This window comes from Bacillus rossius, chromosome 16 (genome assembly GCF_032445375.1).
Source record: "Bacillus rossius redtenbacheri isolate Brsri chromosome 16, Brsri_v3, whole genome shotgun sequence".
In the NCBI taxonomy this organism is placed as follows: Eukaryota; Metazoa; Arthropoda; class Insecta; order Phasmatodea; family Bacillidae; genus Bacillus; species Bacillus rossius.
Window position 1 is genome coordinate 155,762 of NC_086343.1, and position 72,089 is coordinate 227,850.

General features: G+C 42.0%; 1 protein-coding gene across 1 annotated transcript; it reads left to right on the forward strand.

The window, feature by feature from the left end:
* Positions 1-14,238: 14,238 nt before the first annotated feature.
* On the forward strand, positions 14,239-38,022 carry LOC134540272 (segmentation protein even-skipped-like). The gene is made up of 4 exons (XM_063382930.1): positions 14,239-14,281; positions 18,730-18,909; positions 27,267-27,433; positions 37,528-38,022. Exons 1-4 carry the CDS (start codon positions 14,239-14,241, stop codon positions 38,020-38,022), a joined length of 885 nt encoding a protein of 294 aa, XP_063239000.1.
* Positions 38,023-72,089: the final 34,067 nt, after the last annotated feature.

Below are 72,089 nucleotides of genomic sequence, written 5' to 3' on the forward strand. Positions count from 1 at the left end.
GCGTCAACTTTACACGGCCTGTTTGTTAACCAACTCGAGAGTGCATCGTCCCATCAGGAAATAGCGATATTACGAGAGAGAGCATGATAGACATAGAGTACAAAGTAGGTAAGAGGTTCTTTCGTGAAATTATGTGATTTTTTTATATATTTTTTTTTCAGCGCTGAGGCACCTTCGTGGATGATCCTGCTTTGGTTCACTGTTCCCTCCTGCAGTATGAACAACGAACTATCTCCGTAGTGAACAATACGACGAGGCCGGGAATCGAACCCGGGATGCTCAGCTCAGCTCACAACCCACCACACCAGACCTTAAAGCCGAATGTCGCACAAGCTTGACACAATATGCCGGCTGGTGTGTTGGTCATTCTTCTAGCTCTCGAGCTGTGGGTAGGAGTACCACCCCATTACTCTGTGAATCGTTCGCGCGCTAATACCTCGATTGCGATGTGGGCGCCTCGAGTGTGATAGACTGTGAGCATGAACAGTTTCAGTAGAACAGTGGCTCTAGAAATTTTTGAAATAAAATAAAATTCCTACAAAATTAAAATCTTACAAATGTATGCGCACCATATAGGCTACATATTTCTGAGAAATATGCGATAACAATTAAGGCCCACAGATACCTATATTCTGATGAACAACTCAAGTCTTGTTAACACACAGTAAAGAGCTACTAGTGAACTAAATCACGGTTCGAGCATAACCTGTAGAGTCGTTCAAATAACATACAATAATGCGATATATCCGTATAATGAAAAAGTATAATAGAGTAACTGCATTTATTTTTATATCTTGATACACATTTCTCTGTAATACCACAGGGCTCACACTGAGAACAAATGTTGTAAAATAATATATATATATTTGGGGAGGGAGCCAAGTCAACTATCTCCCTAGTGGCAGGTCCATTAAATGCCTTTCGCTAATTGACACCACTCGGATATCTTGAGCAGTGTTTTTTTTTTTAATTGCGTTGATATTTTGTGAAGCCGTGCGCAGCTGCGGGTGCCCGGGAAACTTCCGCTCGCCCGTGGGCTGCTGGCGCGAGATGCGACTGGGACTGCTCCAGAGGCAGCAGTAGGCGGGAGGTCTATGCTCAGCGCGCCCCGACTGTACCTCGCCCAGGGAGCGACGGAAGCTGAGGAGGCTGATGAGAAAGGTACGTCGGCAAGGGGGGGTGCCTGGTGCCGAGGGGTGAAGAGGGGGGGGGGGGACCAAGTTGCGCCTCGCCCAGAGATAATATTCAATTATTAAACAATAATCCATGGGTTAATATCCCTTGTGGGCGGCGCCAGCGGCGAGGGGGAAAGGGGGGCGGGGGGCTTCTTCGCACGTATTACCGCCGCCTCTGGAATCCCCTGAAGAAATTAGTCCTTTCCAGCTCAACTCCCCTCTCCCCCTGAGCACTTGCCCCGCGCCCCGGTCCGCGGAACGTTGCCTCGGCAACTGCTGCAACGACCCGTCCCGCCTGAACACCAGGAGCGGCATGCTACTATACCGGCGACTACCTCGCGACATGGGGAGAGACACCGGCGGGTCAGTGACCCCGCAGTGATCCACGTGTCATGTGTCCGTTGGCAGCCCGTGATGGATAGGGACCTGGAAAATTCGCGGTTTCGATGACCTCCAGAATAGTCTACACAGTCCTCTGTACACTCGGGCAAATAACGCCAGTTCGTTGGCTGCTGACTTGTGAGTCGTCTCAACTGGTGATTGCCCGTGATTCGTTACTTCTTTGGTTGAGGGTTTCTCATTGGCCCGGAGTCGCCCAGACGAACAGTGAGCCAATAGCAAGAGCAGCTTCAAGGTATATGTACTTATATGTATTTCAGACTATCGCGAAATGAAACTGCGAATTTTTCCGGTCTCTAGTGATGTAGCTCTATTTGGGCTAGTGCTTCTCCTCGAATCAGTCCTCCACATGAAACGTTGATGTAAAGAAGAAGCATTAAACCTACAGGGCCATGTGAAGACTTGGGAACCAGATGAGTGTTAAAACATGTGTGGTTGGGTGCTCGTCTAATGTAGTCATCCGAATCACAGCCGTCCTGAATGGCCCGGTCAAACGAGGCAATCAGTGGTTTCTCTTGCTGAAGATCCGCCAATCACAGGGAAGAAAAAAACAACCGTTGAGTCGCGCGATCAGATTTTCTTTGAGGAAAGTACCTGTCCCCAGCAGCACAGCTTGAGTTCCAGCGTATCGCGAACTGGAAGAACGGACTTGTCCAGCTCTGTTATAGTCGAGACCCGACCTCTTGTAGGGGCTGGTCTCCTTGCACACCTGGCGGCGAGATGTTGCTCGCTGGTGCTCGATGGTGCTCGCTGGTGCTCGCTGGTGCTATCCAGTCGCAACTGACACGTCCGCGTCGACTGCAGATTTTATTTTAACGTCATTTGCGTCTTCCACTCGCCGGCAAATGCTTCTTGGAACTACTTCTCATATTACTTAGAGCAGGGACTATACAGAATTAAAATTAAAAAAAAAAAATAGTTCAGACAGAATAAGAAAATTGCAGCAACCTAGCTGCATAATGTTAGAAAGAGTTTGATTTGGAAAGATTATTGTAATCGTTAGTTTATCCCAGGGGCGTAGCCAGGGGGGGGGGGGTTAGGTGTTCAAACACCCCCCATACACAAATCCTGGCTACGCCACTGGTTTATCCCACTTCTAATCCAACATGCCTCATACACAGAAGTGGGACAGTCTTCATTTAATGCCGGTTTGCACACGTGTTAGTTGTAAGCATGTCTTTCATTCAAACTAGACACGTGTGTATCATGTATTAACTAACATTAATACATAAGTATTTGCGACTTGATTAACGACTTACTATTTAATTGTGGATTAAATTTCAATGGGAAAAAAAAATTGTGACTCCGTAAGTGAACTTTTATACCTACATTTTAACACACCTATAGACTAAGATCATATTTTACCATAAACGTGGAATCTATAACGTGTTTTAAATTTCACTCTGTTCGGTGTTTCGCGTCGCAGTAAACAATCAGGCAGCTCTGGAACTGGAGGACGCTGGCTGCCGTAACAGCGCAGTTGCCGCCGAGAGAAGGCGGCACGACTCCCTGGCGGAAGTGAGCGAGTTCAACTCGCGGATATGACGTCATCGCCCCGGCGCGCGGGCGTAAGGCAGCTCAGCTCCGCATGATGACGTCATAAACCCGGGCACAATTGTTACTTTACGACCTTGGGTCGAGCAGGAGGGGAGGGGAAGAAGAGCTTGCTTCCAGCACAACTGCGATGCTCGCCGGCAATTTTAAAAATGAAACGCGTTTGAGAAATATTCGACGGCAGTTAGGGCGCGGCCCGACTCGCGCCGTGGCTATAGGTCCCGCAACATCTCCACTGCCGCCGTGCAGGGTGGGGAGGTTTTTTTCTTTGTAAATGGAACAGAAATATTTAGGGACCTGAAAAATTCGCGATTTAGATGACCTCCAGGATAGTCTACACAGTCCTCTGTACACTCGGGCAAATAACGCCAGTTCGTTGGCTGCTGTCTTGTGAGTCGTCTCAACTGGTGTTTGCCCGAGATTCGTTACTTCTTTGGTTGAGGATTTCTCATTGGCCCAGAGTCGCCCAGACGAACAGTGAGCCAATAGCAAGAGCATCTTAAAGGTATATGTGTGTGAATATCAGACTATCGCGAAATGAATCTGCGAATTTTTCCGGTCTCTAGAAATATTCATATAAAATTACATAAATTTATACATTTGTACATTTGCATGAGAAAAATTTTAATCACTACAAAATATTGTTCCCAGTACCTAATACTGGGTTCGGACACTCACCCGGGCATTTATGCTTTGTGTTGTCCCTGTGTCGTCCAATAGTAGAAAGTTATCTGTAAAGAATTCCCCGAACAGCTTTCCAGTATTAACTGCACCCATAATAAGCTTGATATAAACAAAATAAAATAAAATTGTTGAATATTCGATTATCTTTTTCCGGGTTTGAAAAAAAAAATAATTTTTGAATGAAAAGTCAATTAAAATATAAAATAATGCGCCAATTTTCATAATAAATACTTGGTACTATCTCAAAAAACGTATTTCATACATGAAAAAAAAAACATAGCCAAGTGTTGTAAAATGTTACAATATGTATGTTTCGTGTAGTATTACATACTATTTCTTCGCAACTGGTTTCCAAAGGAATATTTTGTATAGGCCCTACGTACAGCCGTGTAGCCGTGGTCGGGCTACAGGTCGTTACGTAGTTCAACGTGGGGGAAGAATCTGATTGTTCAGTCTTATTTCATAAATTAATACCATTTATTGGTGTTTTAGACCAATTAAACAGTCACTATTATTTTGCAGATTCACTTCACGCCTGGCTAGACTCAACTTACCTATATAAAATAGAGCTTTTTTTAGAGTGCCCGAATGGTTGACAATAAGTAGAGACCGGAAGAATTCGCAGATTCATTTCGCGATAGTCTGAAATTCATCCACGTATACCTTTAAACTGCTCTTGCTATTGGCTCACTGTTCGTTTGGGCAACTCTGGGCCAATGAGAAACCCTCAACCAAAGAAGTAACGAATCACGGGCAAACACCAGTTGAGACGACTCACAAGTCAGCAGCCAACGAACTGGCGTTATTTGTCCGAGTGTACAGAGGACTGTGTAGACTATCCTGGAGGTCATCAGGTCCCTACACATGGAGTTTGCACGGACCTGTAGCGAAGGATCACCCGGCCTCTGAGTGAGGGTGGGTAGAGGGAGGGAGGGAGTATCTGGCAAGGCTGCCTGCTGAAATGTCTCTACCGGGGATTCCCCCTCCACTTCCCCACGTAGAAGAGGGCGGGCGGGAACATGGCGGCCTGCGTCTTGCTAGTTCCTCGGCGCTCCGCCGCAGCGCCACCCGCGCTAATAGCGCCCGCAGCGCTGTCGCCGTCGCGCGGCGGGTTTCAGAAGCTGTTAGCACGGAGCACGCGCGCGTTTATTGCGGACTGCGCTCTTTCGCAACGTAACACCGCGCCAGTTTAAGATGGAGCACTTCTATATTGAAAATATTTGCTGTAATTTATATTTTTTTAATACACCAGTAAATTATATTTGGTGCGACATACAAAATTAATTATCATCTTCTCCAGTTTGAACTTACAGTTTTATCGTCTGGTGTTGTTGAACCGACCCTAGCAAGCAACTAACGAGGGCGACTTAAGATGTGACCGTCTCACAAGGTCATGACAGCCTGAAGTCCAGGCTTGTGGACTGTGACCGAGCCAGAATGCTGGGTAAAACACCCTTAAGTACTGCGAAATGTGGCCAATTATCCCAAAATCTGATACGTGGCGGGACGTACTTCCCCTTAAAGAGTGATGTTGCACAGTGAAACATAAACCAATTTGCACGGTTTACACATTTTTCTTCTTATAGACTAGTTACCAACCCATTTTTTTAAACACTATAGGCAAATATTGTAATAGGGACAATTTAGAAAACTCGTAAGAAATACGCAAGACAATTGATGTCAGCGAACCTGGCGGCGTGGAGTGTAATCACTTTTTTTTACAATGTGTTTTAGGCGCGTGAGAGTAATGGCTTCTAATGGCGTGGAGTGACAACAGCCTGAAAGCAATGCAGTAAAGTGTCTCGCGCTTCGTCAATGATAATTGGTCAGATGTTCCCATATTGTTGTATTGCGATATTTGCTATTATGTAGCCTATAACAGTGTATTACAAAACACTTTGTGGATAGTGAAAACAGTGATTTTTTTAACGAGCAGGTAGAAAATAAATATTCTAAGTTTACTGTACTTTAACAGGAAGATACCAATTTTTATACAATACAATTTGTATGTATCACCCCAATGTATTCTAAAAAAAATAACTTAGTACAATATTGTACTTTTAGTGTTATAACATATAGTATATTGTTAACTAGCTCCCCGAAAAAATAACTTTGTTAAACGTAAAAAAAGAAAATGTGTACATTAGTGGCGTGCCAGGCTGGGTCTTTTCCGAACTCACTAATAAATAGAGACTGGAAAAATTCGCGCTTTCGATGACCTTTAGACTCCACAACCCTCTACATACTCAGGCAAATGCCACTTGCTCATTGGCTATTGACTCGTGACACTTGTCAACTGGGACGCTCACGATTCGATACTTTTTTGGTTGAAGGTTTCCTATTGGCTAAAATTCCTTAAGATAAACTGTAAGCCAATCACAGAAGCAATATAAATGTACTGTTGTTTGGATTCTAGCATATCGTGAAATGAATCCGCGAATTTTTCCGGTCTCTAATAATAAATAATAACAATAACTTGTCCGTCCTCTACCACACACTATTATCAGTCTTGTATCTCTTGGTCTTGCTTATATTACAGGTAGAAAATCTATGGCAATAAGGTTCAATAATATTTTTCAGTAAATCAATTATTCGATTGATTTTGAATGATTACGATTAAAACCAAGACGATTAAAAAGTCATTGGAGCTAGTGGAAGCATAGGCAAAATATACAAGTATTTAAATAGATAAAACTCGCACTTCTATTGTTTATTCAGTAGGAGTTTGATTATATCAGGCCTGTATTACCTACACAACTTAAACATGTCAACTATTTGACTGGTGCAGCCAGGAAATATTTCCTTGGTTGTTGGTTTTCACGAGTATGCTTTATTCACGTATGCGACATTACTGATCAGTAGGGACCGGAAAAATTCGCGGATTCAATGACCTCTAGAATAGCCTCAGGGCCGGCGCGTCCATATAGGCGAACTAGGCAACCGCCCAGGGCGCCAAGTAGCTGGGGGCGGCGCAGCACGACACATAACAGCTCATATCATATGTTTAACGATTATTGAAACTAGATGAAAATGGATTTTTGTAACAGTTTGGAATGTTTATATTGATATAATTAAGTAATTATTTAAAGTCCACGGTGACCTGTTTATGATTTGTAATAGTAATAAGTAAAAATTAAAAAAAAACACAAGCCTGCTTACATTTGATTTTTGACAAAATCTTAGGCTTACGTGATGTATTTTGAGGAAAGGAAAAAAATTTTTGGGGTGTCCGGAAGGGGGGGGGGGCATTAAGGTTTTTCGGCTAGGGCGCCAATTTACCTTGCACCGGCCCTGGATAGCCTCCATTATCCTATGCACTTCTCAAGTAAACACGCGTGTTCATTGGTAGCTAAATTGTGAGTCGTCTCCACTGGGTAGCTTGTGATTCGACGCTTCTTTGGTCGATAGTCTCTAATTGGCCCAGAGAGCTCCAGTTAAACCGCCAGCCAATAGCAGAACCAGCAGAATAATACACATATTTGAATTTCAGCCTATCATGAAATGAATCCGCGAATTTTTCCGGTCTCTACTGATCTCTATTGGCTCACTGTTCGTCTGGGCGACTCTGGGCCAATGAGAAACCCTCAACCAAAGAAGTAACGAATCACGGGCAAACCACAAGTCAGCAGTCAACGAACTGGCGTTATTTGCCCGAGTGTACAGAGGACTGTGTAGACTATCCTGAAGGTCATCGAAACCGCGAATTTTTCAGGTCCGTACTGATCGGAGACAGAAGCTCTTTGCTATTGGCTGCCGAGGAGAACTTAGGCTGTGGTGCGGATTGTCTGTGAATACACAGACAAGATTAACATGAGCTTAAAGAGTTCGCCGTACGTCCTCAGTCGATCACAGTCCACATCACTACTCGCTGTCCTTAAACCACGCAGGGGTCTTTATTTAGACTGCGTCTGTGTTAAGTGGCAGTTCACTCCAGCTACCTGCTGCTCAAAGCACTTCTCACGTAGTTTATACTTCCTGGTTTATTTTAGTCGCCTTTAAACTCCTACTCGCGTCTCTTTCCCCCCATCCTTTTCTAGCGCGAGAATTACGCGACTATGCTTCGACTCTGTTCACACCCGGCGCTGTGGTTAACGGTTATGTACCGACACCTCTCCATAAGCAGTTGTACGTTGCATTCAGTTCACGTTGTGTTTATTATCTTGCTCCAGGTTGGGCTGCATAGTGGTGTGCATAATGCATCCGATATCTAGCGACCGTTTTCAATGACTCCACAGAGATCTGTAAACTCAGGCAAATGCTACATGTTCATTGGCTGCCGAGTGGTGGGACGTCTCAACTAGTTAGCCTGTGATTCGATACTTCTTTAGTTGAGATTTCTCGTTGGCCAAGAGTGTACCCTATATAAACTGTGAGCCAATGGCAGAAGCAGTTGGGATCCCTACATGACTTAGAAAGTCACAACTGAGAACAGTCATAACTGGAATTTTTTTTTAATGAAACCACATAACTCAAAACCGTCATAAGTTAGAACGAACATAACATAGGAACACATAACTCAGACACACAACTTAGAAACATATCTTAGAGAGTCATAACCTTGAACCATCGAAACTTAGAAACACACATCGCCGAAATACGCAACTTAGAAACTTCATAACTGGGAAAGCTGGGTTAACTTAAAATATTCTATCTTGTGTTTTTAAGTTATGAAAGCACCCCTTGTGATTTGATACTTCCTTGGTTGAAGGGTCATCATTGGCTTAGGGTGTTTCCTATGAACTATGACTAGGGGCAGGCATTTTTCGCGAATAAATCTGAACGCCTGTTAGACTTCAACAAGGTACACCCGCACCAGCGGTTTCTTCCTTGTGATTGGCGGTCGTCTACAAGAGAAGTAGTTGCCTTATTTGGCTGAGCCACTCAGGGCGCATTTACTTCCGCAATGAATTACTGTGATTGGTGTTTCTACACTCGACATGTACCTGAAAGAAACTCGCCCAATCACGAAACACAGACGATGCTACAGTGTTTTAATTTTCAGCTAGTCTCGGAATGTTTTCGCGAAATATGCATGGCCCTAATTATGACCCAACAGCATAATCAACTCGGAGGTAAAGTTGTTTGAATGTGAGGCTCTCACGAACTGGATCCAGTGATGTATGCCAGCGCCTCTACAGAGGTCTCGAGGTGGTTCCTCCGCCGGCCGCCGGCAGCGCTGCTGTCGCGGGAGAGTCAGCCCGGGCCCAAGCCGAGCGGACACGTGATCATGTACACTCCCCCTCCCCACCCTCCTGGCGCCCACCTCGTCCACGGTTTAATCAACGCCCCCGCCTCGCCCTGGGATCTCCTCCTCTCGCTTTATCGCCGCCACTGCCTCCACTCTTCTGCGCTCCTCTTCGCTCCTCTTCGCTCCTCTTCGCTCCTCTTCGCTCTTCGCTCTTCTTCCAGCCGGCGAGGCCTCGTACAGTCGCTGCCACTGGCTGAGCTCTTGCCTACCCGCCATGTGGCACAGCACTGACCAATAGGAAACTCACCCCACGTCTGTGATCGGGGGCCCCAACCTTTATCAGTAGGGACCTGAAAAATTCGCGGTTTCGATGACCTCCAGGATAGTCTACACAGTCCTCTGTACACTCGGGCAAATAACGCCAGTTCGTTGGCTGCTGACTTGTGAGTCGTCTCAACTGGTTTGCCCGAGATTCGTTACTTCTTTGGTTGAGGGTTTCTCATCGGCCCAGAGTCGCCCAGACGAACAGTGAGCCAATAGCAAGAGAAGCTTAAAGGTATATCTGTATAAATATTAGACTATCGCGAAATGAATCTGCGAATTTTTCCGGTGTCTATATATTTCAAACAGTGTGCTAGGAGAGGGATCAGCCATGCCCTATCGTTAGGAACCTATGGATTGGGAATGGAAATATTCGTGGGTTCAATAGTATCTAGGATAGAATCCACTGTCCCTTGTATTCTTGCTTAAAAGTCACGTGTTCAGTGGCTACTGGTCTGTGAGAAGTATAAGGCGAGGAGTATGTGATTGGGTACTTGTATTGTTGAGGGCTTCTCATTGGCACTGAGTCACCCGAATGAACTGTGAGCGAATTGCAGAAACATCAGAAATGCTTATGAGTTTGAATTATAACTAATTCAGAAATTAATTTGCGAATTTTTTCTGTATCTACCAAAAGTCATTTCGGGAAGCCACGGAAACCCTAATGAGTAGAGACCGAAAAAATTCGCAGATTAATTTAGCGATAGTCTGAAATTCATACACGTATACCTTAAAGCTGCTCTTGCTATTGGCTCACTGTTCGTCTGGGCGACTCTGGGCCAATGAGAAACCCTCAACCAAAGAAGTTACGAATCTCGGGTAAACACCAGTTAAGACGACTCACAAGTCGGCAGCCAACGAACTGGCGTTATTTGCCCGAGTGTACAGAAGACTGTGTAGACTATCCTGGAGGTCATCGAAACAGCGAAATTTCAGGTCCCTACTTATTATTACATCAGCAGCAGTTTATCCTGGAGGTGAGTGACCACGCTGTAGTTCCAGTCGAGGCTCCAGAGGCCGCAAGGCTCCAGTGGCGTCGACAGCACGGCTAGTATCGACGCCCCCCCCCCCCCCCCCCCCCCCACACACACACACCAGCTCCCCAGGCCGCCGGTGATGGAGCTATTAAAAGACTTGCAGCGGCCCTCTGAGGGAGGGGGCTTCATGATGCGCCGCCAGCCAATAAAAACTGCCAGCCTCGCCGAGATTACTTCCCCCGGCAACCCCCCCCCCCCCCCCACTCCCTCCTTCACTGGTGTCATCTCGTGCATTGCTCCAGCTCCGGGCGCAATTAGGCGAGGTTCCACAACCACCACGGACACAATTATTCCAGTGAAATATTTTTTGCTAAAGCGACAAACGGTTGTGGAACTTGGTTCATCAGTTGAACATAACGCAGACGTCCAGAACTTCCTCCGTTACTTACAGTTAAAATGAATGTAGCTCGGCCCCAACTTCAAAGACGTTTGGGAAGCACTTTTAGACCGTAAGTCGTGTGGACTTTCCCAAATTATTTCGTCGTGATGAAGTTTGGTCGGTTGAATGGGATATGGCTGGCAGCCCGGCGGGAAACGACTAAAGTCGCCCCCGAAACAACCAGTGCCACCCAAACCAATGCGGACAGCAATGTCCAACCCCCCTGCATGGTAGACTCTTTTCTACTCTGTCCAACTCTTCTTCCGGAACCATCCTTCTGTTTCCTGTAATCAACCTGCTTGCCAATAATGCATGAATTCTTGCATCCCGCGTGTCAGAGCCCAGGGTTTTCCCTGTGTCTATGCAGGTTTTTACCTGGGCCCAACTTATCTAGTTTTAGTCTAGTATAGTCAGTAAGGGGAGTTAGTCATGGCGCCAATCGCTGCCATGGCTGGCCAATCCCCTCCTAGCACATGATGCATGCTACCCCTCCCGCATGGTTAACACCCTGCATGATTAGAGCGTATGGGCTTCGGCCTGAGACGCACTTAGTCTCCCTCCCTAACCCGGAACCCTCCCCAACACACTTAATTTTAATTTAGGTTAGGAAAAAAAAATCGGTTGAATTCGGGAACTTGCGGTGTGCAGCTGTGTTGTTGTCTGGTGGGTGTGGGAGCCGAGCAGTGACACGTGATGAGCTGGCGGGGGTGGGGGGTGGGGGGGGGGGGGTGAGCAGGAAGCTAGAGGCGCCTGGATCACTCCGCCGGTCCGCGGCGCAGACACAACAGTCGCACGACCCTCTCCAGCGCCACCCGAGACCCGAGACCCGAGACCCGAGACCCGGGACCGAGACCCGAGACCCGAGACCCGAGACCCGAGACCCGGGGCTGTCTGCCCGCGCACACACACGTCTCTCGGTCCTCCTAGAGAAACATCACCCTGAGCTGCACGCACTGTTAGAACATTTCACCTTCAACTTACGAATAAAACCGGTTACAAACTAGCCATTCGTTCTCACAGTTCGATTGGAGTTCTCTGCGGGCTAATGATAAACGAAACCTCAACCAAGAGGGCATAGATTTTCAGACAGTCTACTTGAGACGTCTCGTTTGATTGTTCAGCAGCAAATGAACATGTGGCATTTTCCCGAGTGAACAGAGTAATGTGGAGTCTATCCTGGAGGTCACTGAACCCACGAATTGTTACTGTTTGTTCTACAAACCTATCATTTCGCGTTGGATTATTGGCAGACTGAGAAAAAACAGCTTTTTTAAATATATATTTTTTACTTTATTATTTAATAAAGAGTTAAATTAATATATTAGAATAAACTTTCAACATAATTATTTATCGTTTTTAATTATTAATTAAAAAGTATCTCGACTATTTTTCTAAATTAAATAATTAATTTTATACACGTATTTAAATTAAAATATAATACCTATACCTACTACATATTATTTATTTGATTGAATTTATACTTGACTAATCGTATATCACTCCAGTGCTTTTATTATTTAATTTATATTATTAATTATATGCATGCAATATCAAGGTCGGTTTGTCACTGCGCCCAGTAGGTAAGTGCGACACACAGGTGCATGCTACAGCATCCCGCCCAGCGCCGGTTCCCAGCCGGAGAAGCGAGGGTGAGGGGCGAGGGGTGGGGGGCGACAGACTGTCGCAGAGCCAGACTGCAGGAACAGGAAGTGGAGTCTAGTGCGGGGCCGCAGCGCGGGGAAACACTCAGCCCCCCCCCCCCAGAAGGGCCGCCGGGCACTGGTACCTGCGGTCTGAGGTCTGCGCTCTCCCGGGTCGAGACCTAGTACCTCCGCCGTGTCAGCTCCACGTCACCCTCTCTTTGCTAGAGACCGGAAAAAATTCACAGATTCATTTCGCGATAGTCTGAAATTCATACACGTATACCTTTAAGCTGCTTTTGCTATTGGCTCACTGTTCGTCTGGACGACTCTGGGCCGATGAGAAACCCTCAACCAAATAAGTGACGAATCTCGGGCAAACACCAGTTGAGACGACTCACAAGTCAGCAGCCAACGAACTGGCGTTATTTGCCCGAGTGTACAGAGGACCGTGTAGACTATCCTGGAGGTCATCTAAACCGAGAATTTTTCAGGTCCCTACACATTAGGTCCTGTATCGTGAGACGTCCCACCGCAAGTGGCCCGCGATTCGATACAGATTGGGCCTGAGTTGTTTCTCATTGGCCCGAAGTCTCCCAGATGAGCTGTCGGCCGATAGCAGAAGTGGCAGTGAGTTATAACAGGGACCTGATAGTCTACACAGTCCTCTGTACACTCGGGCAAATAACGCCAGTTCCTTGGCTGCTGACTTGTGAGTCGTCTCAACTGGTGTTGCCCGAGATTCGTCACTTCTTTGGTTGAGGGTTTATAACTGGTTGAGATTCGTCCAGAAATTATCTAAGAGGTATAATATGTGTTTGAATTCTAGCCTATCACCGAATGAATCCGCGAATTTGGCAGGTCTCTACGAATACAGTTTTAGACTAACGCGAAATGAACCCGCGACTCTGCCAAAAAGCACTGTAATAATGCTTTATTAGTTGTAGGGTAAGTTGAGTCTATCCTGGAATGATACCTAATCGTGGCTCTACTTATTACGATGCATTGGAGCTCGAAGTATTATTAGAGTTCTCTGGTCCAATGATAAACCTTCAACTAAAGAAATATTGAGTTTCATAACAATAATTTTTAGAAATTTGATTTTCCTTCAGAATTACCAATTATTTTTACCAATCAGCATAAAATCTCTAACCACATAACCTATAAATGGAATTTAAAATTTACGTGTGGATTTTAGGTAAACAGTGAGAGAAAGTGAGAAAAGTGGGGGGGGGGGGGGGGGGTTGAAAAAAACCCCGAGCATGCACGAACGCGACGTTGGAATGGACTGGTGTGAATCTTAGGTTCCCCACTCATTAGAGCCTAGTAAAACTATGGTCTCTAAATCGACGGTAGAATATTAACAGTTGGTGTGACTACTCTGTTGCACTCTAGCGTGTTTTGAGAAATTATGGCCAGCTTCGTCAATTCACAAGCCGTTAGTGAGCAGCTATACCTACCATGGCATCATATGGTTTCGTGAAAAAAAAAATTGTAGCTATATGCCTGCACACGTGGTTCCCTCAATCAGTTACTCGAATTCTATAACTAAAAACTATGCGCATTTGAAACCTGCAATTATTGATGATACTCCGTCGACATAAACCGCCGATAAACAAAACACGTGGCGTATGTAGGCATAGCCTAGGCACTGTTACCACAGTCTAGCACAACTGAACTCTCCATCAGTTAGGCACGGCTATTTCTCATAAAAACATTTCTGAACGTCCGTTAGACTGCGGTTTCCTGCCTTGCGATTGGCTGTCGTCTCCAAGAGCAGTCTCTGCTCACTTGGCCGGTCCACTATCATGCGCAATTAAGGCGGCATGCTTCTGATGCAGGCCGACACACTTGCGGTGTGATGTCTGATGTACGGAAAGAAGTGGACCACGACACAGTTCTCGGTATTTAACTTGACGTGGGAATTTTAAGAAGAAACTTATATTTTATTAACTTGGTCGACTCTCTTAAGTGTGAGATACGTAACGTCAATGAAAATGTAAATATTAGGAACGACCATCCAAAACGTAGCTATATACGATTATTCCAGAGAGAGAACTATGATTACTTTGACATATCGAATATATACTAACTACTAGGAAATCTTATAAACTTTGGAAGGGGCTTATAAATGCAATAGCTACTAGATTAAAAGCTACTAAAGTCAATAAAAAATCTTTTTTGGCACAGCGTAGGTAGATTTCTAAATACCTATATATTCGGGAAATATTTTGGAAACTTCTATAAACTTCTGGAACATTTTAATAACTTAATTTACATAACAGATTTATGTTCTCCAATATTGCAAAATTATCGATTAAATAATTGCTCATTTTCCATGCAACTGTAATATTAGGAATATTTATTACTCATTGTTTACAGCATTAAATAGTTTAGAACGCATTAATGAATATCTTAGAACGACTTTCATACGACTTATAAGCCAACAAAGGTAATTATTTAATTTTTTTGACCTTCAAAAACAATTTTTCAACCCTTGCACTAATAACGTGGTCGTATAAAATTAACTTTGCACCAAGGTTGAAGATAATATTAAGATGGTTTAAAATAAATTGAAACGAATTTGATACTACAAAAGTTTTGAAAATTATTTCAGACAAAATTTTTTTTATAAAAATTACAAGATTTACAAACAATTTGAAAGTATTTGATAGTGTAGGCTACCTACCTACTAAGGGAGTTATGCTTTTTTTAATTATACCCTTTATTTTTTCAACCCCGTGCAGTAATCGTTCGTCTAATCAAAAATTGTTTCAGACGCCAGTTTTAGACAAAAAATAATAAGATTATTACAAAATTAGTATAAATTCGATGTTGTGCCTACAAAGGGAGTTATGATTTTTTTTCGTCCTCCAACCCTTTATTTTTTCAACCCCTTGCAGTTATGGTTGGTCGTATCAAAAACATATTAAGACAAAAGATTTTGGTATTACTCCTACGAGTTATAATACGTTCAAACGTATGTAATATTTTCCATATTATGGGAGTTAGGTAAAGCGATTTTTCTATTTAAAAAAAAATACCTTTACTGATTCTACCCCTTTGGTCGGATTTTGAAATTGTGTGAATGCATGAGTTTACCCAGATAGTTGGACGATATTACAACACCATTGGTAATGATCTAATTAATTGTAAACCTTGAATTTATGTAATAGGCTACACGTAGGTCACTTTATGGGTATGGCCACAGTAACGTTTGCAAGATCAAAATATATACTATCATTGAATAACTGTCCATTAATTAAGTAATTGGCAGGGACCTGAAAAATTCGCGGTTTCGATGACCTCCAGGATAGTCTACACAGTCCTCTGTACACTCGGGCAAATAACTCCAGTTCATTGGCTGCTGACTTGTGAGTCGTCTCAACTTCTTTGGTTGAGGGTTTCTCATTGGCCCAGAGTCTCCCAGACGAACAGTGAGCCAATAGAAAAAGCAGCTTAAATGTATACGTGTATGAATTTCAGACTATAGCGAAATGTATCTGCGAATTTTTCCGGTCTCTACTAATTGGTAGGGCAATGCATATTTCGCGAAAAGATTCCCATATTAGGTGAAAGTTAAAACACTGTAGCGTCGTCTGTGTTTAGTGATTGGGCGAGCTTCTCTCAGGTACCACGTGTACTGTGAGCACACCAATCACAGTAATTCAGTGCGGAAGCAAACACGTCCTGAGTGACTCGGTCAAAAAAAGGCAACTACTTCTCTCGCAGGCGGCCGCCAATCACAAGGAAGAAAAACTCTTGTGCGGGTATACCTTGTTGCAGTCTAATAGGCGTTCAGATTTATTCGCGATAAATGCCTGCCCCTACTAATTGGCCGAGATTCCTCCAGATTAACACTGAATCCATGTCGGAAGAAACACAACTTTAGCGGATCACGAAATGAATCCGCGAGTTTGCCCGGTCTTCGCATCTCGCCGACTCTGGCAGCGGAGCAGAGCGTGGGCCAGGCGCTATCAGGGAAGCAGCGAGGTATTGATTACAGGGAGTCCCCCTTCCCCCCCCCCCGCCCCCTAGCGGGTATTGGCCGGCCAACACCGCTAAAACAAGCCGTATCACGCCAACATCAACTGACGGCACGAGATAATCTCGGCGAACTTAATAAAGATAAGCCTCCTAAATCTTTTACGGAAGAAGCGATAAAAGGGAGCGGTTACTCCCCGCGAGGGTCGATGAAGGGAGGGGGAGGGGAGGGGAAGGAGCAAGCCCCGCCCACGGGAGGAGACCGGCCAATGGCAGGCGGAGCGTGTCGCGGCCAATGAGCGCTCGCCGTCGTGACGAGCAGCGAGGCGGTGGTTAGTGGGAGATGATAGCGCGCAGGTTGGCAGCTCTGCAGGGGGTACAGTCGGGTCGCGTTAAAATACCCTGAACCTCCTGTTTCTGAGGGAAGCAGCAGCACTCCGCGATAACCCCACCTTCTCTCTGGGCGAGACGTCATATCACTCGACTGCTTCACGAAGAGAAGAATCTGTCTCGGACTTGTTAAACTCATTTCGATAAAAGACTATTTTATCTAGTGTTTATTTTTTGTGGCAATATAATACCCGCCAAGGTGACTATCGAAGTAAAGTTGTATACGCATTAGAGTAGGTAATATGTAAATTATTGTTCAGGAGGATTATTTAATCTTTAGTTCTTGTTTTTTTTACATTCACCCAGGACTTCTGATTGTTTTGCTGCATATCAACTCTATCTTTGTTGTGTTACATTGTTTATGTTGAATAATTAATGCAGAGTTAGTTGATTTACAAATTAGGTTAATTGTAGTATAAGGAAAGGCATATCAACTCAACTTAACCACAAGTATAGATACGGTGAATAAATATTACTGCTCGCAGGGTATATTCGTAGTTCTGTAAACAGCCAGCCTGTTTACAGTCTTTACCTAAATATCCAGTTGTGGAAACACCTAACATGATATAATTAATGCTATAGTGAAACACCTTGTCCCAATACGTCTGGTAAAAATTTTAATTATGAATATCTGCCCGACTATATACAATAGTAGATGAGATTTAGAATATATGAACTATAGTGCTAAATTTTACAACAAAAAGAAATTTGAAAGTTAATTACAAATCTTAACAACGAGTCCATTTTCCCCGTATCCACTCATCCACCGAGTAAGTAGTGGCGCCCAGTGACCACTCATCTTTGTGAGAAGTGGCGACAGTGACCTCTTAGTTGAGTGGGTAGTGATGGCAGTGACCAATCATCTGAGTGAGTAGGGCCTAAGTACCGCGGTCGCTGTCTGTCTGATGTGAGCTGATGGTGCAGATGCGGATATGGCATTTGATTGGTCCACGTGACCTGTGACGGTACAGTCTCGCGGAGAGGATCTATCTGACCGGAGCTGAGGAACTGGAACTCCCGAGGTCAGACAGCACCGCCTGCATCTGACGTCATCAACAATATACTCCCGTCGGAAGCGTATGGTGAGTAAAAACTGTACAATCACGCAAAAATATTTTATTCCCTAAGTAACGTGTTCATTTGAGATATTTACCGTTTAGCCTCAGGCAATGTTTTCTGTATACTTGAAAACGAAATATCCGTAGCAAGAAAAAAATTGAGTCAGCCAAAAAAAATAATAGGTTCGGTCCAAATGTATTGTTACTAGTGTGAAAGAAAGTTCAAAAAGGACAGCCCAATTAATTAAATACAGTTTTATTTATTAATTAATATTTATACTTCCAATTAATTTACAACACTTAAAATGTCAGTCCCATATGCACCTGTCTCCACACACACACGAAGTCTGTCGCTGGTCGTACGGTTATCGCTCGCCCTCGTCCCACCAGTCTCGCCCAGAGGCTGACGTCGTCGCTTCCATGCCCCTCAGCCCGCTTCTGGAATGGCCTCGCACCCCTTTGACGTGTCGCGTCATCAGGTCGACTCGACGCCCGAAGCCTCCAGAACAGCGGCGTCCTAGTCACGCCACCCAACGCAGGCGGGGTTTTTGGAAAACGTGCCGAACCTTGAAGAGGCGCAGGGAGTTCGATGAGAAAGCGCTCTGGTGGAAGGAGGGAAGCGAGAGGCGCCGTTGCTAGTTGGATTAGGCGTGTAGCGCTAATGGACCGTGGGCGGGATCTTACCTCTAAAACACTCGTGACCATAGTAATATTTTTAAATTGAGGTTCTAAAATTCATCGATGCCCATCCCGTCAAAGAAAGACGTGCGCAGGGCTGCCCTCGGACGCCGCGACTGTACCCGGAGGCGCCGGGGAGGGGGGAAGGGCGTGTCCCCGGGGAGGAGTGGGGGTGGTGGAGGGGGAGAGAGGGGGTGGGGCGCGAGGAAGGCCCGCCCCCGGAGCCCCGCGCTGCCCCACAGTCGCCGGCGAGCCTCCAGCCATGCAGCAGCAGCAGTACCGCGCGCTGGGAGACGTGCTGCAGCGCCACAAGCACACCGTGGTGGTGGACCTGCTGCCCCCGGCCTACACGCGCGCCGCCTCGCCGCACAAGCCCGCCCCCGCCGCCCCCGCCGCCGCCGCCGGCCAGGACGGCCTCAAGGGTGAGTGCTCACCTCCAGCTCGCACTGGCTTCAGGCGCGCCCTCTCTCAACACAGCACTAGCGTAGTCATAGTCATGGTTATAGCGATGACTCATTCGCGGGTTATGCTAAATTCAAATAATTATACCTTAGTGCTGCTTCTGTCATTGGTTCACTGTTAATCTGGAGGACTGAGGGCCAATTAGAGACCCTCACTCATAGAAGTGTTGAATCACAGGCCACCCAGTCGAGACGACTCACAAGTCAGCAGCCAATGAACAGTTGGCATTTGCCCGAGTGTGTAGAGGATATTGGAGTCTATCCTGGAGGTCACTGAACCCGCGAATTTTCCGGGTCTCTAGCGATGAGTAGAGACCTGAAAAAAATTCGTGGATTCATTTCGCGACAGGCTAGAATCCAAATAGTCTGCCCTTCTGCTGCTTCAGTGATTGGGCCACAATTTACCTGAAGAACTCTGAGCCAATGACAAAAACTTCAACAAGAGAAGTATCGAACCACGAGCATAACAGTTAACAGGTATCTCGAGTCAGTAGCCAATGAGCAGGTGTAATTTTCCCTAGTGCATAGAGGATCATGGAGTCTATCCTATAGGTCAGTGAAATCACGAATTTTTCCGATCTCTAGTGATGAGCACTTACACTAAACTACAACACCATTCCTTTGCTTATTTGGTTGTTTTATGATTAGGATAATTAAGCCAGCTGTAGCTGGCAACCAACTATGTAAAATGTTAATATGAAAATAATAAAATCCATATTATAACAGGAATTTCAAAATTGTAATACATAAATAATTTTTTTATTGATTCAGAAATTTGACTGTGATGTTAACTCCGTCGCGTGAACATAATGAACGAAATAAAATATTATTCGGCACGATCTCAACACGTCCATTTTCTTATTTAGGTACTTGTAGAGTTATCAAATGTTCAGAACTTCTGATTGGCGGTAAGCATATCGTGGTTTCAGTAACATCATGTTTAAAACTAGAGCCACCTCTACTTAATACTGATACCGGGTTTGCGTGAAGTTTATCGCAATGTGTGATTGTAGCCAGTCGGATTGGATTAAATGGTGTTCAGCTGTTCATGTGTTGTGCTTGTGTGAAGCTTATTTTGGTTGTTGCGGACTTAAAGCCCTTTCCGTGAACTGCGAACCAAACAGCACAGAGGTAAAGTTGTTTGAATTCTAGCTTATCACTGAATGATTTTTTTCTAGTGTCTAATCATGACTGTGGAGACTTGTTAACTTTTTACCGCTGTCAGATGATATTTAGTAGATGCCTGTCGAGAAAATTTGAGGGCTATCGTGATACATTTACAGGAATATCCCTTTAATAATACCGAGTGCCAAATGCAAGACAATTAAATGACTAAAAGCGGAATTACATCAGCCCGCTCCTCCATCTGTCTGTCACGTGACCTGAAGATAATCTGTTGGCCCGAAAAATTCTATCCGTCCGTGCGTGTCAAAAGCTCGGCAAGCTCTAACTTGACGGGTGGATTACATCTATGGCTTTAGCTGCGACAGTCAGTTGTTACTAGAATACCGGCCTGTATTAGGTGGTTCTGATGTTTTGTATACTAAAATTGAAGCTCTTTGAACTCATGTTTAAACAGTTCAATCACTATCCTGAATTTTTCCAAGGAAATGCTAATACATGTACCTACGTATAAAACACGTCATGAATAGCAAACAACACCTATACAAATCTCAGAGAGAAAAACACGGAAAACTGGAAAAATTCGCGGTTTCAATGACCTCTAGGATGGACTCCACTGTTCTCTATGTACTAGGGCAAACGTCATGTGCTTTATTGGTCGCTAACTTGTGGGATCTGTTATGCGGGTTGCTTGAGATCCGATACTTCTTTTGTTGAAGGTATTTCATTAGCTCAAAGTTCGTAAGATAAACTGTGGTCCAATCACCGAAAAAGCAAATAGGTAAAAGAGTTCGAACGAAATTAGCCAGCGAATTTTTCAGGTATTTTACTTGTTCGGGAAAATATTCTATCTGACAGATGAAGTAAAATTGTAAATCACTTGTCTGGACGCATGGCATTGACAGACGTAAGAGTGACGGGCTAAATTTACATAGCTCTGACTTACAGTTTTACAAGTGATAACGTTGGCGAATGAGTTTCTAAGGTCTATTCTTGCACAAAGTACAAGACAGTTTTTACAATGTAATTTTGCTGTAATTATTTCACACCTGAACCAAGCCTAACCTCTGTGACTCAGTAGGTTTCTTCTAGCCTTACTAATGTTCGTGCGTAAAAAAATTTAATTGTACGAATAATATTAGTTTTATGACAGTTATCTCCAAAGGAAAAAAAAAATTACCTATAAGTTACATATGGAATTTATGTAAAGTAGCACTACATGCCTATTATGCCTTAAGTCCAAAAATATTTTACTTTAAATTAATTTAAAAAATTGAAAACAAATATCCAGATTGCCAACGTCAATATAAGTACCGTCTGTGGCAAGAATATAATGTTTATAATCATTACATGCTTATTAACCTATTTTTAGTTTGATATAAAATATTGTAAAATATTTATTACAAAATCTAAGTATAGTGAAAACATTTCTTGCAACTTTATTTAATAGTATTTCAGCGAATCTTCTGGCAGTTAATGTATTAGTTCGTGTTCCTGGTTGTAGGTCCATGAAGAACTTCGTAATTCCCCTAATAAGACAAATTTAGTTTATCAAGTTATAGTTACAGAAGTAGCAATGCTCAAGAATATCGTAACCAAAAGTTATTGCCCTTACTCAATTATTAATTTAAAATTTTAATAAAATTATGTTTAAAAAACTTTGAAAAAACACGTTGTTTGTTGTATGAACTAAAAAGTAAAACATATTTAAATTGAAGTAATTTGATCAACTGCGATAGAATGAACTACAGCTTATAATAGGAATCAAGTACGTAATAAACAAAACCATTAATTTTAATTTTAAAAAAGTGCTCTGCTCTATTCCTTTCATTTTCATGCCGACCCTATCCTTAAAGAATAGTCTTTAATGATAGAAAATTTAAGACAACTGATATCAAGCACCCCACGTATTTTTTCAAAAAATTAAATGTTTTGTTTATTACCTACTTGATTCTTATTTTAAGCTTATTAATAAATACGTTATGAAGTTGTAGTTCATTCTCTCGCTGTTGAACAAATTACTTAAAATTTAAATATTATTTACTTTTTAGTTCATACAACAAAAAAACGTGTTTTTAATACCTACCATTATTTTTTTTATTTTTTATTTCATATTGAATTAATTTTATTTATAAATTCCTCGAAATGCATTACCAAATCAATTTTCGAAGTACCAAAAATTTCTGGGAAAACTACCCCCCTCCTAGAGAGGGTCCGATGGTGCCCGAAGGCCTCGGAAGCAATTAAAAATTCACGTAGGCTACTTCAATTTTCCAGAATTAAAAAAAGGGGGGGGGGTGTTCTATGACCGCCCCCTATTGGTTGGGAGGTAGGGAGTTTTGAGGTCCACGAATGACTCGGTAACACTCCAAATCGAAAGATAATCTGTTTTTGAAAATGTTCATAGTTCGAAAGTAATTTTTTTCTTTCTGACCCCGCCCCCTCCTTTTTTCATCCTTCGGATCATGGTCACGAAAATCATGAAAATTTTTTATTGTATCCGGATTACATATATACTTGCAAGTTTCAAATTGATACGAAAATTAGAAGTAGGTTAAAATCGACTTTCAAGATTTGATTACATAGTTCGTTACAAATGAAGCTAATAAAAGCGTGTTCAAATATGTTACACTCCTAAACATGAAATGGAGTTGTTAATGTATACAGTTGTATTGAAATTTACCATAAAAATATAGCATCTCTCCTAACGTAGACAGATTTATTGGAAATTTACCATAAAAACATGGTATCTCTGCTACATTTGTTTAGGGAAACGTTAAATGCATAGGAAATCGAACCATATTTTTATGTTAAATTTACCATGCAGTTTTATTGGTTAATAATTTACGTTACATGTCTAGGAACGATAAAAAAAATTTTTAGAGTGTCAAACGGCCTACTGAAGACTTAAAACAGCATCATTATATAAAAATAAAACTTTAATAGGAATTCATCATAATTTTATTGCCTAAAAATATGTTTGATTTCTATAGGTATTGGTCATAAAAAATTTACTGATGAGAGATTGTACCCCTCGTCATAAATTAATCACTTGTAACCATTGTCAATGTTAACTGCAGCAGAGGTTACGGTATCTCGCTTTTAGTGTCGCACGAAACATGTGCAACTATAGTTCGTAAAAATAAAAATAAAAGTAGTATCTCTACTGTTTGTCTGCTGTTCATTGAACATAATTAAGTTACAGCTATGCCGGACGCAGTTTAACGGCTCTGTAAATGTGAACGCCAGTAAAAAGCTGCAACTCCGAACTGAAGTTTTTGTGGGTAGATACTAGTCTAGAAGATAGTTTAGGGACACTTGCGTGGCTATCTTCTTTTACTGGCGCCATATTCCTCTAAACTCCATCTGCCGGACTTAGCGTGGACTGCTGTTTCCCGACGCTAACCGCTCCATAATCCGTGACCGCTTAACCTGACAATCGTTGACACCTGATTTCCCAAAAGTAACGTGAAAATTCATAGTAGTGTCTGAAGTATAGGGCATTAATCCAATAGTTTTTGCAATCGAATAATTGACTATCCCTCCTTACGATTATGCGGATCCTTACTCAACTGCAATAGCCCTGCATTTCATTACAATAAGATGTTTTTACATTTTTAGAAGAATGATCTCAAAAACCGAACTTTTTACAATGACACAAGTTCCTGTTCCACCTTAAAAAAAACTTTTTTTTATCATTTCGTAAATTAAGTATGAGATAAAATTAAAAAAAAAAAAACACACACACACATATTATTGTAGCAGACAGGATTTTGAACAGGTTTCCTAGCACTGGGGTGTTGTGTGGTATGCGTCATTCCAAACGTAAACTTTTTTAATTAAGTTTGAAATGAATAGATATTTATATGAAATTAATGCCAGTTTCTTACATTCCCACTTCACAGTTGTGTTGGCTCATCGGCAAATTATTTTCCGGATACGTTCTTCGATAGTTTACACTGTACTTATGCCATAGAGATGTTGGCTGTTTCTCTGTGTGTTCCGTGTGCTATTCGGTTGTTTTTTTTCTGTGACATCTAAAGCGCAAACTAGCATTGGCGTATGTCCAAATTATGATTTAAATATTTTTCCGGGTGTTTCACTTTATTGAAATTGTATTTGCTGCAAATCTCGTCAGCCACACGATAGGAACCCTAAAATGTACTTACATCAAGTTCTGTCCCTGCCCGAACACGCCCGAATATTCACCTTCGGCCAACCTCGGGTTTATTTTTATATATTTAGCCTATATTTCTCTGTTTATTTTAATGTAGCTAACCTAACCGACCACTTTTTTATTTGAATTAATTTTTCCTGCGCAAAAATAAAGAAATCCCGAGGTTGGCCGAAGGTGAATATTCGGGCGTGTTCGGGCAGGGACAGAACTTGATGGACATCTCAGGCTTCCCCCACAACGATATCTGCTGCTTGTCACGACAGAAGTAGCAGCTGGAGGTCTGGATGCAGGAGTAGCGAGTAGCGAGTAGCGAGTAGCGCCGACAGGCGGCGGTGACCAGCACATGAGCCGCATCAAGGACAGGGCATGTCGGCGCACTTCAAAAGGCCGGCACTCAACCTTATCGGCGCCAGCCCGCCTCATGCGCCGATCATGACGCCTCGCTCCTGGCCTGTGTTGGCATCCCTGCTGTGTCTCTGGCGGCTGTGCGACACAGAGCACAGAGCACAGAGCACCTCGGGGCGGGCTGCGCGCAGACTGTGTTGGATACATACTTACTAGCTATAGAGACCGGAAAAATTCGCCGATTCATTTCGCGGTAGTCTGAAATTCATACACGTATACCTTTAAGCTGCTCTTGCTATTGGCTCACTGTTCGTCTGGGCGACTCTGGGCCAGTGAGAAATACTACAACCGAAGAAGTGACGAATCTCGGGCAAACACCAGTTGAGACGACTCACAAGTCAGCATCAGCCAACGAACTGGCGTTATTTGCCCGAGTGTACAGAGGACTGTGTGGACTATCCTGAAGGTCATTGAAACCGCGAATTTTTCGGTCCCTACGTAGCCTAGGTAACTTCAATATTAAGTACTTCTATCCGGGCTCTGTTCAGAGAATAAGAAAGTTGCTTGTACTTACGCGGGTCAGAACTTATAGTACCTACTTATTTTTATTGGTTCAATAAATAACAAGTAATAATATATTTTTCTAAAATTTAGTGTTCAAAAGGAAACAATAAGTTGGTAAAAAAAAATTTACGGTTGATTCACGGTAGTCGAATCTATGAACTTTGAAATGTGATACCGTAAACTTAAAAACTAAGTTTTATTTTTTTTGTTATGTTATAGGGCTTCTTAGGCGCGTTGTGGAAAAAATGGTGCTAGTGAATTTATATGATGAGCGCGCGCACCATGCAACGAAATTTTCACAGGAAGATGGAGGAGCCACGTGTATGAACATAAACCCATATAGGATATAGTCACTTTCATAAAAATTAGTAGACATACCAAATATATTGGTGTGCAAAATGAAACTTTGTGATAGTGAAACCACCTTAAAATGTATTTGGTAAACTAAAATAGTCATAGTAAAGAGTAATTTCAAGTTTTAATAAACCTAATGATAGTGGTATTACAATTTTTTAATAGGTACATATTCTCCTTACAATCTTTTCCTAGGCTTTCTAGCACAGTGGTTATAGAGTGTATTTAAACACTTAAAGGAACGTGGTTCAAAAATTGGTAGTGAAAAGTTTTTACTTTCTAAATTTTCAAATTACTGAATTATACAAATAAGTACATAACTCAGTACATTTGATTGATTATGTCATACTTGGTAGGTTTTTTAACCTCTTTTTTACTTAAAGTAATAATAAATTAAATACGTTTGTTAGGAAAAAATAAAAATAAAACATTTATAATGCTTAGTTCAACTATCCTTTAATACGTAATAATTTATAGTCATCTGACGTGTACGGAAAATATAGGTAGAGTATTAACTTTTTAAAAAATTTTAACAGGGTAGGTAGTATTTTAATAACATTCCTTGTCAAAAATCAGGTTCAAGCCGCAGTTTAGTATTATTTCAAGTCTATTTTTTATCGGAGATGTTTTATAATATAGTTAAAACTTTCGCTCTGCAAATCGAATGATTAGATAGTCGACGTAGCTAATTCTAGCGGCGGGTGCGGAACTAGGCCTACGTGTGAGTCGCGTTCAGAAATTTAGTGACTGAAAATAGGATACTGGTCCATACCATTAAAAACATTTATTTATTGTGAACATTAGTGATTAAATTGTGTTTATAAACTTTTTCAAGTGTGTTTATATAAGTTAGGTTACATTCCTGTATCTATAATTTGTTTCCATTATAAATTATTACATTATTTAATTAATAATTAGAATAAACAATCAGGACATTTATTCATTTTAATTATTAAAATTTATCTCGATTATTTTACTAAATTTAATTAATTTTATACACGTGTTAATATTAATATTGAATACTAAGTCTTCATTTAATTAAATTTTTAACAGTTAATTTCAAAATAGTTAGGTGTTTTAAATCAAAACTTCTAACATAATTACAAGCACATTTTTGTTTGTTTTTGTTATAAAGATGAGCGGCACACTGGCAGGTTTGTCGTCACCACTGAGTCAACCATTTTCCTCGCTCTTAAAGTTGTATTTGTTTTTGTTATTTTTAGCCCCGTTTAGTTATGTAGTTGTGGTTGTTTGGCGCCAGGGAGGTGATTGGGAAAACACACTTATACATCCATGTCTTACCCGGGATTCGAACCCAGGGCCCCCGGTGCGATTCCGACAGCGCCACGGAGGCCGACACGCTGAACTGACATGTAGGTATTTGAATTTTGAAAAGTTACGTTTTACAAGTGTTGTAATCCCAGTATTTGTTCAAGCACCTGTGAAGGGAATGACTTCCGAGCTATAGATAGAGACCGGGAAAAAATTCGCAGATTCATTTCGCGATAGTCTGAAATTCATATACGTCTTATACCTCTAAGCTGCTCTTGCTATTGGCTCACTGTTCGTCTGGGCGACTCTGGGCCAATGAGAAACCCTCAACCAAAGAAGTAACGAATCACGGGCAAACACCAGTTGAGACGACTCACAAGTCAGCAGCCAACGAACTGGCGTTATTTGCCCGAGTGTACAGAGGACTGTGTAGACTATCCTGGAGACACGCACGGCCCACAGAGGTACCTCGCCCTTGTTGCAGACGGGGGCTCTCAGCAGGCGGACCAGGCCATCAGGAGGTACCGCACCGCCTTCACCAGGGACCAGCTGGCTCGGCTCGAGAAGGAGTTCTTCAAGGAGAACTACGTGTCCCGGCCGCGGCGCTGCGAGCTGGCGGCGCAGCTCAACCTGCCCGAGTCCACCATCAAGGTGCGTGGCCGCACCAGGTGCCTCACCGTGCGCACCGTGTGTTCCCTCGCTGCCCCGACGCCCCTGCACATCTGGTGCTGCACCGCGCACTCTGTGCAGGGCAGCTGTTGTTCCGTTACTGAACCAACCACCCTCTACACCCGCTGCAGGCTCTACTACTCGCAGTGATGGGATAGCATTTACAAAACATTCATCTTCATTAAAAATACTTTTTTACCTAAAAAAAAAGTTGGTATACAATATATATATATATATATATATATATATATATTTAATATGCTGTAGCAGTTCTAATAGACCTGGATATATTTGTTCTGTTAGACAAACATTCAGTTTTTGTGCCAAAGCATTTACCTCTACTCGTAATAAAATTGCTTTTTGAAATTTAGATAAACAGACTAAGAGTATTCAATATTCAATATATTTCCGTAGACTATTTTTAGCGGGTAGAAGTTTCTTCTCGGCTGGATCGAAATTTATTTGCTCTAATGCAAACAGATTTGGGTAATGCATGCCTAAACTAAATAGGCCTTAGTCAAACAATAGATAAGTGCTCCCGATTTTGGAATACTTTGCTATTTGAATGCGCAGAACTTAATAAATATTTCCTACAACAGCTATCGAAAACAAGAAAACTTCAGTACAATCTTTTTCCAATGTAATTATTTTGATTTGATTTTTCGCAGCATTTTAACTGTAAAATACACGTTCTTCGCTTGAGGTACTAGATAAAAAAAATATTTGAATCACTGTTATTTTAAGTATACAAACAGATCTACGGTTGGAGGAAGTTTTATAATGGACGATTGCAAAAAAAAATATCAATGCATTACAGAGCATTTTTTCATGTAGGTATGTAACTAATCTCACAAGACACAGACACTGTGTCAGAGAATTATAACAAAAGCTGCAATCCCATCATTTTTTTCATTGTGAAGTTAAATTGTTCCTTATCGATACACTTAATGGGGAGACACAGGAACCGAAAGGCAAAATCTTGGTTTCAGATTTTTAGGCCATGACAATTTTATATCTCTTAATTTTTAAATTTGACTTCTATGCTTAAAATATCTTCCCTGTGAAGTCATTGGCGTTTAGGAGTGAAATATATTTTTGGGAAAGTCTACAGTTGTAATAATAACGTCTAAGACACTATGAGGGGTGGTCGTGGAAAGAATCTTAATGTGTGAGGTCGGCTTTAGCGAAAGAAAATTTTCATTAGAAAACGTTAAAAAATTATCATGGTATAAAAACTGTTGTAATCAATATGGCGTCCTTATATTCCTAAATTTAATGTAAGTTATTAATTCATGAGGGCACCACCAGCATTAAGTATTTTACAAGCATAAAAAATATTGGATTCAACGTTCGTTTTATATTGCCTTATGTTGTTTAGAAGATAGAGTTCATTGCTATCAGAAATCAGGACTAAATACATTTATGGACGATTTTTCCGCGTTGTAATATTTAATTTATTATAAAACGTAATAACTGGCAAAAAACCTACTATTATATTCCCCTCCCGTTTTTTTTTTTTTTAAGTTACGCCTCGTAATCTTGTATGCTTGTGATGATGATTGCTGAAAGTACACAGAATCTAAAAATCTGTATTTAGTTGCCAAGAAATAATTTTTAACACTACAAGAAAAATATGGTATTTGTACAACACATGACTATGGTTATTTTTGCATATTTGAAATACGTTTGTCGAGATAATACTAATTTTTTCTTACGAAAATTGGTGGATAATTTTATATTTTTTATATATGTTTTTTTCATTCAGGCATATTAAAAATAAACTGTGGAAGAGATAATCGAATATTCAATAATTAAACTTGATTTGTTTTATTGTGCTTACTTATGTGGGCTGTTAATACTAGAAAGCTTTTCAGTAAACGGTTCACAAATAATAACTTTAATTATTGGTGGTGCTGGGACAAGTCAAAGCATAAATGCCCGGGTAAGAACCTGAACCCAGTATTACTGCGAACGCTAATTTGTAGTGATACATTTGGAAAAATATATGCAATATAAAATGACTGTTAATGTTCCATTTACAAAAACAATTAACAGTGCACAGGCCGGCAATTATTCGTGGTTAGTTCTCTACAGCAGGCCGCCTTGCTCGCTGTGTCCGGCCCGGGAACGAGCATGTCCTCGGCCCGGGAACGAGCGTGACTCGTGTCGATGCGCCGCGGCCGTACAAGGCTCGCTTCCTTCAAGGGATGGATGGATGGAGGGGTGGGGGGAGGTATAAAAGCACAGGAGCCGAAGATCAAAGGCCGCCGAGTGTAACCTACCCACGCGGCCATTATAAAGGGTGATGTTTTCCAAACTGAGTCATTAGCACCTGCGAGAGTTGCCGCGCCATAGACTCGCTTTCATCACGGCGCTCTCTTGCCACGGCTACCGGCCGGACTGAAAACATCGGCCCTCGAGAGCGGTGACTGCCACGACTTTGTGTTACAAGCCAAATATTATTGTAGTCAAACTTAAAGAAATAAACTTATTTATTTATGTCTAAATGTACTTCGCATGTTTAATAAAAAAACATTTATCAGCAATAATATGATTTTCAACTCTTAGATTTTATGCCTTTTGTATTTAATTGGAAAAAAAATAGATTTTTTTTTTGCCAACAACTGTCTTGCGCTTATGGCTGGAGGCCCGTAACGAAAACATTTTATACGTCTAAATTTTTTAGTAAGTCAAACAAGGAAAGCAGTTTCTTATGCGTATTACTTAGATAACCTAGCCTACTATTTCCATATGTCTTTCAGTAGATATTAGTACTCACATTAAAAAAAAAAAAACTTGTGATTCAGTTTAAAAAAAACTTTCGAAATTTTTTTAAAACGTATATTAATACAGTTTTTTTGGTGTATGTATATGCATATTTAAACATATATAGTATTATTATTTTCTGTTCATGACTAAACACAAAATTTAAACGTTAACAAAAATACTTAACCTGAGAAAGCAGCTTATCAATGTCGACTTTATGTAGCCTATAAACAATACATCGGGCTGTGAAATGGGTATGCAATGTTGAATAAAAATATGTAACATAAACAAAATAACAAAATAATAAACTGGTAAATCTTCAAAAGGCTTCTAGCGTGCCTACTGAAACTCAGTAGGGGATGCCGACTGGTGTAGCGCGGGACGGATAGTAGCGGGTGGCGGTGAGGGTAAGATGGCGTCATTAGCGAGGCGTGTCCGCTGCCGCGCCTAATGAAAAGATAAGTCGCCATCACGAGGAGACGCGAGGGCGCGGCGCACTTAGCGGGATCGAACCCGGGCCACGCTATAGCCCGCTCCACACACATCGACCCTTACAGCCGCGCTACAGCCCGCTCCACACACATCGACCCTTCCAGCCGCGCTACAGCCCGCTCCATGTACATCGACCCTTACAGCCGGGCTACAACCCGCTCCACACACATCGACCCTTCAAGCCGCGCTACAGCCCGCTCCACACACATCGACCCTTACAGACGCTACAGCCCGCTCCACACACACAGACCCTTCCAGCCGCGCTACTGCCCGCTCCGCACACATCGACCCTTACAGACGCGCTACAGCCCGCTCCACACACATCGACCCTTACAGACGCTACAGCCCGCTCCACACACACAGACCCTTCCAGCCGCGCTACTGCCCGCTCCGCACACATCGACCCTTACAGACGCGCTACAGCCCGCTCCACACACATCGACCCTTACAGCCGCGCTACAGCCCACTCCATGTACATCGACCCTTACAGCCGGGCTACAACCCGCTCCACACACATCGACCTTTAGAGCCGCGCTACAGCCCGCTCCACACACATCGACCCTTCAAGCCGCGCTACAGCCCGCTCCACACACATCAACCCTTCCAGCCGCGCTACAGCCCGCTCCACACACATCGACCCTTCAAGCCGCGCTACAGCCCGCTCCACACGCATCGACCCTTACAGCCGCGCTACAGCCCGCTCCATGTACATCGACCCTTACAGACGTGCTACAGCCCGCTCCACACACACAGACCCTTCCAGCCGCGCTACTGCCCGCTCCGCACACATCGACCCTTACAGACGCGCTACAGCCCGCTCCACACACATCGACCCTTACAGACGCGCTACAGCCCGCTCAACACACATCGACCCTTACATGCAGCCGCGCTACAGCCCGCTCCACACACATCGACCCTTACAGCCGCGCTACAGCCCGCTCCACACACATCGATCCTTCCAGCCGCGCTACAGCTCGCTCCATGTACATCGACCCTTACAGTCGCGCTACAACCGTTCCGCGTACATCGACCCTTCCAGCCGCTCTACAGTCCGCTCCGCGTACATCGACCGTTTCCTTCCTTCCCACGATACCACACACACAGACACTTCCCGTCACGCTATAGTTCACTCCGCGGACATAGACCTTATACGATCTTTCACCGCGCGGTGTTTTAGTGAATTCCAGGTCATCTGAATACTTTATGTTTGAATGTTCAATGTCGTTCAATTGGTTTTAATTTATCAAACTAAGACGTCAGCGGGAAAAAAATATAAGACATGCTATAGGCTATTTACTTTTAATATTGTGCAGTTGATGACATGAAGAATATTCTCAAATATTTATATTAGCTGGAATGACATATATTTAATTATAGATATATATGCCAACTATGATATATCGTGTGTGACTGTGACTTGGTTGAGCAATATACGAAATTTAAAAATACCGAATGCCGCAAATGAACTAATTCTCTACCAGCCTCTCCCAGGTCAGACTTGTGCATGGATATAGGTACATACCTCAAGCTCCTGCTAGCCGATCCTTGGTGGTCTGAGCCCGTTCGCTGCTGACGTCACTGTATTTACGTATTTCGACAACTAGAACCAACAGGCAGATTAATTTTTATCTACTATAAATACTTACTTGAACATCGTAGTGTTGGAACACAAATGGAGGCACATGAACTGAATTGTTTGTACCTATATGTCTCGCATACATTCATGTATGTCGTCAATATTTTCAAAACGTACGTATTTTTCGCCTACTGTCCAACTTGCGAAGTATTAAAAATGAAATACTGCAAATAAATTTTGGTTGTTTACCATCTGAGTTGAATACAAATTCATTTGGAATAGTGGAATTAGTACGTGGCGGCGATGTGATGCGTTGTCGGGTTGTGTTGGTTGTTTTTTTTTTTTTTTTTTTTTTTAATTGGTTGTCTGTAAAGTCGGTTTACGGACGATAGTTTAACGTGACAACGTCATAACAAAACATTGATGAAATGATTGCATACTTTTATGAATAAAATTGAATCATTTTTATTGAATTATCACTATTTCGTATGGATACAAAGGAGTGAAATGAAATCTACAATTTAATTGATAAATTTACTTTTATTTGCACTCATTAATTCAAATATGTTTATTACTTTAACGAAGAGATTATTTTAACTATAACTTTTATACATGTTTGCTATTCTTCCAATCTGTGTTATTCTGTTAAGGATAGGACGATGATAGGAAAAGTAGGAAACGAATGGGAGTGTTTCAAGTTTAATGTGCCTCGAAAAAGTCAAATCGATGGTTGTTCCAATCGAGTGTAAGAGAGATATATGCGGCGCAAGCGTGCAATGAACGTAACGGGACACAGCGTAACGGGACAATGTGCGTAACGGGACACTTTGTCGTGCGTGCAGCCGGCGTTCATGGATTTATTAGACGTTGTCACGTCAAAAAAAAAGGAGGGTGCCAAGATGGGTTGTTGCGCGGGTGGAAACTTATCTAGTCAGTTCCTTACCGGCTGAGGATCGAACTGACAGACATCCTGCACAGGGTGTGGCGAGTGGAAGTGTGGTCTGGATGATGTTTCATTCCAGACTCACGCCAGCATGAATCAGTGCACATCTGCTCCGTCGAGCTGACTAGACCATCTCGCTAATGGGACCTGCGTGGGGTGAAGGGAAGTTGTTATCCAGCCGTGCCCTTATCAAGTACACACTTGTGCACTTGCGCCCCCGCGTACCTACTACTCTAGCCCTTGTGGTGTAGGCCTACTAAAAACAGTTCGGACACGTATTCTACCATTTTTGGCCTCTGCAAAAAGGTTGACGAAATATACTTAAATATATATTTTTTCAATAAATTATTTTTATTCTAACAATATTTTTTTAACTGAAATGAGCAATTTCGTTTACTTATTTACGGACACGCGACTTTAACAACTTATAAAATTCTTGACTTGATGTAGGCTTTTGGACATACGCCATTGCTTAGCACATGTATGTCTGCAGAAGAAAACTACAAAAAAACACAAATGACAAAAAACACAAATTAAGCAAAAATTGCTGTTGTCAGGATTTAACGCCACACAATATTCCACAACAGGAATATGGTCAACAAACAAGGAAAAAACAAAGAAAAATGGACTAACAGAACGAAAAAAAACCCACAAATGATGACAGCACCAAAGTTCCGAACCCAAAAAAAAATTCAACACAGCAGTTGAAACGAGACAATAAACACAGCAAAACGAAAAATACGAAACAAACACAATAGTTTTCCAAAAAAACAAAAAACAAAAAGAGAAACGAAAAAACCCCCACAAATGATGACAGCACAAAAAATATTGAACCCAAAAAATTCAGCACAACAGTCAAAACGAGACAAAAACACGACCAAACGAAAAGACGAAACAAACACAACAGTTTTCTAAAACAGAAACAAGCGACGTTTCGAGAACTTCTATCTGCTCCCGTCCTCAGGCAGAGACGCGCATAGTACGGAAACACAGGTGAAACACAGGTGCGAATTCTTTCTTTGTTCCGTACATCACGATCGGTATACTTACCTAATCATATGTGCATGTGTTCCTTTAAATGTACACATAACATTTTTTTTTTTTAATTTATTGCCAGTAAATTGTAAAGTGAAAATGGTTTTTACTAGTATTTTAGTCACAAAGGCCGGTATTCGAAGACACAGAATTAAGGGTTCAGATACTGAATGTGCTACACCTGCACGCTAACGGTATTCCTAGTGCACATTACCGCTCCCAGCCCTTAGAGAGGTCACTGTCCTACCCGTTGCCCAAATTCCGCGCATGCGTAGAGCTCGCTTTCAGATGGCGACCGCGCGTCCGGCGCCGTCAACTCGTATATATTCGCTTTTGTGAACATCGGGATACTTACCAAGTGTACTGGTGTGCCTAATGAAACTTTGATAGTGAAACTACCTGGAATATATTTTTAAACAAAATAGTCATAGTAGAGTAATTTCAAAGTTTTAAAAAACCTCATTTTTACTTGTATTGCAACATCATAATACATATTATCCATAAAACCTTCTATCGGGCTTTGTAGCGCAGTGGTTAAAGTGCGCGGTTAATAAGTTGAAGGAACGTGGTTGAAAAATCGGAAGTGAATTATTTTTCCTTTTTTTTTAAATTAGTGATTACCTGATTATAAAAATTATGCTTTAAGCCAATACATATTATTGCAAGACAATAAACAAATATAATGTATTCATATACATTTGCTGAAAGCACATTTAGTATACTTATAATACAGCCAGTAATATGTTATTTAAAAATATTATCAAATGCATAGCTCAGACCATTTACTTCCTAAAAAAACGCATGTAGTATTTGTTTGAGTAATTTCTAAAATAACTACTAATGGATTTATTTCGGTCCGTTGTTTTTGATAGTTCATAAGTTAGGGCCATCCATGGCACTTGGTTTATTTTCTTAATATAAACTAAAACATACAAACACAGTCTAAACGATAGTATATGTATACGTAAATAATTAATTTTACATGTTGTATAACGTAAACAATGTTTCAGATACTAAAACTATGTTACCAAATGTTGGTAAGAATAAAAAAAAAAGACTATTCGTCAGGTGTAAACAAGACACGCTGATATTTGTTGTCTTCCATTACTCTCATGTAAACGTAAACAAATGTATGTAGTGTAGACACATGTCAAGTAGCGTGCTCGTTCTGCGATGTGCAACTGTTTCTAGCCTCGCGCGGGGCACCGTTTATTGAAACTGTTGCCGATCTGTTCCTTTGCTGGGATTCCTTTTTGGACACGTTCTGGAATACGGCCCGCTAGTTAGCTAGGCAGTGCTTAGGTATTCGCTACCTTGCCCGAACGTCTTGGAATACCGCCCTTTATGTTCTAGCAACTATTAACCATAATAGGCTTACGCATTTCATAATTGCGACGTTTCCTTACCTGGAAGTATTTGAGAAGTGCACAGGTTCACTTATTTGTAGAGACCTGAAAAATTCGCGGGTTCATTTCGTGTTATGCTAAAATTCAAATAATTACATATAGGCCTACCTTAGTGCTGCTCCTGCCATTGGTTCACTGTTAATCTGGAGGACTGAAGGCCAATTAGAGACCCTCACTCATAGAAGTGTCGAATCACAGGCCACCCAGTCGAGACGATTCACAAGTCAGCAGCCAATGAACAGTTGGCATTTGCCCGAGTGTGTTAGAGGATATTGGAGTCTATCCTGGAGGTCATCGAACCCGCGAATTTTTCCGGTCTCTACTTATTTGCATACCAGCTGTTCAGCTCGGACAGCCGTCGCGTCGTTGCTTTATTTCCGGGGAGGAGTACACTGGGTGGGTGTGCACTTCAGGAGGGTTCAGTACACTGGGTAAGTGTGCACTTCAGGAGGGTTCAGACGCTGCCTCGCCGACAGACGAGGCCACGTGGTCGTCGTGTCGCTGCCAGAGGGACGTCAGGGCCGACTCTTACCCCCGGAAGCGACGCGGGCCGCTGATTGGCCGGCGCGGGGGCCGTATAGTCATTATCACGGCGGCTACCGCGGCCTGCAGGCGCGAGTGCACTCTCCGCGTTTATGGCCGCGGCGATGTTTTTATTGAGCCCGGCCGCCTCGCGGCGCTTGTAAGGACCCGGCTGAAAACATCTTCCCTCCGTGTCCGCGAAAAAATGTCTGTTCCTAGATAATTCGATATACGCTCTGCAGAACTGCAACCAATGCTACCCAAGCCTACCCAGTTCTGCCAAATGCTACCCTAGTCTACCAAGCCTACCCAATTCTACAAAATGCTATCAATGCTACCAAGTTAACAATGCTACCCAATGATACCAAAGTATACTACCAATGCTGCCCAGTGCTATCAAATGCTACCGCAAATGCTACAAAATTCTACCCGATACTACCCAATATTACCCAATGAATTCGCGAAGTAATCGGGGCTCTACCCATGCACAAGCTACTCTGACCTCAGTAAGCCTCCCCAGAGCTTACACTCAAAATGCTTAACATTCCTCTCACCCTCACCCTCATTACCAGGGGTAATGAATGATATGGTCCAATCTGCTCTTTACAGTAACCACATATATTTTTCACAGACCATAGCTTTCTATACCTATGCTAACAATGCCGTTTGAGGTCAACATCGAATAGCTTGGAATGGTTTGTTGTCGTACTGATTCAAGCTTTTTCAGACCTATATATATTTTTAATACGGTTAGATATTGTGTTGAATGTGCTCAACAACAAAATATGATTTAACAAGCTTTGACGATAATATCAGTTTTTTCCATTAATGTAAACATTGAACAGCTGTCTGCGGGACATTTCGTAAAATGGTTCACAAGGGTTTTGCGTATTGATTTATATGTTTACATACTAAATAAGTAAATTTGTTAAAAACTAGTAGAGACTAACATGTTGATTTAATTCGTGGTGGCTCCCTGGGTCAACGATATGTTTTTTCCTCTACTTTACTTTATTTCAAATAACAACATGTAGATCGTTTGTTTACGTCCATACAACTAACTGACCTTGATTTTTTTTAATGAAGATTCGTTATTTGGTGTCTTTGTAAGTTCCTGATAAATGCCAGTTGTCTGGCTTGAAATAAGTATGTCGATGACTGCAGTAATGAACAGTTAATACAAATGTTAACGAAATGCTGTCGTATTTGAACATTCCTCCTTATTTTCTTATCTTGGTTTCCTCTCACCCAGAAACAGATCTGTGTGGAGTTGTTATCGTTGTTGTTGTGTTGTTCGAGGCGAGTGTTGTTGACCGAGCAGAGGGTGTGGTTGCAGGTGTGGTTCCAGAACCGCCGCATGAAGGACAAGCGCCAGCGCATGGCCATGGCGTGGCCCTACGCCGTGTACACCGACCCCGCTTTCGCCGCCTCCATCCTGCAGGCGGCCGCCAGCGCCGGGGGCCTGCCCGGCATAGCCGCCGCCGCCTCCTACTACCCCTACTACCAGCACCCGACGCTGCCCCGCTACTCGCCCTACCCGCACCCCGCGCCCTTGCTGCCGCCGGCCGCGCGATACCCGGCGCCTCCACCATTGCCGCCGCCGGCGCCCTACCTCAGCCCGGCGCGCTCCGACAACAGCGGCCCCGACGACGACAACTGCGACGGCTCTCCCAGCTGCCGCTGCGGCATCGTCAACTGCGTGGCGGGGGCGGGCCCGGTGTTCGCCCCGCCCCCTCTGGCCCCGCCCACCGCCGCCTCGCTGCTCAAGAGCGGCCCCGCCCCGCACAAGCTGTTCCAGCCCTACAAGACGGACCTGGCGGAGCACACGTAGGCCCCGCCCCCTCCCTCCCTCCCGGGGCCACGCCCCCCCCCCCCACCCCCCCACACACACACTCGCCAATCAAATTAAAAAGTGCAATGACCTAGTGCGTAAGTGCACATGACGCGGTGAACGGACGCCGAAGACAAGACTTGTGTATATTGATGTGTTAACATTATTAGTTGCGTAACCTTCTTTAGAGTTTAACACCTTGTAACGAACCCGAAGAAGTGATGAGAAGATTTTAAAATATATGCAGTGTTTTAGGTGGAAATATATCTACTAATTATGTAAATGTGTATTTGATTTATTTACGTAATGCCACAATTAACTCGTTCTGTGTCAATGTCACCCTCCACTATCCTCATGAGAATTGAGTATTTTTACATATTTAAGGTATTTGTTTTTTGCTGGCAATTCGGATGTACAAATGTAATCACAGGACTGGGAATATTCGCGGGTTGAATGACCTCTAGGATTGGGATTCACTGCCCCTTGTGTTTCTGAGAGAAAGTCACATATTCATTGGCTGTTGACCTGTGAGACATATTAACTAGGGATCATGTGATTGGATACTTCTTTGGTTGAGGGTTTCTCATTGGCCCTGAGTCATCCGAATAAACAATGAGCCAACAGCAGAAGCAGCAAAAATGTACACATTTTTTTAATTTTAACCTATTCGGAAAATTTTCTGGTCTCTACATACTACCTACTGTTTAACCACAACAGGAGACCAATCAACTTCGATCGATTTGCCAATTACTAGAGACCTGTAAAATTCGCGGATTCATTTCTCGATAGGATGGAGTCCAAATACTTTTGAGATTATTTTGCTTCAATGATTGGGCCACAGTTTATCTGAAGGACTCTGGGCAAATGAAAAATCTTTAACAGAGAATTAGCGAATCACGATAATTCCAGTCAACAGGTGTTACGAGTCGGTAACCAATCAGCAGATGTAATTTGCACGAGTGCGTAGAGGATCATGGAGTCTATCCTTTAGGGATTAGAAATCGCGAATTTTACAGGTCTCTACCAATTACTAAACAAGTATGTATCTAAACTGTCAAGAGACCTATAGCTATACCTAATGAGTTAAAAGAAAACATTTAAGTTGAGAGTATGCTCTTTATAGTTTTGACTTAAGAAGTTAGTTAAAAAATATTAGCAAAGGTATTGATTTCAATGTCTACGAGAATTCAAATACAAATACATACTTTCATTAGTAAGAGGCTGCACTTACCTACTGACCCGTCTACCTGTGCTCGTGTACAACTGGTATCTACTCCAACACATCCACGTATACCTTTCTTTAAAAAAATTTGAAAGTAAAGTTGTATTATAGCGTAACATGTCGTTGCAGATTGCTAAGTTATTTATCAAATATGTCGTTGTTAATGGGGTGTTATGTTAACGGGGGTGATTGAAGAGTCAACAAATTCAATTTATTAGTTTTACATAAAAATGTATAACTAAACAAGTACAAAGATTACAGTTAAATCCTTTTCATGACCAAGCATTAACTCTAATGGCTAGAGACCGGAAAAATTCGCGGATTAATTTCACGATATGCTAGAATCCAAACAACTGTACCTTTAGGTATATTGCTTCTGTGATTGGCTTACAGTTTATCTGAAGGACTTTGAGCCAATGGAAAACATTCAACCAAAAGTATCGAATCGCAAGCGTCCCAGTCGACAGGTGTCACGAGTCAATAGCCAATGAGCAGGTGGCATTTGCCTGAGTATGTAGGGGATTGTGGAGTCTATCCAAGGGGTCATCGAAAGCGCGAATTTTTCCGGTCTCTACTAATGGCGCACTGTACAATGGCACATAAACGGAGACTTAATCTCCTCTGCTGCTCCCACAATTCACGGAAACGTAACGAGATTGCATTTCAAAGTTACGAAATATTATTTCAGTTGGAAAAATATATTATGCTTGAAACCATAGCATGGTAATAATTTACATAAATAAAAAAAATTAAACGACAAAGTATTAATAGAACGATATGGATATTATTGTTTTTGAAAATTTTTTTTAGCGTATTTGTAAACAAACATGGCTACCGCCGCAGCCGAGAACTCGGTCTCTGATTGGTCGCAAGGAGCAACGTAAACGCGCGGGAGTAGGCCCTGCGGGTCCGTACAGGTCTGTCTGCGCGCTGGCGTGGAAGCTGTGTTCCGTGAGATCCGTCTCCTCGGCTGTCCGTGATCCGTCTGCGTGTCCGTGTCGTGGGACGTGGGATGTAGTTCCTCTCCGAGCCGCGCCCTGAAGCGGTGTGCTGGGCTCTGCTCGCAACACACCTCGACACCTCATACATCGCTCTAGCTGTTTCTCAGGTTAACTTTAAACTTTAAAGCCTACAGATAACTCTTCTAACTGTCATAGTTTCTATCACAAATGACCGCATAGATCGCGCACTAGTAGAAACAAATGTTTCCAAAAAGGTGTTTTAGGGAGCAGCACTGTATTCTTATTACGACGTTTTGACGGAGGCGACGGGAAAGTACCATGATGGAAAACTGCCATAACTTAAAAAGGACAAAGAGGAATTCTGCCAAAATTTCTTGTACATTCTACGTATGCCACTGCAGTTTTCTACAACTGTTTGTCAAGGGGAAAAGAAATTAATGAATGCAAAATAAGAACTGACAAAATGAAAACATAAACCCACAAGAACAAGCCTCAAACAGATGAACCTGAACAGGTACTACAGACAACACAGCGCGACAGCACAGATGGACACAGGGGGCTAGCAACGACGAGCTCACTATGTTCGTCTGTGGTTTTATTAATTATTTTTTTTTTTACTAATTCTTTCCACGGAATTCTTTAGTTGTCTAGCGAATAAACATTTTTAAGTGCAAGCGATTGGTGGTTAGACATTGGTTAGGTACAATTATATATTAGTAATTTATAAAATTGTAATGAAATACTAATTGGGCTATCCCTCGCATACCGAGTTTTCACCACATTATTCGCATCAATATAACAGCTACCGCATTTTCACTATCAGCGCTGCTACTGCAGTTAGTGTTCCTGGCTGTAAATAAGTTTTACTTCCAGTATACAATAATTTATTTGAATGATAGAACTAAACAATAAAGTTATATACAATGGAGGTTGGCAATTATTGTAACAAAGATGGCGACAAAAAACCTGCAAACCGTTTTACAATTTCTTACTCTCTACTTTATTCGGTGTTCTCTCTCTCCCCCCCCCCCTCGACTTTTTCCTCTAACACCCACATCATTGGGTAAATCAGTTACCTTTACTCATATCCGGTACCCTGTGATGAAGTCTTCACTCAACTTATCCTAGAAGATGTAAATAATTTTTTCGTTTGAATATTTCTTTAATAAATATTAATATCAATGTTATAGCATTGTCACGAGTTGGAGCGGGCACGACACAGGTAGCGCCCGGCTCTCCCCTACAACTACAAGGAGTTTCCATTAGCGGGCCGTTCTCTGACCACCACTCCCCCTCCCCCGAGTCCGGCTGCCTGGCCGTCTGGAGGCTTCCACGGGCTCCCACAGCCCCGTCGCGTGAAGTGGCTTAAGTGGTACGCCATTGTTCTAGCGGCTTCGGGGACTTCGATGACGCAACAATGGAGAGCCGCTGTCAAGCCAAGCTCCAGCGTTCAGATCAAGTAGTGGGCCTGTTAAACTGAAATAAGTTATAATTAACAAAACGTGTGAGTACTAGTTAGTAAATGAACTCTAGTCCTTTACGGATCAGTATTAAGTATGTAATGTTGAAAGCTTCTGTCAGCGCCGGGTAGCATGTGGTAGCGCGGGGTAGCATGTGGTAGCATGTGTGCTACCAGCGAGGGGAGGAGGGTGGCTGTCAAAACCTGCCAGCGGCAATAAAGCGACTGCCCTGCCTTCCCCCCTCCCCTAGCAGCGCACGCTCCATTGTCGATCACAATCGCGCTGTCTCACTACAATAGCTGATGGTATCGGCTCAATTACAAGGGCACGCCCCGACCCGCCGCCTGCCTCCACACTATTTGTCATACCGCCCCCTCCTCGCCCCTAAACACGGCGTGACAGCGGTACAGTCGTGTCTCGTGGCGTGCATCATTATAGATAGAGACCGGAAAAATTCGCAGATTCATTTCGCGATGGTCTGAAATTCATCCACGTATACTATCTTTAAACTGCTCTTGCTATTGGCTCACTGTTCGTCTGGGCGACTCTGGGCCAATGAGAAACCCTCAACCAAAGAAGTAACGAATCTCGGGCAATCACCAGTTGAGACGACTCACAAGTCAGCAGCCAACGAACTGGCGTTATTTGCCCGAGTGTACAGAGAACTGTTTAGACTATCCTGAATGTCATCGAAACCGCTAATTTTTCAGGTTCATAGTCATTGGTCTTTTTAGTCTAGTTTTAAGACAATTAATTATTAATTCCAAATGTCAAAACATTTGATATGGTTAGGGACCGGCAGTTCGCGGACCTACAGTTCCTCTACATGTACCGTGCCATTGGCTGCTCACTTTAGGCCAGTTTGAACTGGGTGGTCAATGATTCTATTCTTCTTTGTTGGGGGATCCTGACTGGCTCAGAGTCCTCCACGTATCGTGTGGACCAATCGCATTAGCATTCCTAAGTTAAGTCTGTTAGAATTTTTGATTACCCCGAAATGAAACAGTGAATGTTTCCTTTCCCTAACTATGAGGCGTTTGTTAACTTTTTATCTATTAATTTTGTAACAGGAAGCTTATTGTGTGTAATAGCATCTTAGTCTCTGCGTGATGTCTGCTTTTTAGAATACTGAACCGCATAGTCCGTCATTCAACATACCATTTTGATTTTATTTAATGTTTTAATTAGACTGTAGACAGTATAGAGACGGGTTTACTTGACATTGTTTTTCTTACACTTCATTATGGTAAACAATTGTGACATAATCTAGAAGACTCTGTTCCATAAGTGCTCGTGAACAGACTTTTTTTCTTAGTTTCAAGCGTAATGCACTGTTTTTATCCTGCGTTCTAATTGGTTAGTCTTAGTGCAGTCCTTGTGGGTATACCTACCTATAATTAAGCCCACTTTGATCAACTATGTGATATTACTGAGAGTTGTACGACTAATTAATGATGTATTACCTATTTTTTAGCTTACTTTAAGATGAGTTGTTTTAAATTTTTATTAGATATTTAAAGCTAGAGTTTATTTTTACTGCAAATTAATTTTCTCTTCCGTGGTTAAATGCATCGCCTTGCTTCGCCATGGCCTGCAATAACACAAATAAATAGACCGATATCAGACGGGCTGTAGCTGAGCTCGGAAGCAGCCCTCCCCCCTCTCCCTACTCGTGTAACAGCCCCCCCCCCCCCCCCCCCCCCCGCAGAAAGGGAGGAAACACAGACAATGGCGCGGAGATAATGGCGGAAACTTCCCAAATAAACGCTTCTCTCCTTCCCTCAGCAACACCAGAAAACTTTACTCCCGCCGACTTCTGAATTGCTCCCCTGACACAGTCGTGCGATACCGACGTGATTTTCGATAAGGAATTATAATAAAATACTGTCCATCTTGTTAAAACTAACTAAACACTCTATACTATACATTTCCCAAACTAATAAATATATTAACCTGAAACATTTTAAAGCACATAACTCTAAGTATATGTTTATATTTTTTTTCTTAAACGACTGAAATAAGTATGTAAATACTTTACACAATAAAATTTAAGCCTTATTGAGCTGATCAACAATATAATAAAATATAATTATCTTATAATGTTATTTTAAAAAATCCTCTTTCTACGCGATTTGAACTACGGACCTCATGCTTCTAAGACAATTGAGAATTATTGATGAGAATATCTTATAATTATTTTAAAGTCAATTATTTTTTACTACGACTATTTCAGTATTGCCAAATATATACCAGGGTAGTTTCACTAACTAACATAAAGTTTCATTTGGCACACCACTACGTTTGACATGTGCCCTAATATTTAACAAAGTGACGATATACGGGTTTATGTTGCTACATGTGCGTCCGCCATATTTTAGAGGTTTCTGACACTTCCGCGCAGACGTAGCGCCGTTGTCCTGCATTTTCGTTCTATTTTCAGGAAATTACTCCTACTAAACTGTATACCTGTATACATCAAAGATCTGCGCGTTATCACATAACGTTTAAGGTACTATCACGTAGGAACCTGAAAAATTCGCGGTTTCGATGGCCTCCAGAATAGTCTACACAGTCCTCTGTACACTCGGGCAAATAACGCCAGTTCATTGGCTGCTGACTTGTGAGTCGTCTCAACTGGTGTTTGCCCGTGATACGTTACTTCTTCGGTTGAGGGTTTCTCATTGGCCCAGAGTCGCCCAGACGAACAGTGAGCTAATAGGAAAAGCAGCTTAAAGTTATATGTATATGAATTTCAGACTATCGCGAAATGAAACTGCGAATTTTTCCGGTCTCTAAGGGCCGTATTCCAAGACACAAAAATAAGGGTTTAGGTGTTGAATACTATGCAATACCTGTTCCCTAACCATATTCCAAGTGCACGATAGGACACGGCCAGTCCCTTAATTTTTAGGGCACTGATTTTGGTGTCCTATCTGTTGCCGATTTGATCCATAACTGTATATATATTTTTTCCTTTTTAATGAACTTTAACGGAACTTTTACGATTACAATTTCCCCCCTAATATCTTAAATAACAGCAAACATGAATACGGCCAAAAATGCATCGTTTATTATTGTACAACCAAAATTAAAATATTTTATTTCACATTATAATTCCATAGTTTTAAAAAATTAGCTAAAATTATGATGGATTCCACGAAGTACAACTGTTTATAGCCTCGCACAAGTCCTCGTTTATTAAAACGGGTGCCGATCTGATACCTTACAGGGGTTCAGTTAGGACACGTTTTGGAATATGACCCGAGAGTTAGGGTACTGCAGTTGCCCAACAAGGCAGTGCATGTTCGCTACCTTACTCAAACGTCTTGGAATACCGCCCTAATTATCAGGTGAAATGACACATCAAACATAAATGTAAAGATACACGGGCTGGGTAGGAAGCAGCAAGCTGTGTGACGTCACGGCAGGCCGGACAGCGGCGAGGCGAGCAGGTGCGTGCAGCGACGACGTGTGGGCAGCTGTGGGCAATGGCGCGGCTGCCGGGACAATTTGTACCCCGCCGCCCCCGGCTGCTCCAAGGACTCCTCCTCGGGGCAACAGCGGCGCACGGCGCGCCCTCAGCAGAGACCCCTGCTGCAGTCACCCATCTCAGTACCAGCCACGCTTAACGGTGCTTCACTTCGGCAGCTTACCAGCCTTTACCACGCTCGGCCATCATCACATTCGTCTTATAAATGTACATGTAAGAGTATCTCAGATAACAAAAATTCTTACGAGTCCTTCAATAAAAAAAATTGGTTGTCTGTAAAGTCGGTTTACGGACGATAGTTTAACGTGACAACGTCATAACATAACATTGATGAAATTATTGCATACTTTTATGAATAAAATTGAATCATTTTTATTGAATTATCACTGTTGTGTATGGATACAAATAAGGAGTGAAATGAAATCTACAATTTAATTGATAAATTTACTTTTATTTGCACTCATTAATTCAAATATGTTTATTACTTTAACGAAGAGATTATTTTAACTATAACTTTTATACATGTTTGGTATTTAACTTCTTCCAATCTGTGTTATTCTGTTAAGGATAGGACGATGATAGGAAAAGTAGGAAACGAATGGGAGTGTTTCAAGTTTAATGTTCCTCGAAAATGTCAAATTGATGTTTGTTCCAATCGAGTGGAAGAGAGATAGATGGGGTGCAAACGTACAATGAGCGTAACAAAAAATTGGTTTGAATGAAAATAATTAGCATAGTTACGTATTTCGACATAAGCTCTAATATAAAAGTTATTATATTTAATCTTATCGCATAGGTATGTCTATAACATTTGACCTTTCCGCTCAAATTTTTGAAGTGAAACCTCTTTGGGCGCTATGGAAGTGAAATCCGGATTTAAATTAAAAGTTGTTGTGAAACGATATCTGGCGCTAGCATGTTGCGGACGGAGCAGAGAACTCGGCCGGCACGTGGCGGCGTGTGGCTCAGGTTTCACCCCGCCATGCTGCAGGGATAGGCGGGTCGCGCAGGTTGGGACACGCCTGCGCATGTCGCCACACGCCACTTGGGCAGACGGCATATTGCTGTGCACCGCGCAAGGAAATGGCGTTCTTTCAAGTACGTATTATTTTAATTAAGTACTTATGTAAATCAGTGTTGTTAAACAGTGTTATATGAGTATTGTTTTAGCTCTGTAACTAAATATTTCTGCTGGTTTAACGCTTTTCTCGCTATAGTTTGACAGGGTAATTATTTGTCACGAATTTGACTAACTAAATCATACACAGTATTATAAATATAATTATGAGCCCACGAGCGTGTAAACATGTTGAGTCCAACTAAGAATAAGCTAGTTTAAAAAAAAATCATGTGCGTAGAATATTAATGGTTTTTGTTTTTTACTTTGTGGCAATATGGTTTTAATGTAAAGAATTACTGTGAGGAAGGTCCGTGCCGTTTGGTTTTCGCGTCGCGGAGCAGCGGACATTGTTGTTATTGTTCATTCATTCGACGGCAGAACATTATCAATACCTATGAAAGCATTGCAGTATGTCTATGAAGCCTATTGGCAGAATCTGTTCCACTATAGGTAACTCAATTATGAGGTTATTTTTACAGAACTACAAAAAAAGTCTATTAGAATGCTCGATTACATCTAACCTACACATAATATCAAATTAAATTAAAAACTAATTTATTATAATCAATCAGAGCTTTGTTACTTATTAAAAAAAAATTCGGCAGTATTTTGACTAATGTAAACATTTTAAAAACTGTAACAATTGACAAACAATTTAAAAATAACCTAAGAAATATTTCATAAGTTTTTATAAATTTTAAAGTAAAAAAAGCAATTTATTTTATTACAAGATAAAGTATAACATTGTTTCATAAAAAATATATTCTATATAAAAAGTAAACATTTGGTATTTAAAAGGAAAACTACTAGTAGTCTACATAAATTATTACATGAAATAAAACCTTACTAAAGTATTACAGAAATCTCTTCATCAGTATTACGCACGTAAATGTGGAATCAGCCTAAAGCCAGAAACTAACTTCTCTAGCTATGCCTATAATTAAGGGTCGGAACATTTCACGGATTCATTTCGTGATGAGAAGAGACCGGAAGAATATGCGAATCCAAACAACTCTACCTCTGTGTTGTTGTTTTTTTATTGGTTCACAGTTTATGGGAAGGACACTGGACCAATGAGAAACCTTCAACCAAGGAAGTATCTTTGAACCTACTTATAGCAAAAACAACACAGAGACAAGGTTGCTTGAACATTAATTAGCCAATCACGAAATGCATTTGCGACTTCTTCTGGTGTGCAACCATTTCTCCGCATGCAGAGGACTGTGGAGTCTATCCTGCAGGTGATATATCCAGGCGACACAGACGGAAAGTCCGTGGATTCGTACGGTAGTTCATGTTATGCATAGGGACCTGAAAAATTCGCAGTTTCGATGACCTCCGGGATAGTCTACACAGTCCTCTGTACACTCGGGCAAATAACGCCAGTTCGTTGGCTGCTGACTCGTGAGTCGTCTCAACTGGTATTGCCCGAGATTCGTTAATTCTTTGGTTGAGGGTTTCTCGTTGGCCCAAAGTCGCCCAGACGAACAGTGAGCCAATAAATAGCAAGAACAGCTTAAAGGTATACGTGGATGAATTTCAGACTATGAATCTGCGAATTTTTCCGGTCTCTAGTTATGCATTGTGTTCATTGTTGGAGCGTAGTTGTTGGACAAGCGAGACAGGTGGTGCCAACTAACGAGAACACACAAGACAAGGAAACGCCGGCAGAGCAAGCAAGGCACGGATCCTAGCTCGACGCGAATGACGTCAGAGCCTCCGGGGTGTGACGTAGGCCGGTGATGCGCGCGCCGCTCAGCGCCGCTATCATAACAACGCACTCGCTCGCGGAGTTAATAAACCCGGGCAGGCTCCTGCCGCGTGAAAGGGTGATATTTTTACACGCGTCATAACAAGGCGGGGCCTAAAGGGAGAGGGAGGGGGGGTACTAGTCGCGCTTGTAACCCCCTGGTAGTGGTCCCTGAGGGCCGACTCTTAAATGCTCGTCGACAGATAGGGCGCAGCGTGTAATCCGGGGCGCGCGGAAGGGGTGGTTTACAATTCAATACCGCGCCAGGGGTGGCGACCCCTCGTAAATCATGGCGCATCAGCCGGCGTCGCGACGCCCCAGTCGGCGGTGCCGGCCCGGCTCAGTGCGTCGCAGCACTGTCTGTAGGGACCGGGACAATCAGCGGCACTCGTTTTGTCATCGGCTAAAATACAAACAACCTTAACTTATTATGAAATGAAAAAAAAAATTCCAATCAATGTTACTGTTAGGGACTCGAAAAATTCGCGTATTCAATGACCTCCAGGATAGACTCCACGATCCTGTACATACTCGGGCAAACGTCACCTGTTCATTGGATACTGATTCGTGAGGCGTCTCAAATGGGAGACTCGTGATTCGATACTGCTTTGACTGAGGGCCTATAGTTGGCCCACAGTCCTCCAGGTCAACAGTGAACCAATACCAGAAGTTTGCATAAAGGTAAATTTCAGCATATCGCGAAATGAATCCGCGAATTTTTCCGGTCTCTATAGTTACTGTTAAGTAGTCTGCTAGTTCAAAGTGGTGGTTATGATCTATAAGTAGGGGCAGCGATTTTTCGCGAGAAAAAAAATCTGAGCGCCTATTAGATTGCAACTAGCTATACCTGCACCAGCTGTTTCTTTCTTGTGATTGGCGACCTTCTGCGAGAAAAGTCGTTGCCTTATTCTGCCGAGCCACTCAGGACGTGTGTTTGCTCCCGCACTGAATCACTGTGATTGGTGTTGCAACAGTATAGACACGCATCTGAAAAGAAACTCACCCAATTAACGAAACATGGACGATGCTACGGTGTTACAACTTCCAGCAACTCTCTGGATCTTTTCGCGAAAAATGCATGGCCCTATTTATAGGGACCTGAAAAATTCGTGGTTTCGATGACCTCCAGTATAGTCTACACAGTCCTCTGTATACTCGGGCAATGACGATAGTTCGTTGGCTGTTCGTTGGCTGCTGACTTGTGAGTCGTCTCAACTGGTATTGCCCGTGATTCGTTACTTCTTTGGTTGAGGGTTTGGGTTTCTCATTGGCCCAGAATCTCCCAGACGAGCAGTGAGCCAATAGGAAAAGCAGCTTAAAGGTATACGTGTATGAATTTCAGACTATCGCGAAATGAACCTGCGAATTTTTCCGGTGTCTAGTACAGTGTGTAGGCCCACAGCGCTGGCGATGAGAGGACGGTGGTGGTGGTGGTGATGCAGTTCCCACCAGGGCGACTTGTGGAAGGGATGGGTCACGTGAGGTGGCAGCCGCCGGCGAATAAGCGTCCACAATAGATGACTAAGAAGGCAGGGTGTGTCCGGGGTGGGTGCTAACCGCTTGATTGCCCGCCGAGCACCGCGTGGCCTTCTGTCCGGCCATTAGCCGCCACTAGGGTCAGCAGGGGGGGGAGGAGGGTACAGTCCGCCGCTCACACGGAGCAGAACTGTTCCACCGTCACTCAGTCATTAGTAGACACCGGAAAAATTCGCAGATTCATTTCGCGATAGTCTGAAATTTATACACGTATACCGTTAAACTGCTCTTGCTATTGGCTCACTGTTCGTCTGGGCGACTCATGGCCAATGAGAAACCCTCAACCAAAGAAGTGACGAATCACGGGCAGATACCAGTTGAGACGACTCACAAGTCGGCAGCCAACGAACTGGCGTTATTTGCCCGAGTGTACAGAGGACTGTGTAGACTATCCTGGAGGTCATCGAAAACGTGAATTTTTCAGGTCCCTAGTCATTAGTAGAGACGGCGAGTTATCGGTACATGCATTTCCCGGCATCAACTTGGAACTCGAGAACTAGCTTTATTTGCTGTGTTACTGAAAGAATTTTAGGTTGGCACCAAATGAATTCTCGAAATTTCATGGGCCATTTATCACAAGCCTGAAAATAAGTTAAATTGATTTGCAAACCATTTTGGAGCCAAACTGTTCGCGATAAATAGGAACCAGAAAAATTCGCGGTTTCGGTGACCTTCAGGATAGTCAACCCAGTCCTCTGTACACTCGGGCAAATAACGCCAGTTCGTTGGCTGCTGACTTTCTCAACTGGTGTTTGCCCGAGATTCGTCACTTCTTTGGTTGAGGGTTTCTCATTGGCCCAGAGTCGCCCAGGCGAACAGTGAGCCAATAGCAAGAGCAGCCTAAAGGTATACGTGTGTGAATTTCAGACTATCGCGAAATGAATATGCGAATTTTTCCGGTCTCTAGCGATAAGCCGATAACTCACTATATTTAATCGTCTGTAATCCTGGGTGATCCACCCAGGAGTTGGATTGTGCCCCAGCCATCCCCACAGGTGTGATGGTGCGAGATGATACTGCAGTGCCTTCCCGTTGCCTTCCGCAGTGTGGACTTGAAGAGACTACGCCACACACGGTGGGCTGATTTCAAAGGGTAGCAGGCATTAGACCAAAAGTCATTTGACCGAAATTTCGGAGAAACGACTTACGGTCTAGTGCCTATCGAAAAACTGCCGGTTGCCGCAGTTGAGACGTATGTCCTCAGAGAGATAAATATTCAAGTTTTCGGTCTATTGACTTTCGGTTCTATTGCCTTTCGGTCAATTGACTTTCTGTCTAGTGCCGTTCGGTATAGTGATTTCCGGCCTACTTCCGCGTCCCCATAACCATTATAAGTATATATTCAAAGTCATTAAATTTTCGAAAGTAAATGTTGGCAAACTTGTTTTTTTGTGGTCTTTCGTTGCTGAGAATATTCACCATTTAAGATTATCTATTTTGCAATACGGAACAACCAAAACGCTGTGTTAAAATGCTTTATCTTTTGTTTCAAAAATTAAAAACTGTATTGTGTTGGAAATCGTACCCTGAGTTTCAAATGCAAATAAGTACACACGTGCACATGGCAGCCATGCTTATTTCATTGCTACCAAGATAATTCAACATTTTCAAAAATTATTCTAAAGTATAATATTTTACGATTATAGGCATACTCAATACGCCACCACGTTAATAGCGCATTCCATCAATTCTGAACAATTATGTTTGTAAAATTCCTTTTTTATTTAAGTTATGCTTAAGAAAACTCAATGTTAACTTTATTTTTAAACCTTATTTTATTTTTATGTTGGCATGTCTGAACCGCGCAGCTTTGTCAGGGGCCATATTCCGCCTGCTCAGTTGCGCCCACGGGTGGAAGGTGCGGTTGTGCGCAGGGCAGCCAACCTCTGGGACGAGAGCCGTGGGCTGCACGCGGAAGCGAAGAGGCGCCAGCGAGCTTCCGTGTGGGTGGGGAGGGTTGGTGCGCCTGGGTGGGCGAGGGGAGGGGAGGCGGCGCTGCGATAACAAGCGCGAAACGAAATGCGCATGTCGTGTAGCCGTCACACCGCTGGGTGAGCGGGGAGGGGGTGGCCGGCACGCCTCGCTGCAACAAGCGCACAACTCGCTCTCATCAGCCGCGCGCAAGCGTGTAGATATGAAGAGTTATTAAAGAAGGAAGCTTGGTCGCCATTTTTAATTTTAACGTTATTCGCACACTTTCAAGACACCGCCCATATCTTCATCTATTTTCCGAATTGTATTTTTTTCAGGGACAGTTATCACTATAATTACCAAACTGCAGTCAGTAGGAATAGACATTAGATAAAAATTATTTGAATTTGACCCCAGTTATTTGACGCACGTATATAAGTGAAGCATCGAATCAATTTTGGCTTAAATTAAAGCCATTCGATTATATATAGGCTATAGCCTATAAAAAACAATATTGGCAAAGTCATTTTTAATAATACAAAATAACTAATTGTTAGTATTGGAAAACTCTTAAACTATGTTTCCATTTTTTTTCTTTGGGATAAAAGTGTTTCAGCTGTCGGTGGGCATGTCACAAATACAAATAAATAAATAAATAAATAAATAAAAAGTAAAATAAATTTTTGATTCCCACCAGCTTTGGTTTATAAATATTTTGCTATAATTTATATTTTATTGTCATGACAAGGCCTGAATGATATTTTTCAGCTGAAAGTCACAAATGCACTAGCCCACAAGTGTTGACTTTAGCAAATGTCTGAAGCTAGGTAGACAGTTGCTACAAAACTTAATGATTTAGTATTTTAATTTAAGTAAAGAATTAGAAACAATGTCACTAAATAATTGCAGAACGTACATATTTCTCTCGTACAAACAACCAAAATGCTAGCCATGTTGCTGTAGTAGAGGCTACATGGTTCGCACTGCTTGTTGCAGAAATTTAAGGAGCTGTACTGTATTCCTATAAGACGAAGCCTAACCTGACGTTTATAGTTATTGCGCTTTTAAGTCGATTTTTTTTAAATTTACAACTAAGTATAAAAGTATTGAATATTGTGTCTCGTTGCAAGTTTTTCCGCCATAATTTTTACAGGCATAGCTAATGTATTTCATCAAAAACGTCAGGCAAGTATCCCAAACCAAACCGTAACATTATATGACGGAAAAATGAAGATAAAGATGTAATGTAAGTACCTTAAGTACTTTTAAGAATCTCTACGGGTTGTTTTATGTATAAAAATTACTCGGAAAAAAAAGAGCCTTTCAGTCATTTTAACACTAATAAAAATACAGTTAAAAAACTTAATCAGGAAACCAAACTACTTATCGGTCCTCAGCGAATGCTTTTCGTAAACAGACCCCACTCGGATATGTTACGTAGTTTTGAAACCGCGTTGTTTTGCCTGATGCTCTGCGCACCGTGTGTGTGCCCGGGTAGGCATTATCGGGAGACACAGTCTGCTACAGAACATGGTGCGACATCAGTAAGACACGAACTGACGGCTCGAGAGTGGAGTGACAAGATGGCGGCCGGGCATGCAGCGCGCTGAGTGGGATTGTGAGTGAGTAGCGACTTGGCCCGCTCTGACCCCGAGCTGTTCCTTCCTGGTCGAGAGTTGAGGAGGAGGGGATGAAGAAGAGGAGGGGGGAGGGGGTAGCGTGGCCCGGGGTACGGGCAATTTATTGCGGGCAATTCATTTCATAACGTCCATTAAATGGAAATGGTGAATCCCGGGGAAGCGAGGACTGGGTGGGTGGTGGGGGGGGGGGATGATGTTCCCCTGGCGGGGCGGCGCAGGGAGAGATACTGCCGTTATGACCATGATAATACTTTACCCGAGCTGTGATGGCGGCCGGCTACTCCCCGGCGCCCCTGCGCGCGGCTGGAAGCAACCCGCAGCGCACGCCTGTCTCGGGCCAGGGGCAGCTTGACCCTTAAGAGGCCACTCCAGTGTTTCAGGGGCACTACGCAACCCGCGTTAACCTCATAGCATTCAATGCTATTTTCATTTTGCTTATAACTAATTAACTAATATATATTTCGAAATGATGCTTGTTTGATATGTAAGACAACGATGCTCTTATCTAAGCCCCTTTCTTCAAAAATGTGCATAAATTATGGTTTAATACTAATCTTTACTAATATGCATAAGTGTATTGTCTAGGTTTGAACAATAATTTATGCAAGTTTTTGAAGAAAGAGGCTTTGATAAGAGCATCGTTGTCTTACATATCAAGCAAGTATCATTTCGAAATCTATATTAGTTAATAAATTATAAGCAAAATGAAAATAGCATTGAATCTTATGAGGTTACCGCAGGTTGAGTAGTGCCCCTGAAACACTGGAGTGGCCTCTTAAGGCTATCCCATTACAGTCCGCTTCTGGTGCCTCGCGGATTTCTGCACGCGGTTTTGAATAAATGCACGATCCTCAGCAATATCATAAATGCGAAATGTGTGTTTGTCTGTTTGTCCTTATTTCACGCAGCAACGGAGCAACGGGTCGACATGTATTTTATTGCTAGAGACAGGAAAAGTTCGTAGATTCATTTCGCGATAGTATGAAATTCATATACTTAGCCTATACCTTTAAGCTGCTTTTCCTATTGGCTCACTGTTCGTCTGGGCGACTCTGGGCAAATGAGAAACCCTCAACCAAAGATTTAACGAATCACGGGCAATACCAGTTGAGACGACTCACAAATCAGCAGCCAACGAACTGGCGTTATTTGCCCGAGTGTACAGAGGACTGTGTAGACTATCCTGAAGGTCATCGAATCCGCGAATTTTTCAGGTCAATATTTATTGCATATGGGCTGGAGAGTGACATAGACTACACACAATAATGAAATTCCATCCCTAACGGAATAAAAATGAGTCGGTAAATACAGTTTTATAGTCGAAAATCATAGGAGGTAAGGTCATAGACACACAAACAATGAGTTTGTGTCATTTCTCTATATTCTCCACTCGGTCATATAGTAAGGTCTGGCAACTTCCTCTCTTTAGTTTAGAACTTCGTCAGTAGATGGCGTTGTCTCGAATTTGTAACTCGCTATCGTCTGGTGCGTCCGTCACGTCTTGCCTGGGGGTTGCCTGCCTTCTTACAAAATGAAGATGAAGATTGACGCTCCCATTTTGCAGATGCACAGCCTTGAAGCACCGATATTGTGCAATAATGGGACTTCAAAATAAAAATTTCCCGTTTTTCAAGTGAATGACTTCCAGACTTGAAACTCGGTAGTGATGTTCCTTACATTATGATGTGTTCAGTCGAGGCAACGCAGGGCAGTTCAGCTAGTAGGCCTATAACAATATTTAATTGTTTATACATGACGTTTTCTAATAACAAGCACTTATTTACTTGCTTAAAAGCAAATTTTTATGTACTGAAAGCATAAAATCGTGTGGTACACAGTTTTGACATAACTGATCGTAAGTTACTTTCGTCTTAAAAAATTTTATTTTTAGTATAGGTATTATTAGTTAAATTTAAAAAAATATATTTTTCCTAAAAATAATTAGGATAGAAACCTTGTGTTTTTCAAGGTTCTCACGCGCCGTGTTAAATATTCTATTATTGTGTCATTACTGTTATTTTAAATTATAACACGATATAGCCCTTGTATTTTTTCTTACACATATTTTCAACATATTTTCGCTAACTGTAATATACCTAATGGAAGTAAAAAATTAACGCAAGTCTTGTAATTATTACATTTTGTGCGGATTTACACCCAAACATTACACATTGTTAATATAGATGTTTAAAATTTTTCTTACAGAACTGCAAATGCAAGGGATGTGTCGTGTTAACATTTTATAAATAGCCCATGAGCAATAGTAATGACAAGATAATAAAAATAGCTAAGCAGCCTTACCTAAGGCTGGGCCTGCCATCATACTGTGTTTGTAAGTATCTAGTTCTGCTGATTTCAGGCCTTTAAGGGGAGAAATTTTAAAAATATGACGAAATAAAAGTTGAATTACATACATAAATTATCCAGCTGTGGCAATACACAAACCGAGCTTCTAGTCGATGACCGCTATACACGTGAGTTTACACCTGCCACAAAAATAAAATCAAGTGTAACAGTGTGACCACCTTTTCGAATGGTTTTATATATTTATATCCATCATAAAGGTGATAATTTCGATATACTAATATTAAATATCATTATAGCCATTAAATAATTAATGCACCAAAGGAACGATTATTAGGTTATCTGAAAACATTTATCATTCTAATAAGTACAATGCATACGGGTTGGTGCATTATTCGGAGGTTGGTGTTTTTGGAGAAGTGGGTTCTGTCCTGTAAAGGATAAAGGCTTCCTCAGTTCGGATATTTCCTTCGACACGTATTTCTGAACACCAGCCTGACAGTCAGTGCCGTGCCTAGGGACGAAGCCACGTGTTGTGTCCGGTGACTCTTCACAGTAACAATTTTGAAGGGTTATTTATTCACGTGTGAGATATTTTTTTCTCATTATGTGGATTACGTAAATGTAAACTATGGAAGGTGGAACACCGAAAAGAAACTACGTTGGTGGACTACGCGGGAGGAAGCGTAAGATTGTGTTGAAAGTATTTGAGAGTTAGAAAAAAAACGGAAAGGCAGTCAGTCATGGGGACTGTCAACAAAAGTGAAAACTTAAAACTTTGTTTTTAAATTTGTAAATATGACATCATTTCTACGTAAAATGTACGTAAGAAAATGATTTTGGTATTCTATCAATATAAAGTCAGCATGATATCATTTATCCTTGCATCGTTTTTTAGTCAGAACAGATGTCAACGGTATGTCAAAATTACGTGAAAATTCGTTACCTAGCCATGACTTGCCAGTGATGTCAGACCTAGGTCATGTGTTCACTGTGAAATGCACAGTATACACGAATTAAACTTTTCTAGTGGTCAATTTAACTTCACTTACTGCTATTATAAAGCATGTCGGTGACGCGAACTCACAAGATTTTACCCTCTTAAAAAAAAAAAAAGTCCAACACGCACATGATACAGTCGAGTATACACAATGCGTATACATGTACACAGGCCGCTGCGCGTCGCCAGTCTGGCGCAACACGTCACTAGCATGTCGGTGACGCGAACCCATAAGTAGGGGCAGGCATTTTTCGCGAATAAATCTGAACGTCTATTAGACTGCAACAAGGTAGGTATACCCGCACCCGTGGTTTCTCACTTGTGATTGGCGGCCGTCTGCGAGAAAAAGTCGTTGCCTTATTTGAACGAGCCACTCAGGACGCGTTTGCTTCCGCACTGAATCACTGCGATTGGTGTTGTATCAATCGATTATGTACCTGGGAGAAACTCACCCAATCACGAAACACAGACGATGCTACAGTTTTTTTAAACTTTCATCTAGTCTCGAAAGCTTTTCGCGAAATCTGCATGCCCCTTACCCATAAGTTTTGCTCCTAACAAAAATTTCTCAACGCCACCAAAGAAGTTTTCACTTCAAATTAAATTAACGAGTGTGGACGATGCAGTTGAGGAAGCTATGGTCGGCAGTGACCAGGCGACTAGAGACCAGAGCTGCGACGCCGGTCCCAAAGGGCGCACACAGCTGGTCCAGGCGCGCAGCCTCCCGTCTGCCGCTCGTAATCTCGGCCGACATCTCGCGCGGGGCATAACACGGCCGCTGATTGATGAGCGCGAGGCGCGAACACCCCCCCCCCCCCCCTCGCTCAGGCACCGGCCGCCATAATTGGCTGTGCGTGCGACACCTGCGCCCCTGGCGGCGGTGATCAATAGCCTTAATTTCGGCGCTCTCTTGTTTTCCTCGGGCTCCGACACTCATTTGTCTTCATTGGTTTGTGGCGGCCATGTTGAAAAACAGGCCTCCGCGCGAGGGGCAGACCTGTTCAGGGGTGAAGGAGGGGGGGAAGACAGGTCTGCGTGTGTGCGCGCCGACCCCGGAGGGGGGGGGAGGGGGTAGAATAAACCCGAAGGAAATTGGCTTCCGAAGTAATTCCACGCCGACAAAATGAGCCGAAATTTATTGGCGCTAAATAAAATGAAACCAACCTGCAGTTTCGTTTTAATTCAATTGGCTGCGGGCGCCCGTGGCCGGGGAAGGTAGCGGGGAGGGGGTAGGGGGCAGGGGGACGCCATTACTCTCCGGTGAAGAAGCGGCTGGTCCAGACCTCGCCGGCTGACACCTGCTCGTCAGATGAGCGACAAGCGTGGTCCGTCCGTGGAAACAAACACGCGTGTGTCCCTTCGTTCAGATTCTCAAATCTCCTGGAGTTCCATCACCGATTGCTTCGAAATTGTGACACAACATCGCATTAGAATACGCGCGATTGTTAACAGGTGTGTAGATAAGTAAAAATATAGATAGGTAAAAATATAGATTTTTAATATTTTCATCGCTATAGAGTGCCATATATAGAGATATAGAGGTATATGTAAATACCTATAGGTGTATAGAGGAGCTAGATGGCGAGATATAGAGAAAGATATATAGGTATGTAATATAAGTTTGTAGTGTCCTCGGAACTAATTTTTTGTGGAAGCAATTGTTTTGTGGCCGATAAATATTTGTTTAACATTAAAAATGTATTAGCAGCGGGAAGTGAAAAATAAAAATTATTTTGGCGGTTATTCTTTTTTTTTTTCTCGAAATGCTTGAAGTCGGGGATGTTACCTGATCACAACGCGTGATCAGGTACGTTGTTATTTAACGATTTGTTGTACTTTATGCGTACTATACTTTTCCATTACTTTTCTCACTGAAGTAAGTACTGTTTCTGTTCGCACGCCTCGGTCACCCTAGGTAAACGCAAAACGATGAAATTGATTCCCACTTTCCCAGACCAGTATCTACAAAGTGTTTTCAAGAATGTTACCTTATTACCTAAATCTCGATTTTGTCTTTAACAGGTACATGTGTTTTGCCGTGGGAAGATTTGAATGCCAGTAAGCTTTGAAAGTCTGCTGTGTAGACCTTTACTTACATAATTTCTTCCATTGCTGATCTGATCGGCGAAATATGTACACTAATATTCTTCTGTATTTTATTATTTAAATATGTCGGCTGTCGTTTGTATTAAGACAAAGCCAGGTCATGTAAAATATTTCTTGCAGAAGTTGAGAGTATTGTTAAGTTATTGTGTAAAAACGCTTTCGTGATAAAATTATATATTAGGTACTCATATGTTATATAGTTTGTACGGAATATTGTTTTCAATAGTTTTGTCATCTACTATCATCTGATTAAAGCGAAATTACAGATTAAACTGCTTCCGAAATTGAAATTTTGGAAATATTACTGTAATTCTTAGTGGGCAACATTGGTGTTATTTTCTCCACACAGAGAAACTGCAGGAATTTTGTTTCCGAGTACAGTCCATATTTCATGCCAGTTTGCACTGTGTAAATATGTGTTTCATACAAACTCTACATGTGTGTCTCATGTACGTATTTATGATCCTTTATAAGATGTCTTTATGACATTTTCTTAACGAAACAAAACAATTGAGTAACAAAAAATTATTAAATCATTTAAATAAAAATTAACACAGCATAAAAAAAATCCAGTTTTCTTTTCTCAACCAAATATGTAAAAGTTGGAGTACTAAAAGTCTTTCCCCCCCCCCTGAGATTTGTAGTATGCAAAGGCGTAGCCAGGGGGGGTTTTAGGGGTTCAACCCCCCCCCCCCTTAGCACCAAATCTTTAATTAATTTCTTATTCATCACTCAAACAAATTTCATATTAAAATTAATAAAATTTTTACCATTACAATATTTAAATTTAAGTACCGAAAACTGCTAAAATAGCACTATTTTACACCTTAAAATACAAAATTTTCCCGGGGGAGGACCACAGGACCCCCGCCATGCCATGCTTCTTAACACCCCCCATACACAAATCCTGGCTACGCCACTGGTAGTATGACAATCAATTTTCTATTTCAAAATTCCAATGAGTCGTTGCTCTGGCGTGGTAAAACAGACGGCACTGGCCGGAGTCGCCGCCCCCCGGACAGCCCGTCCTGGCCGCTGATTGGCGGGCCGTGTCGCCTTGACCCACTTGCCCCCCGGGGAGTTGTGGAGGGTCTCCCAGACCTGCTGTCGCCACTGGCGGGCGAGACATCCAGGCTCGCATTGTCCTCGGATACCATTCCCCTGGACGTAGCACATGAGAGAGTAGCGTTGAAATAAATCCATATTTGTTGATGTCGATAGCTTATACGTAGAGACCGGAAAAATTCGCGAATTCATTTCGCGATAGGCTAACATACAAATAGTTATACCTCAGTGCTGCCTCTGCTATTGGCTCACAACTCACCTGGATAACTCTGGGCCAGTGAGAAACGCCCTACCAAAGCTTTATCGAATCACAGGCTGCTACGTTGGGACGTCTCACAAGACAGCAGCCAATGAGTGGGTTGCATTTGACCGAGTGTACGTAGAACTATGGAGTTCATCCTGCAGGTCATTGAACCCGCGAATTTTTCCTGTCTTTACTTATAGGTACAAGCTGTAGGCCTATGTTAAAAAAAAAAAAAAAAAGGCCAGTCATGGGGACTGTCAACAGAAGTGAAAAATTAAAACTTTGTTTTACAATGTGTAATATGACATCATTTCTACGTGAAATGTACGTAAGAAAATGATTTTGGTATTGTATCAGTACGATGTCAACATGACTACATTTATCCTTACATCATTTTTTAGTCACAGCAGATGTTAGTGGTATGTAAAATTTACGTAAAAATTCATTACCTAGCTATGACTTACCAGTGATGTCAGACCTGGGTCATGTATTCACGTGGTCAAATTAATTTCACTTACTGCCACTACAGCATGTCGGTGATGCGAACTCACAAGATTTTACCCATCCAAAAAAAGAGTCCAACACGCACATGATACAGTCGAGTATACACAATGCGTATACATGTACACAGGCCGCTGCGCGTCGCCAGTCTGGCGCAACACGTCACTAGCATGTCGGTGACGCGAACCCATAAGTTTTGTCGCTACCAAAAATCGCTCTACGCGGCTTAAGACGTTTTCAATTCAAAATTCCAATGATTGCACACACTCGTCTGTAACAATGATCTGTCGCTGTTGTGACAGTTGCAGTGGTCCATATGGGTTGTCTGATGGGCGCCTGGATGCTGCGTGGACCATGGATGGACGTCCATCAGTAGGGACCTGAAAAATTCGCGGTTTCGATGACCTCCAGGATAGTCTACACAGTCCTCTGTACACTCGGGCAAATAACGCCAGTTCGTTGGCTGCTGACTTGTGAGTCGTCTCAACTGGTGTTTGCCCGAGGTTCGTTACTTCTTTGGTTGAGGGTTTCTCATTGGCCCAGAGTCGCCCAGACGAACAGTGAGCCAATAGCGAGAGCAGCTTAAAGGTATCTATATGTATATTAATTTCAGACTATCGCGAAATGAATCTACGAATTTTTTTTTTGTGATTTGTTACTATCCACTTTTTTTCAATTATATCATTTGAGACAGTGATCAAATTCACGGCTGTAGTGGAACTTTGTTTAATTAAACATAATCCAGATTCCTAGTGTTTATTTAAAATCTTAAATACTATATTATTTACAATAATCCAGTTGTTCAGCTTCAAGTGTGAAGACGTATGTATACCTACCATCCTTGGAAAGCACTTTAGATCTTTTGCAACCGTGAGTAGCAGGCTCTGGAATAAATTAGACCAAGCGACAAGGCAAACAAAAAATCTAGCATCCTTTAAGTACAGGCTGAAAAAACATCTTTGTAACAACTGCTTACCATGACCACTTCGCTGCTACCCTACTGCTTGAATCTGTGTGTGAATGTGCGAGTGACTGGTTTTAATGTAGTAGCACCTAATGTTTTTTTTTTTTCGGTTTTGATACTATTTGCTGTATGTTTAATTACTTTCCTTTTTATGTATGTCTATGCTTAGTTTTTAATTACTTTATAATTAGTTATGGTTGAATCTTTTGTAATAGTTAATATTTGAACATTAAGTTGAAATTTTAATTTGTTCTCTTAATATTTAGTCTATATCATGCTTAGTTTTTAATATTCAAATCTTTGATGTAATTGCAGAAAAGTGGTTAAGTGTAAGAGAAGGCGTACCGCCTTAACTTCGCCACCAATAAAGACGATAAATAAATAAAATAAATAAATAAATAAATAAATTATGCTTACTTTTTAATATTCCACTATTTAATGTAATTGCAGAAAAATGGTTAAGTGTAAGAAAAGTCGTACCGCCTTAACTTCGCCACCAATAAAGACGATAAATAAATAAATAAATAAATAAAATATTCACTCTAAATAATAGGGACAGTATTTACGATAGCCAAGCGGCTGGATTGTGTTCAATTGAACAAATGTCTGCGACCACAGCAAAACATGTCGCTGTCGTAAAATGATTTAATTTAAATAACTGAGTATAACACACCTTATTTGCCACATTTTTTTTTTTTTTTTTGTGATTTGTAACTATCCACTTTTTTTCTTTTTTTTTCTAAATCATTTGAGACAGTGATCAAATTCACGGTTGTGGAACTTTGTTTAATTAAACATAATCCAGATGCCCAGTGTTTATTTTAAAATCTTTAACACTATATTATTTACAATAATTCAGTTGTTCAGCTTCAAGTGAGTGTGAAGACGTATACCATCCTTGGAAAGCACTTTAGACCGTAAGTAGTACGGATGTTTTGGACTTATTTTGCCGGTGTAATTCATACTCATCCTGTGTAGGCGTCACCCAGGAGTAAAGACCTGAAAAATTCGCAAGTTAATTTAGCGATAGGCTAGAATCCAAATACATTTGCCTTCCTTGCTGCTTCAGTGATTGGGCCACAGTTTAGCTGAAGGATTCTGGACCAATGGAAAACGTTCGACAAAATAAGTATTGAGTCACAAGCTTCCCAGTTAACACGCGTCACGAGTTAGTAGCCAATCAGCAGGTGTAATCTGCACAAGTACATATAGGATCATGGAGTCTATCCTAGAGGTCATTGAAAACGCGAATTTTTCCGGTCCCTACCCAGGGGCGTAGGAACCGGGGGGGGGGGGGACAGGGGGGACGTGTCCCCCTGAACTTTTTGGGTGGAGGGGACTGCCCCCCCCCCCCCCCGAACTTTCTAGACCGTGATATTTTTATTTTATAATATTATTCTGCCCAACTTTATTTCTAATTTCTTCACTCATCAAATTTTATCTTAAGGAAACAATAATAATTTTTTAACATCGATGTATCCAATGGTTAAATACAAGAACTGCTTAAAAAGCGCTATTTTGCACTTTTAAAATCAAAATGTTTCCGGTGGAGGACCCCCGGAGTAGGAGGGGAATGGGTTTACATGACATCAAAATCATTATTTGTCCCCCCCAACTTTATGAACACAGCTACGCCAATGTCCCTACCCAGGAGTAGGTATTCCAGCGAGTGGCGACATTTGAATTGCTATAATCCGCCTGTGTCTTCACGAGCAGCGAGCAGCGCTGACGCGCAGGGCAGAGCGGGGCGCATGATGACCCCCATAAACCGGTAGGCGCGCTCACGCCTTTGTCCCTGAAGACAAGGCCCGGCTGTAAATCAGAGACGGCGCTGTGACGCGGCATTCGTCACACGTGTTGTGTAGGAGGAGGCCGCCCCACGGGGGTTGTTGTGACAGGGGCAGGCGGCGGGGTCGGCGTGGTGAAAGCTGGTCCCATTGTGCGCGCCAGGGCGGCAGCCTGATGGCAGTTAGGCCCGTGCGTCCTTGCCGGGGCTCCACAGGGCGTTCCGGCAACCTCGCGCCACAGGCATCACCACAACCACGCCACCATGGCCGAGATCAGATACATCAGTAGAGACCCGTGAATTTCGCGGATTCATTTCGTGTTATGCTAAAATTCAAATAATTACACCTTAGTGCTGCTTCTGTCATCGGTTCTCTGTTAATCTGGAGGACTGAGGGCCAATTAGAGACCCTCACTCATAGAAATGTCGAATCACAGGCCACCCAGTCGAGACGACTCACAAGTCAACAGCCAATGAACAGTTGGCATTTGCCCGAGTGTGTAGAGGATATTGGAGTCTATCCTGGAGGTCATTGAATCCGCGAAATTCATGGATCTCTAGATATCAGCAGTGTTTACTTATCCATAGGAACAGGAAAAATTAGCGGGTTCAATGACCTCTATAGGATGAACTCCATAGTTCTACGTACACTCGGTCAAATGCCACCCACTCATTGGCTGCTGTCTTGTGAGACGTCCCAACGTAGCAGCTTGCGATTCGATAAAGCTTTGGTCGGGCGTTTCTCATTGTCCCAGAGTCATCCAGGTGAGTTGTGAGCCAATAGAAGAGGCAGCACTGAAGTATAACTATTTGTATTTTAGCCTATCGCGAAATGAATTCGAGAATTTTTCCGGTCTCTAATCTATTCAAGATCAGATATCAGCAGTATTTACTTATCCACTGTCTTTTATTACACTGAACCACATCAAACTATTTATTTATTTATTTTTAGCAAAATTTTGACAATATTTTGTAGTTGACTCTTTATTACGGCAAAGGTTTTTGTTAGAAGTTACTGTATAATTTTTATTTTGAACACTAATATAAATTGGGCATTCAGATCCCTATTGCGTTCGTGCTTTACTTCTGAAATGTAATTCTAGAGACCTGAAAAATTCGCGGATTCATTTCGCGACAGGCTAGAATCCAAACAGTCTGCCCTTCTGCTGTTTCAGTGATAGGGCCACAGTTTGTCTGTAGGACTCTGAGCCAGTGAAAAAAACTTCAACAAAAGAAGCATCGAACCACGAGCATCACAGTTAACAGGTATCTCGAGTCAGTAGCCAATGAGCAGATGTAATTTACCCGAGTGCATAAAGGATTATGGAGTCTATCCTTTAGGTCAGTGAAATCGCGAATTTTTCCGGTCTCTAGAAATTACATGTAAAATTGAAGCAGTTAGTTTCTGGAGACACGACCCCAAATTGGCATATACGTACACCTGCTGAACTGTAATTAAAGGTTAAGAGTTTAGATAGTATCACATCAATACCGGTCTACCACACATTCACCCAGCAGCATTCATGCAGCAGGTAAGCCGCGAAGTGTCATGCCTAGTAGGTTTTCCTTCAGCCTGTGCTTGGAGGTTGCTATGCTGTTAAACTGCCTCGTCGCCTACATGCATACATGCTTACAGCGGACCATAAAACTGAGAAGTCGGAATACAGGCGTGGTTTTTTTTTTTTTTACGAAGATTCAATTATCTGAAATAGTGAAAAACACTTGGTATACTCGTTGTGCAGTCCGTGAACTGAGAGCGAGCTAGCTGGTCCCAGTTCTGCTGACGGCCCTGCAGGAGAGACGCGATGTTCCGGCACAGCTAATGCCGTCATCCCTCGAGCTGCGAGTCCCACCACGGAGCGATCTGGGCGCCGATAAGCATGGATGCTATCTGCCGACCCCACGCCGCTGCTATTGCCTCCCCCACCGCCCACTGCCACTTCAGTTGCTGCTTCCTCCCCCTTCTCGCATCTCACCAGTTATTTCATAGACACCGGAACAATTCGCAGATTCATTTCGCGATAGTCTGAAATCCATACACACGTATACCTTTAAGCTGCTCTTGCTATTGGCTACACTGTTCGTCTGGGCGACTCTGGGCCAATGAGAAACCCTCGACCAAAGAAGTGACCAATCACGGGCAATACCAGTTGAGACGACTCACAAGTCAGCAGCCAACGAACTGACGTTATTTGCCCGAGTGTACAGAGGACTGTGTAGACTATCCTGGAGGTCCATAGAAACCGCGAATTTTTCAGGTCCCTAGACACAGACATGTAACAGAAACAAAAAAAGAGGGTTGTCTGTATAGTCGGTTTACGGGCGATAATTTTACGTGATAACGTCATAAGAAAACATTGATGAAAAATTGCACACTTTTTAATTTCAAATATTATTTACAGTTTTTGCAAATTTAATTTAAATAATCTGTTTAAATATAATTACGAACAATTATTAGTTAAAAAGCCCACCTTAACCTGTTTGATATTATAGACGATTTTCTCGCACGGTGGTTGGCCGGTTCTTGCACGCTCGGCTCAGGTGGAACGTGACAATTTTTTCGTACATGCAGCCAGCGTTCATCGATTTATAAGACGTTATCACGACAAAAAAATCTTTTATCTATTTGTCTCCTTGTTATCAGGATTTTTTTTTCTAAATAGTCTATGGGCGTGAAGAATTCCATCACTTTTGTACTAGACCTTCACTCTCAAGTGTATGTTTTCATTAGTTTTCAGATGGTTTTAAAATTTTTTAATTAAAATGATAGAAATTATGTTTAATTTCAGAGAGAAATGTGTTACGTGGGAAATCCGACCGCTTGTGGTAATTCGACACACAGTGTTAGCTAACGTATCCTTGCTGCTACGTTCTGGCCCTGGAAATGTCGGCAGCGAAGCATGCCGAAACGTCGGACCGTAGACCATCTTCACAAACGTGTCCTCACCCCCGAAGCCAACAGTCGGGTAATGATCTGGTCATGAAAACCTGCGATTGAAGCTGTGTTAATGTTTTACACAGATGATTAAGTGCGTCGGCCCTAAACGCAGGCGAACACTTAAGGAATAAAAAAAAATTCTTTTAAATTTTTTCCCCCCTTCATTCTCAATGTTTCAGGTGTTGACTTATATTAGTTTGAAACGGCTTCGCTCACATTAGGCAGTAGCTTGCGAGTTTTGCATGTTATGTTTGATATCCCTTATCCCTAATAACATCTTAAGCGAAAGTGTGTTTGTCTGTTTGTCCTTCTTTCACGGATCAATATGATTTTTTGCATATAGATAATAATTTATGGGCCGGAGAGAGACATAGAACATATGGTTATGAAAATTCCATCCCCAAGGGAATTAAAAGGGGCTGAATTCAATTTATATTATTGAAAATCATAGCAAGTAGGTCATGGCCACACAAACAGTGAGTTTGTGTCGTTACTCTATGCCCGCCACACGGTCATATAGTAAGGTATGGCAACTTCCTATCCTTCTCCTTGGCGAAACCCATCCGCTTAGTGATGCTCGCGGCTGCTAGCGAACTAAAGGCGCTGATAACAGTTTAGTTTAGAACTGTGTCGATAGATGTAACGCGCTATCGTTTGGTGCGTCCGTCACGTCTTGCCTAGGGTTACCTGCCTTCACACAAGATGAAGCTGAAGATTGGCGTCCCGGTTTTGCAGATGCGCAGCCTTGATGCACCGAGATTGTGCAATCAATGGGTAGAGACCTGAAAAATTCGCAGATTCATTTCGCGACAGGCTAGAATCCAAATAGTCTGCCCTTCTGCTGCTTCAGTGAATGGGCCACAGTTTACCCGAAGGACTCTGAGCCAATGACAAAAACTTCAACAGAAGAAGTATCGAACCACGAGCGTCCCAGTTTACAGGTGTCTCGAGTCAGTAGCCAATGAGCAGATGTAATTTTCCCGAGTGCATAAAGGATCATGGAGTCTATCCTATAGGTAAGTGAAATCGCGAATTTTTCCGGTCTCTATCAATGGGACTTTAAAACAAAAATGTACCGTTCTTCAAGTGTACGTCCTACAGAGGGTAGCATGGGGCCTACCCGACTCTCAAGTGTTAAGTGAGCCATTAAATGGTAAAGAAACACTAAATGTATATTTTGTTTGGTTCTATCCGTATAAAAATGCTGATAAAAAATTGTCGTTGGTTACTGTGAAAAAATAACTATTTGGAAAAATTCCCGGTTTTGCAAAAAAAAAAAAACCTTTTTCCTGTAAATTACAAAATAAATGTTCCCGAAACTACATTTTCTGAAAAAATAACACCTCGAGCTACAGGTGTAGCATGTAATTAACGTATCTCATTTAATACAACAATTTCTTTTCTCACATGCCGTTAACACCATCTTGTTTCGTAGTAATAAGCACACGAGCTGACACTGACTGACAGTTTGCAGGGCGAAGAACTAAGTGTCTCGCCGCCAGTGGTGCCAACCCACACGCTACAACACCAGCGGCTCCCGACCACTCTTCCTCCTTGAGTAGTGCCTGCACTACTTCACTCTTCTTACCTACTGGTCATAGTCTAGATCCAAGATAGGGCAGTTAGTCATGGCCAATCCCAGAACAAAGCCCACGATGCATGGCTGAAACCACTTTCCTTTTTATGTATGTCTATGCTTAATTTTTAATTACTTTAAATTAGTTATGGATGAATCTTTTTTAATAGTTAATATTTGAACATTAAGTTAAAATTTTAATTTGTTCTCTTAATATTTAGTCAGCATCTGCTTATATCATGCTTAATTTTTAATATTCCACTATTCGATGTAATTGCAGAAAAGTGGTTAAGTGTAAGAAAAGGCGTACCGCCTTAACTTCGCCACAAATAAAGACGATAAATAAATAATAAATAAATAAAATAAGCATTAATAGGTTTCGGCCTAAACCAAACATTTTCCAAACAAACACGCTTAGTTTTAGTCAGGTTAGGGAGGAAAATGCATAGGTATTCAAAGCCTAAACCGTTATTTCTGTGTGTTGGGATACCCGCAGCAGACTATCATGTTCCAGAAGTACTGCCTATGCCGGGGTGTCTGTAGTCCTGCGGCAGGCTAGAGGTCCTTGCTCCTGTCCCCTGGGGGGGGGGGGGGACTGCTGAGGGGGGGGGGGTGAGCCACCCCCGGCCAGGGGTGAACGACCCCGCCAGGGGTCACTGACCTGCCAGCAACCCTTCCGGGACACTCTTGCTCATACTTGCAAGGCTGTCCAAAATAAACAATTTAACATTAGATGATAGAGCGTTTGTAATATTCTGGAAAAACTTAATAAGTATTCACTTGAATTTTCAAACACAAGAGATTTTTTGTTTTGTTTTATTTAGTTTAATGGGTTGACAAACCAAAAGAGCTCTCTTTGGACCCGTGTTGCGTAAAGTCACACGCATGGCCTGGAATAATCAGCTATGTCCTCTCTGAGACTTCGTACTGGATCTTGTTCGTTAGAAACAGCCGAAAACCGCGGGGAAAACGATAGAAATATTTTATTTATGTTATGCAGTACTAATAATAAGGAAAGCTAAATGAAACCTGGAGATAAAGAAAACCTCTGCCAAATCAAAGATGGTGGCGTATGTTCTCGTCGACGGTGACGTCACTAGACGGTAACATACAGCACCGGCTATGACTATAGTGAATATCCACCGCGGCATTCCCTTGCATTACAGCTACAGTTTGTTTCCGTCAGCAAAATATAGTTTATTTTGAGACTACAACATATATAGTAGGGTCTGTATTGACAACAGAAGCTGTTTCATAAGTGTCCCTTTTCCATAAACAAACGTAGGAGACATGTTATTTGATTCACGGGCAATATCTCTACCATATCTTAGTACACAGAGAAAAAGGTTTGTTTGGATCAAACAAATATTTTTTTTATATAATGGTGAAACAAATATTTAGTTGCTGTAACAAAATATTTTGTTAGCTTAACCAAACTTGGTAACAAAAACCTAACCAAATATACAGTTGAGTTCACAAAATCATTTTCGACGGGTCAACAGAATCTTTCCTATTATAAAATATTTGTTTGAATTAACAAATATATATCTATTTCGTAATATACAAACAAATATTTTGTTGAGGCAAACAAACCTTTTTCTCAGTGTACTTATTACTAGAATTTTTTTTTTCATCGTGGGAAAATTTTATTTTTTGATATGTTTTGTATGACTTTGTTTATTGGTAGCGAAGTTAAGGCCTTATCTTTCACATAAACACACTTTCTGCTATTGGATAATACATTAAAATTTAAAAAAAAAAACAATTAATCATAACATAAACATAATTTTTGATGATCTAGGCAGTGAAGCTGTGACTGAATGTTAAAACACGAGACAGAAATAAGTAGGGACAGGAAAATTTCGCGGGTTCAATGACCTCTAGGATGAACTCCATAGTTCTACGCACTCTCGGTCAAATGCCACCCACTCATTGGCTGCTGTCTTGTGAGACGTCCCAACGTAACAACCTGTGATTCGATAAAGCTTTGGTCATTGGCCCAGAGTCATCCAGGTGAGTTGTGAGCCAATAGCAGAGGCAGCACTGATGTATAACTATTTGTATTTTAGCCTATTGAGGCGTGTGCCCCGCCTTACGTGAGTTTAACTGTTATTTTTTTATTAATGTTATTTGTATTCTTATTTATTTATATATATATTCTTTGAACGTACTGTAATATCTTTGTTTGTTTATTTCTGTTACTGTTTTAATTATTTTGTATTCAAACGTGTAAGATCAGGCGTGTATATCGCTGCTTCTTATGAAGTCAAGCTTTTTGTTTGAATCCAGTCGGAATCCAAGAACAAGTCATTGTAAGTTGTTTGTACACCCTGTAGGGCCTAACGTTGCGCGAATTATTCTCATAATATTCTCTGCTAATGTTTGTTTTACTCTGCTTGTTTGCGTGGGTGTAGACAGCGCGTTTGATTGGTCGATTTTTTGTGAGATTACAGCTGGTCTACACCCAATATTTAAGTTGAGCCCCACCCCGTGGGGTGGTTTAAAGCTTCACTATCGCGAAATGAATCTGCGAATTTTTCCGGTCTCTGGCAATAAGTAACTGGACATCGCAGGGCCGGGGTCCTCGACCCCCGGCGCCCCTGGGACTTCGCCCCCGGCGGGGGGGGGGGGGGGACAGGTCGTCATGAGCACCGTTATGAGCGGCCTGCTCCCTGGAGGTGCCCGGGGTCACTGACCTGTCCCGTCTCTCTTCCACGCCCGTCACTTGATTGTCAACACAGAGATATAGCTTCCCCTGCGGAAACGTCAGGTTCTTCATTTGTTCTTGTTCTTGGGGATGCCAACTGCCTCTGTACGGTCACTAGATTATAAACTTTATTTAATTTTTATCCATTCAATTATTTTTACATGAAAAAAAATTCAGAAATAAGCTTGTTTACAAGTCAAAAAAATTAATAACTTAATTTAACACTGAAATTTTATAACCATATGTGTACAAAATCTTAATGCAAACATTTAATTACATGAAATAAGCCAGTTGAAACATTAGAAGAAAAAAAATTGCATCTGTTATTTTGTAGCTCAGAAACACTCTTTAGGTTTAAACGCGAGGTTGGCGGACACTTCGTTCAGTGTCGCCAATAATTCAAAATTCACACGTTCATGTACATATACGCGTAATGTGTATATTTACCTTTCTGTTCCATTATTGTAAATTTTCTTTGTATGATTATTACGTATGTTTATGTTCTTCATACGTTATAACGTTTGGACTTAAGTTTTTAAGTTATTATATTGTTCTTATACGATTTTGTAATGTGATTATGTGTAGTTGATTAAACCGTTAAGTGGAACAGAAAGCTAAATTATTTTAGAATAAAAATTCAGCATATTTATTGATTTCATTATAAATTATAATTCATCCCAATTATTTTACTCAATAAAAATTAATTTTATACAGTGTTTTTGTATTAATATTGAATATATTTTTTTTTTAAATTTTGATAGTATTTATATATTACCAAACATTTATAATATCACTCTAGTCATTTTATTATTTTATTTATAGATATTAATTATTTTCTGCAAAATTTAAGTTAGTTTTTTAATAAGTAGCCTACATCATGTAAATATAAGTTCTAACGCGCGTACACGCACATTTTTGTTTTCTCAAACCTATGTCTTCAGTTCAATTACAATGTTGTTTACTAGTTCTGTTTCTGTACGTATTGTACATACTAGCATTTCTTCGGAAAAAATTCAGTGTCTTGATTTTATTGTGGACATGGGTTTTAAGAACCGCAATGTTGTTACACAAAACACCTGCAGGACCTAAAACAGACACCACAGGCCGGTATTCTGGTAACAATTGACTGTCGCAGCTAAAACCATAGATATGATCTATTCGTCCGTCCGTCAAAAGTACGAGTTTGCCAGACTTTTGACAGGCCAACGGATCAAATTTTTCGGGCCCTCCGATTGGCTGTATCACGTGACCGACGGAAGGAGGCGGCGGGCTGTTGTAATTACGCCTTTACTGTACTTTCAGGTAGGTAATTTATTTTGCTATCTAGGGCAATTCATGTCGCTGTTCCACTATACAAGCCGTTCTTTGAATGATTCTTGCAAAGGAGAAGACTGATATAAACCATTTTTATGGACATGCGCCATTGCTGGTGTTCACGGTAGCCCTTGTCACAGAGAAACCATGAGATTTGACAGCAAAGACGATTACACAAACACTCATTCATTTTTCTTGTCCTCTCTTGTGGTGCTTCTATAACATACAGTGAAAACCAGTGATGGCTCTTCCAGGAGTATGTTTTAATTATACTGTTACGAACTAATACAGGACCGGACCGCGATGCCAGGATCGGAGCTGGCTGGCGGCCCTACGCGGTCCGCTGACGTGAGGCATGCCACGCGCGCCTGGACGGATTATAAGGGTCGTCGCTAAAGCCCCCCCCCCCTTCCCCCCTCCGCCATCCCGCGCGTCGTCCTGCCTCGGCGCCGTTGTCTATCGCTGAGCGGC

Excerpts from the sequence above, each read along its gene's own strand:
- LOC134540272 (XM_063382930.1), top strand. The coding sequence starts at position 14,239 with ATGTCTGATGTACGGAAAGAAGTGGACCACGACACAGTTCTCG. Across the intron at positions 14,282-18,729 it reads GGACCACGACACAGTTCTCG|TCGCCGGCGAGCCTCCAGCC; the intron begins GTATTTAACTTG and ends GCTGCCCCACAG. Across the intron at positions 18,910-27,266 it reads CGGCCAGGACGGCCTCAAGG|ACGGGGGCTCTCAGCAGGCG; the intron begins GTGAGTGCTCAC and ends CCCTTGTTGCAG.